The 72,089-nt window shown below is 39.8% G+C and overlaps 2 protein-coding genes and 1 pseudogene across 2 annotated transcripts; all 3 read right to left on the bottom strand.

Moving 5' to 3' along the window:
• Nucleotides 1-42,931: 42,931 nt before the first annotated feature.
• LOC102282660 (DDB1- and CUL4-associated factor 12-like protein 2) lies at nt 42,932-44,365 on the bottom strand. The gene is given in 3 exon segments (XM_005903295.2): nt 42,932-43,144; nt 43,146-43,654; nt 43,657-44,365. Coding segments are annotated over 3 exon segments (1,431 nt in total).
• A 2,827-nt stretch (nt 44,366-47,192) lies between these two features.
• Nucleotides 47,193-48,620, bottom strand: LOC138986422 (DDB1- and CUL4-associated factor 12-like protein 2). The gene has a single exon (XM_070366114.1). The coding sequence runs from the start codon at nt 48,594-48,596 to the stop codon at nt 47,193-47,195; it is 1,404 nt and encodes a 467-aa protein (XP_070222215.1). The 5' UTR covers nt 48,597-48,620.
• A 2,784-nt stretch (nt 48,621-51,404) lies between these two features.
• LOC138986421 (DDB1- and CUL4-associated factor 12-like protein 2) lies at nt 51,405-52,805 on the bottom strand (annotated as a pseudogene).
• Nucleotides 52,806-72,089: the final 19,284 nt, after the last annotated feature.

Below are 72,089 nucleotides of genomic sequence, written 5' to 3'. Positions count from 1 at the left end.
CTTTACACAGGTTGGTGACTGATTATGTCCCATGAACAAAGGTGTCTGAATAAATCAACATTCTTCAGCTGAGTTGCAAAAGGAAAAGGAAGACAGAAAGGAAGGGAGGGAGGGAACCAAGGATTAAGGAAAGAAATATTCAGTCCCACATATGTGAATTGAAGCCTTGGTTTAAAAATATATAGCTCAAAGACACCATTTAGAGTCTTGAAGTTGATATATCTGTGGAACACAACATAAACTGTTAAAAAAATAAAATAAAATTCAGAACACCACACCATACCTGTTCAAAAGAATCATTCTCCCTCAGTAATCAAAAGAACTGTTGGTGGTATTAGGCTTGGGTCCTTGAAGATCACTCTGGGGAAAACAAAACACTGTATAATTAATTTAAAATAGGTAAATACTCTTATAGTGAATACTGATGGAAACGGTATTTTAGAAATTTCAAAAAATTCAAAACCAAGGAAATTTCTTCCTCTCCTTTCCCCCTACAAAATAATGCCTTGCAATTACTGACAAATAGATACATTCAGTGTTTTCCTCTATTATTTCAGAGTACTATTAAAAGACCTTTTTAAAATGAAGGCATGGCTAAAAACAGGCACTGTGTTTAAAAAGCTCATGCATTAGTATGTTTCGGGCAATTTACTGTTATTTTTGCCAGCTTAAATACCAGGTATTTTAAAAGGCTTAATTGTTAAATACAGAAGAAGATGAAAGTAAACAAAGGAATGATTTGTTATTCTTTCTGTTATAACCAAATCAGCCCTGATTTATAAGTTCCTTTTCATTGTATTTTTCTAATATCTTCTTCTCTCTGAGTTCAAACCCTTTTAAAAAGGTTAGTTCATTTATCTTTCTAATCGTCCCCTTAAGGAAGGTAGTAGGTTATTATCACTATCTTCATGGAAAGATGAACAACAGAGGAAAAGTGATGGTTCATAGATGAAATTAAGCTATATAAATTTTACAAATTTCCATAATATCATCTGTATTACTTTAGCTTACATACACATCGTGTGTTGTCCAGCTTTTTGATGAATATACATACCGTCTTCACAGCTAGTGCATAACTTCCTCCTGTTTATTAAGGCATGTGTTGTGTTTTCTTCTTGCTTGGAGCTTTTTACTAATCCTAGTATACAGAGCTGAGCATATGACAGGGAGCTAACAAATGTCCATTAATGACTGTTTATCTGGAAAGGATGACTGTATTGTACCTCTTATTGACACAAAAGTAGGGTAGGCCCAGAAATTCACTGCCAGAAATCACCCTTGATTTCCATCATAGATGAAAATAATAGCCTTCTAGTAAAGCTCTTTTTCTAAATCCTGTAATGTGTAACATTGCTTCAATATTGTAAGCTATTAGTTTGGGGAATGAATTTAATAGAGCACATAGAGGGGCTTCCCTGGTGGCTCAGTGGTAAAGAATCCACCTGCCGATGCCAGAGACATGGATTTGATTCCTGATCCAGGAAGATCACATGCTGCCGAGGAGCTAAGCCAGTGCACCACAATAACTGAGGCTGCATGTCCTAGAGACCGAAATGAGAAGCCCATGCAGGGCAACTAGAGAGCAGCCCCTGCTTGCCACAACTAAAGAAAGCCCATGTGCAGCAGCGAAGACCCAGCACAGCCAAAAGTAAATAAATAAATAATTTTTAAAAGAATAAATAAAAGAGCATACGGAAATGTCATAGTAATATAGAGTATTAGAACATAGATGGATAGCACTCTAGACTTGAATCTTGTAAGAACTAGGGTTTCAGTTGTGCCAGATGAAATAAGTTCTGGGGAACTAATGTACAGCAATGTGACTGTAATTAACAATACTCTATTGTATACTAGAAATTTGCTAAGAGGGTAGATTTTAAGTGTTCATACATGAAAAGTAACTATGTATGGTGATGACTATGTATCTTGACTGTGATGATTATTTCACAATGTATCTCAAACATCAAGTTATACATCTTAAATAGATATAATTTTTATTTGTCAATTATACCTCAATAAAGCTGGAAAGAAAAAGACTTGTATTAGAGTCTGAAGAGAAATCACCAGTTTCCTCATTCTCCATCCTCATTCTCAACTGTGTAAGCTTTTGAAGTTGACAGACTATTTCAATCTTGTCTCCCATTCTTTATTTAACTCACTTTGTGACTGCAAGATGTTGATATGATCGAGGATAAAGTACAATAATCACCAAGGATGGAAGACTCTGTGAGAATTGTTAAACTGGATTATCCATCTTAGCTAGGGTTGTCAGATATCATTGTTTAAATATTTGTTTAGAAAATCTTAACACCCTAGAATTCTAATGCCCCTCTTTCTATGCTAGCCAAAGCAATGTTTTTTAAGTTAAGTTTTCAGATAAATTGTTGAAGAGAAATATTAAATTTTAATATGCATTAAAATACATATAAGGGTTTGCTACTTGGTATCCACTAAAACACTCAGAAGTCTATACACAATGTTTGCCAACTTAAAATTTTAACATTTTTTAGGAATATGGCTGGAAGTTATATTAATCCTTATCTCTGCATTACTATAGTATGAAGCTCACTTGACGGTGTACAAGCCCTCTGTAGTGAGCATCTCATAATCTTCCCCATTTCCATCTCTCTCTATTATCTCACTTTATCTGAATGTCATATACTGCTTTTTCCCACTTTTATGTTTCTGTATACTTTGCTCTTTAGGCCTAGAATGCCCTTACCTATCATTTAAGACATTCTCACTCATTCTTCAAGAATCATCTCAATAACTCCTAATCAAAGTCTTCTCTGATATATATGATCCCCAAAGCCTTAGAAGAATCGATTATTCTTTCTTACCACACCCCTCAAAGAGAAGTGATTATTCCATGCTTTGTGCCACCACCATACCTTTTAAATACTTCTATTCTGTAACATCTTATGGAAAAACCTAAACAAAATTTTTGGCCAACCCAACATAATAGCACTTATAAAGCCACAGTGCAAGTATGTCTACAGGTGGGCTTCTTTGCAAGGTCGTGAATCTTTGGGAAGCAGGAAGGCAGAGACTCTATCTGATATATAGCTGCACGCATGTTGAATGAGAACTCAAGCATGAAAATGAACGTTCAACCATAGGATGCTTCTCAGAATTAAACAACGGTTGTTCCACCTTTTCAAGCTTTTGCTTCAACTTGTGATACAGTTTTAAATTTCTCTTTATCTTCTTTCACCAAAAATGAGATAAATTTGTTTGCAAATAGACAAACTCTGCAAAATCATTTTGGCCCTTAGACTATACATTTTGATAACACTGTCACTCTAGAGCTAATGATAATATTGAGAGGATTTTCTTATATTAACAATCAAGTGCTTCCATTTCTACAATATACCACAAACATTTATATTTCACACAAATGTATCAGGTAGCTTAAAGTCTGTAAGGAAGTCTGAATTTTGTTTTAAATGTTCAGAAACCTTGTGGCTTTTATGTGTCTGGTAATATTCATAAAAACACTAAAATATAATTACTACTAATAATGTTTTTTATTGTCAAAGTCATACTGTTCCTTGTTCATATTTATTACTAAGTCTGTATATTAACCTGATAACATAGCAATCATATAAAGTTGTGTGATATTGTTTTAAAGAGGTCTTTCTCTTAAATTTAAAATATTATTCACCTTTGTTGTATCAGCTACCAAGATAATTTTAAAGACCATTATCAAAATTAAAAGAAGTAATGAATCATCATCTAACAGGCATAAAGTATGAATTAATTGAAGAAAAATGGGTTTCTACAAAGACTTGATTTTATATAACAATATTATAATATTCATCCACATGGTACGTATTTTAAATTTATCAACAAAAGTTAAATTAAAAAATAAGGTTATATTTTTATTTAGAAATCTAATTATTAAATACATTTTTTTCACAAAAATAGATGTGATCAAAATAAGATGTTAAGACCAGTGGGTATTATTGACAATTTAGTTTTCATGTCCCCTATAGCATCTTATGGTAAATATCTCTTTCATATTTTAATTAGGTCACAATAGAGGTGTAATAGATTGGATTAACCTCTAGTAATGAAAAATATGCATTTTCAGTGATAAACCTATTTTCAACTATGAATGATGCATTCTGAATGTAGTTAATATTAAAATTTCACTTTTCACTTTATGTTATTCATTTTAACTGGATTATGTGGAATAAAATGGTAAATATACCTATATGAGTTTGAATTCCAGAGTTTGTAGAATTGGGTTTTCTCTCAACAGTCAATAAATAAATAATAATGACAACACTAAAGTTATGAATAATGATTAATCATCCTGGCAAAGTTAGAAAAATAGCACCTGACTAAAATCATAATAAAATCAGGAAGTGCACTTTATAAAAGAAAAATTTTTCTTTGCAACTTCATTATCCAAAATTATCATTTTAAGTAGGTGATTAATCCTCCTTGCTGATAAAATTAAATTCTAATAATTGCTTTTCAATACAAATGCACTTCTTTCATTTAAAATAAGGCCAGTTTATTGAAGAATTCTTATGCACCCTTAATTCAAATATAGCCTCATTTCTTAGATTTATTAAGCACTACTGTGATGACAAGCAAACATTATAAATTGCTACTTATATCAATGCTACAAATTGCAGAAGAAAAAATATGCTTTATGTTCATCTTAGTGTATAACAAATAGTTTTCCTTGCCACTACAATTTATTGCTGTTTTAAATGACACTTTGCCTTTGTTCAGTTTAACCTTAAGTTTTAGGTCAAATTATTATGTCCTGACATTGGTAATTAGTGAACAATCCTGTCCTTGTTTTAGCCAAAATTGGATGAAAATGATGATCAAGAGACAATGACAGAACACTTACTCTTGGCAAGGATGCTTGAGAAAGTGGTTTTTTTGTTCCCTTCGTTTTTTTTGTCTCCTAGCAGTGAAAGATTTTCTGATGTTACAGGTATTTAAAGAGTAAGGCAAATTATATTGTATATATATTTAGGTGCAAGTTTTACTTGAAAGAGAAAAGCAATTCTCAGTTTGTCTTCATGGACATGTAAGCAAATATCTTATAAACCTTAAAATAGTATCCTAAAGTACTCTGTATATATATTAATTCCTTGGACATTTTTTAAAGGAGTTAATATTGACTATATTTTATAAATAATAGCATGTGGGTGCGAGAAAAGCAAGTAACTCCATGAGGAACCATATTCCAAAGGTTTTATTTATCCATGAAATCATGAGTTACTCTGAAATTTGTGTGCAGATTATCATACACACACACACACACACACACACACACACACACTTGAAGGGAAGCTTTCAAGTCCACCTCTGTTATTACAGACATATATGTACATAGGCCAAGCAAATATCTGACCAAAAATACTACTAAATGAACTGTGGGGTTTGATGGCAAATAGATATTCAAGCCGACAAGGGGCTAGAATCAGAGTTGAGGTGTGCCTAGTTGACCAGAAACAAATAGACTGCCAGTTACTTCTCCAGCAATGATGGGCATATTTGGGATCAGCATAGAATTGCAATTCGGCATCTGAAACAATGGCAAACCATGTGCAACTTTCCCACATGGAAAAGGGAGGAGAAGCCTTCTGTAGAAAAGAAAGGGAAGTTTGGGAGGATAAGAGTAGAGTCTGTGGCTCTTCACTGAGTATGGGCGAGGAAAGAAGAGAAGTCTCTTCTTCCTCTTGAGCTCTGTGGTCTTCTCAGGGCACGAGAGCTCCCCTTCTGGGAGTTCTCTATTTAATTGCAGTTTCAGCATATTTTTTACTGCCTCATGAAAATAGTTTAAAACATTCTGACAGATTAGGAAAAAAAGAGTACAAATTTACAAGTGTTTACTTTAAGAAACAGGTTATAATGTCTGATTTTAGGGCAGAAGTATTTACTTTCTCTCTGCCCTATCTTTGTATTTCCTTCTATGTGAGTACATAACACTGAGCAAGCAAGTGTTCAAAAATCTTCAGGCATATTGTGATTCTGAACTAGGCAGGATTTAGCCCTAAATGTGAATGAATGTAAACATACAGTGAACTATTCAACTACGGGAAAATTAATTAGTGGTGTGTTTAAGTGTATTGTAAACCATAATAAAGATTTATTTAAACTGAAGTTCTCTTATCTTATTACAGCCAGTACTATCTGCTGGTTGGTAATGTATATATGCATTTCACTAGTTTGTATTAAGTATGTAGGCTTACTTTCCTTGCTTGGACTTTCCCTTAATAATGTTTTTATTCTTAGAATGAATGCATTTACAAGGTATAAATACTTAAGCTAAGAAGTGAGAAACCATTTGGATGGAATTGTAAACAAAATCCTAACAAATGAGTCATAGCTAGTAATAGCTCTTTCCCACTAGTGTCTAATGTTCTTGCCATAGACATGCAATTCTGAGCTATGTGTACAATTAGAGATCTCACAAATATTTCTAAAGTAATTGTCTTAGTCCATTTTGGTCCCTATAACAAAACTAGTACAAACTGCACAGATTATAAACAATAAACTCTTATTTCTCACAGTTCTGGAGGCTGAGAAGTTCAAGATCATGGCACTGGCAGATTCAATGCCTTATGAGAGTCAGTTTTCTCATAGACACCTATACCTGTATTTTCACTATAAGCTCACATAGCAGAAGGGGCAAGGGAGCTTTATTAGGCCACTTTTGTAAGGACATTAATCTCTTATAATTCATGAGGGGTCCACTTTCATGACCTCTAAAGTGTAAGCGAAAGAAAGTGAAAGTCGATCAGTTGTGTCTGACTCTTTGAGACCTCATGGCCTATACAATCCATGGAATTCTCCAGGCCATAATACTGGAGTGGGTAGCCTTTCCCTTCTCCAGGGGTCTTCCCAACCCAGGGATCAAACCCAGGTCATGACCTCTAAGCACCACTCAAAGGCCCCACCTCAGAATACCATCACTTGGGGCATTAGATTTCAACATTAATTTTGGGAAATACATTCAGTCCATAGCATTCTGCCTCTGGGTCCCTCCAAATTCATATCCTCACATGACATCAACTCCAAAGTCCAAGTTCAAAATCTCATCTAAGTTTCCTTTATTTTTTTTAATTTTATTTTATTTTTAAACTTTACAATATTGTAATAGTTTTGCCAAATATCGAAATGAATCCGCCACAGGTATACCCACATTCCCCATCCTAAACCCTCCTCCCTCCTCCCTCCCCTACCCTCCCTCTGGGTCGTCCCAGTGCACCAGCCCCAAGCATCCAGCACCGTGCATTGAACCTGGACTGGCGACTCGTTTCATACATGATATTATACATGTTTCAATGCTATGCTCCCAAATCTCCCCACCGTCTCCCTCTCCCACAGAGTCCATAAGGCTGATCTATACATCGGTGTCTCTTTTAGATATAGACAAGAGTCAAAATATGATTCATCCTGAGACAAATTGCTTTCCCTGCTGTGAACCTGTGAAAACAAAGATGTTATGGGCTTACAAAATACAATGGTGGTACAGGCAGAGGGTAGACATTCCAATTTCAAAATGGAAGAATAGGAAAGTAAAAAGGATTAACAGGTCCAATATAAGTCCAAAACTTAATGGGGCAAATAACAGTATATACCAAGGCCTGATGTCTCACTTTCTGGACACATTGGAGCCTGGTTTCTCCATGATGAGTTTGCAGGATGCAGCTCAACCAGGAGAGTAGCCCTATCCCCAATGCTCAGCTGGGCATAGCCCTGCTTGGGGCTTTCTCAGATGGCTCCACCTCCTTTGTCATTCTCTGCCTTGGCCCTGAAGATCTCTGGGCATTTTTTGAAACATGGAGGTAGCCATGCCCCCATGGCTTGTGCACTCTGCTGGCTGGCAGGGACAGTACCTGGATGATGCTACCCAGGTTTACCACCTGTGGTAAGCCAATTTCCAATATGTTCTTCATTTTCCTCTAAGACCCATCAGAATGGCCTCCACTTTCCATATTTCTACCAACATTCTCTTTGTGACCTCTTAGGTATTCTCTAAGAAAATTGAGGCTTTCTGTACAGCTCTCTTCCTTGAGCCCTCACCAGAATTGTCCTTGACAGTCCCCTCATGGAATGTAGGCTTTTTTTCAGCATACACTTTGAAACTCTTTCAGCCTCTAACCAAAACCCATTTCCAAAGCTACTTTTTCATTTTTAGGTATTTGTCATGGCAGTACAACACTCTTGGTACCAGTTTTCCATCTTAGTCTACTTGAGTTGCTCTGGCAAAGATAAACTGGATGGCCTACAAACAATAAACTTGCACTTCTCACAATTCTAGAGATTAGAAGTTCAAGATCAAAGAACTAGCAGATTCAGTGTCTGATGGGACTAATGTGTTAATTCAGAGATTGTGAAATATTTTGGCTGTGTCCTCACATGAAGGGGCTGGGAATCTCTCTGGAGCCTCTTTTTATAAGGGCACTGATCCCACTCATTATAGCTACACCCTCAGGACCTAATCATGTCTTAATACCATCACCTTGCAGATTAAAATTTCAACAAATGATTTGGGGTGGGGAAGGACATAAACATTCTTATTTTGACAAAACCAAATATATTTAGCATCAATGGATCAGCAGGAGAATGAAGGCAGTTTATTCAGGAGGAAGCAAAAAAAAAAAATAGTAAGCTATTCCAAATTTTTAGATTTCACACCATTAAAAGATCATCCAAATTCTTTCATTGAAATTAAAATGTTATAATATCAATCATTATTGAAGATAAGTGAATGCATGTTTGAGTTTGCTAATATTTTTGTAAAATATTATCAAATATGTTTAGAAGATAACCATTTGGTTTTAAACTGGCTTAATCTTAACATTTCCATTACAACGAGATTCATTCTTAACGTGCTTAGAAACTTAGAGTAATAAAGAAAAGAACCACTGATGATCTCTTGAAAACTTCCATTATAAATTATAACCATTTCCTATTATCACAATTTTTCCACTGTTTGCAAACAAGATGTGATCTCCAAGAGTAAAATCACTGTCTTCTTATCAATTACACTGAAAATATTCTTAGCTAAATGATAACAAATAGCAATTCAGTGCTGATTTCCTTTTTCTGGGTTCTGAGATCAGTTGAAACATCAATTATACACTGCATGAAGATTTGAGAAACATCACATAGAGATACCATTCAACAGAGATGATTTGTTATTCACATAAAGAATTGTAGAAAGGCTTTTTTTTTTAATTTTATTTTATTTTTAAACTTTACATAATTGTATTAGTTTTGCCAAATATCAAAATGAATCCACCACAGGTATACCTGTGTTCCCCATCCTGAACCCTCCTCCCTCCTCCCTCCCCATACCCTCCCTCTGGGTCGTCCCAGTGCACTAGCCCCAAGCATCCAGTATCGTGCATTGAACCTGGACTGGCATCTTGTTTCATACATGATATTTTACATGTTTCAATGCCATTCTCCCAAATCTTCCCATCCTCTCCCTCTCCTATAGAGTCCATAAGACTGTTCTATACATCAGTGTCTCTTTTGCTGTCTCGTACACAGGGTTATTGTTACCATCTTTCTAAATTCCATATATATGCGTTATTATACTGTATTGGTGTTTTTCCTTCTGGCTTACTTCACTCTGTATAATAGGCTCCAGTTTCATCCACCTCATTAGAACTGATTCAAATGTATTCTTTTTAATGGCTGAGTAATACTCCATTGTGTATATGTACCACAGCTTTCTTATCCATTCATCTGCTGATGGACATCTAGGTTGCTTCCATGTCCTGGCTATTATAAACAGTGCTGCGATGAACATTGGGGTACATGTGTCTCTTTCCCTTCTGGTTTCCTCAGTGTGTATGCCCAGCAGTGGGATTGCTGGATAATAAGTCAGTTCTATTTCCAGTTTTTTAAGGAATCTCCACACTGTTGTCCATAGTGGCTGTACTAGTTTGCATTCCCACCAACAGTGTAAGAGGGTTCCCTTTTCTCCACACCCTCTCCAGCATAGAAAGGCTTTTTGAAATGTGGTAAGTACAATAGTTTCAAATGATTTTTAGTCACATGATTGGTTGATACCAGCTCTTATAAATACATGGCCAATAATCATTAGCCTATCCAAAAGTTCTTATCTGGAGACATTTCCTCTAAAAATAGATGACCATTATCTCCATTTAGGTCTCTTTGGACACTCTTAGCATTTGCAATGTGTACATAATTCGTCCACATACAGGAAAATTGCTAGAATACTAATTCAATGAGCTTCTCTGAAAAAGAAAACAAAGTTCTTTCTGGTGAAATATGTCTTAGAAATGCTAAAAACCATACCTACCTCTTGGAGATTTACAATGCACATGACCACTTGAAAAGCTCTGAAAGGAAAAGAGTAGTTTGATATTGCTTAACCCAGTATTTCTCAAGTAAATTTGTCCACAGAAAACAATTTCTTATGGAATACATATTTATACCCCAATTGAATATGATAAAAACTAATAAATGTTTGAGAAATTCTCAGAAAGAAATATTAAATATTGATTGATTATATCTTTCTAGTACTAAAACACATCATGGTAAAATGATGTATCAGGAAACCCAATAACATAATAAAGAATTTACTGTTGGTAACTGTCCAGTTGCTCAGTTGTGTCCGACTCTTTGCCACCCCATGGAGTGCAGCACACCAGGCCTCCCTATCCCTCACCATCTCCTGAAGTTTTCCCAAGTTCATGTCCATTGCCTCAAGGATGCCACCAGCCATCTCACCTTCTGAAACCCTTTTCTCCTTCTGCCCTCTATCTTTCCCAGTATCAGGGACTTAGAAATAAAAAAGAATTTTAGAAGAATGCTTGAAATCCATATGTAAACATGAAATATGATCTAATGATTTTTCTCAAGCTAATTCACAATAAGACTAGAAAAGTCAAATTACCAACGTTCAACAAATATCTTAATGGTGGAATAATAAGAAAGCAAACAATCATTAAATATTTATTCCTGTTTAAAGTTAAATTTATGCATATTAAAAACTTTTAATTATAGTGAGTATTGGTGAGATTGTGGGAAATACAAATTCTCATACAATTAAGAGAAAGTATAAAGTGGTGGGATAGTTTGTTTGTTTGTTTTTTTTTTTGGTGGGATAGTTTTAGAGTAAAATTTAGCAATGTATACCAAAATTTTAAATGTGTATATTGACTGACCAAAAAGATCAACTGCCAGGAATTTACACTACCGATATACATTATATGGAAATAAAAGTATACGTATCTTTGTTACAACAAAACAATGATTTTACTATTGCTAAAGCATACCTTATTTGCAAACTGTGGGGAAATTATAAGGATAGGAAATGATCATAACTAAAATGTTCAAGACAACATCAGTAGTTCTTCTCTTTAGTACTCCAAGTTTCTAAGTACATTGAGTCTCATTGTAATGGAAAACTTAAGAAAGATAAAGATGATTCATTGGAAAAGATTCTGATGTTGGGAGAGGTTGAAAGCAGAACAAGAAGGGGGTGACAGAAGATGAGATGGTTGGATGGCATCACCGATTCAATGGACGTGAGTTTGAACAAACTCTGGGAGATAGTGAAGGGCAGAGAAGCCTGACGTGCCGCAGTCCATGGAGTTGCAAAGAGTCGGATATGACTGAGTGACTGAAAAACAACAATGAGAAAGATGAAGCCAGTTAAAAACCAAATGCAAACCAAAGGCAATATAAATATCTATTCACAAAAGAATTGGCACGTGAATTACAGTAAATTCATACATTTGCATACAATGTCATCATTTGCTGATGAGATCTCAAATGTATATTCTTAATAACACTGAGGTTAAATGTTATGGACTTCAGACTTTGCTGTGTGTGTATGTTAAGTTGTTTTAGTCGTGTCTGACTCTTTGCAACCCTATGGACTGTAGCTTGCCAGGCTAACTCTGTCCCTGGGATTCTCCAGGCAAGAATACTGAAGTGGGTTCCCATATCCTCCTCCAGTGGATCTTCCCAACCCAGGGATCAAACCCACGTCTCATGTCTCCTGCACCAGCTGGTGGGTTCTTTACCACTAGCACCACCTGGGAAGCCCCTTGGATTTTGCTACCTGAGTTCAAATTCTGGCTATGTTACCAGCTGTGTGACTTTGGGAACTTACTTAACCTCTCTTTGTATCATTTTTCCATATGAAAAAGAGGAATACTAGTAGTACCTAAGTCATAAGATTGTTCTGAAGATTATGGAATGTTAGATGTTACTAATACCTCAAAAAAGTAAGATGCAGACTCCTAATTCCCAGGTGAGATGAAGTATGTTTTAATAGACCAGTAGTACTACCAAGGATGCCTAGCAAAGTAGGATTAAAAAGAAGAAACAATATAAATCATCAGCTTAAATAAGTTAGAGCTCTGTAGAGGCTACAAGGTGAAGAAGGGCAAACATTTTAGACAATAGAATCTTGTAGAGGTGAGTAGATTTTATGTAGTTGCTTTCTCCAATTTATCAATTCTGAATATAGGCCAGAGGCTAACAATCTGAGTTTATCCTGGACAAATGACTGTAAGCAGAGACAGGAGGGGAAGGAGAGAATGTAGAATAGTTTTTGATGCTTTTGCAAGGCTGGAGTCACAAAATTAGAGACATGAAGAGCCAAACATATGACCAGTTTTCTCCTTAAAACATTTGCTGAATTGCACAGCTGTACATATCAGGAGGTAAAGGTGTGAAGCTAAAATCTTCTAATAACAATGGAGTTTTCAGCGGTCTTGCTGTGATAAATAGCTAAAGGTAAGAGGTTAGGACCTGCCAAGACATGAGGCCCTGATAAAACAACAAGCTGTTAGGTGAAATCTCTGGAGGGTTATGCCCTAGGAACAGAAATGACTCAGAAGTAGAATCTTAACCTTACCAAAACCACAACCTAGACTTGTGCCATCTTGGTCTTTCAGTGGATAAAGGTAATCAGCTCTCATTATGCTGTCCAAAAGAGGAAAGTTTAAACCATTCCTGATTGAAGACGGTGTCATCTGGAGCCTCTACAACTTTAAACAGAAGTTCCAAAATTTGATGATAATTAGTAAACATCCTAAGGATTAGGACGAGATGCCTCAAAACAGGGGGGAGGGGGAATCAAATGTTAGAAACGAACATATAGGTGATAAAAACTTTGCAGTTAGTAGACTAGGAAATTTTTGAATATGATTACTATTGACACTTGAACAACAGGGGCTTGAACCAAGCCTTTTTTTTCCCCAATAAATACAGTCAACATAATTTGCAGTTAGTTGAATCCACAGATGAGAAGCACAGGACATGGAATGTTGACTACAGGACTTATGCAACCATGTGTTTTGATATCCTTGGTAGACCTTAGAACCATTCCCTTGAAGGAGACTGTAATATATGTAATAAATATGTAATATATGTAATAAAATAATAGTTTAAGAATTTTACCATTAAAAATAAAATATATAGAAAATGTCCAAAACAGAAAATGTAGAATATAAAATAAAATAACTGCCTTAAAATCTCAAATAGGTGGCTTTAACAATAAATTAAACAGTATAAAGTGAGAATAAAAATGGTGTAAAATATAGAAAAGGGCATAAAAGACATATTGGACATATTAAAAAGCTCCAACATACCAGTAATTTGTGATCCATAAGCAAAAAATAGAAAATTATACAGAAACAATATCTGAAGAGATGATGCCAGGAATTTTTCAAAACTGATGAAACACACAGATTCAAGAATTTCAAAAAACACAATAAAGATTCATTAATAAAAATCACACCTAGACATACCAAGATTACACTGACAAAAACCAAAGACAAAATGTAAAATCTTAAAAGCAGGTTGAGGGGCAAACAGTACATCGCAATCAAAGTGAAAGTAATATGACTTGGCAACTGGCTACTCAGTGGAAATGAAAACTAAAAGGATGACACATTGAACTTGAAATCAAATACTGGCCAGCCTGAATTCCATACACAATTGCCGGGAGCTGGCGAGAGGCATTCCACTTGTGACAAAGGTCATGAGGAAGGAGGCTCGGCGTACGCAAAGGTGGGATCGAGCCTCAGGAGTCCCCCTGGATATTCTCCAGCATCTACCCCCAAAAACCAGAGTCTGCCTACTTTATTGCTTTGTGCTCTCACCTCTGACTTTACTGGGGGCTGTCCCCCACCACCATCTTGCTCTCTTTGTCAAAGAGTTAACTTACAGCTCCAATTAATAAAGTTCCTGGGCAATTAGGAGTGTTTAAATCCAAACCCCTCAGATAGCTCTCTAACTCGCCTGACAAGTTTACCCGGACTCTTATAGCTATGCATACGATTGTTTACAGTCTCCCAGCCTCGAGAGGCACGGGAAGCTTAAGATATTCAAATAGCGTAGAGCCTCTCAGAGAGTTAGAAACTGTCAGAATAAAACTAGTAAAAGATATCATTGATGAGCCAATGCTTGCTGCCAAGTTTCCACATCCCCTGTATTGTATCCTTGAATGTGTATTAATTAATATAGTTGGTAAGTAGAAAAAATAAGTAGTGGCCTTGGTGTTAGAAACTTTAGACCGTTAAGGTAATAAATTCTTTCCTTTGTTGTAAACCCATTACGGCTCTGCCCTATAGGAATGCAATTTTATCCAACACCTTCAGAAGATGGCGCCAAACCTTAAAATAATTACTCTTGGAGAAAATAAGTCTTTGTCAAGAGTCATAAAATGTTAATAGGCCTTCTGGCCAGAAGATGATGTAAATCACCTAAACCATTTGTATACGATAAATTTGCAGGAAAGAAACCCTGGTTTTTGATAAGGATCAAAGACTGCTGACTTTGCATCCCCTATTATCCTCTATGTGTAACTTAGGGTATAAAAGCCCCTGTTGAAAATAAAGCTACGGGCCTTGCTCACCAAAGCTTGGTCTCCCCATGTCATTCTTCTCCTCAATTTCCAGCTGAGTCTCCATCTGGAGCGCGGAGGTCCTCTGCGACTATTTATTTGCCTGGGCTTCTAAGACCCACTGGAGAAGGTGTCTAAGGTGGGGTACCTTCCGCTATTCAAGAGGGCACCTGCGGCCTCCATGGTCAGAGCTAACCTGGTGTCACAGGTTATATTGATTTTCCGCGTAAACCAAGCTACTCAGCCTCTTTTCTCCACTGAATTTTCCTACTGAGCTATCCTCATTCTATTACTCTTTATATCTTTGATGAATATTTAAATAAATAGGTCGCCGATGCCGTCTCTCCTTCAAATACCCTAGATCAGCCGGGGCTGGACCCCGGCACACAGTGAAAACACTTTTCAAAAATGCAAGTGAAATAAAGACATTGTCAGATGAACAGCAAGTAAGAGATGCTGTCACCAGTACATTATTCTTAAACAAAATGCACAATGAAATAATTGAGGTAGGAATAAAATTATTCTACATGGAAACAAAAGAAATATGGAAGAGAATGAAGAACACATGAAAGGGTAAATATGTGCATAAATTTAAAAGTTAATAGAATGATAATACAAATGTCTTGCATTTAAAATTTGTATGGAATTAAAATACATGACAGCAATAATGGAAAGTGTGGTAGGGAATATAGTGGATTAATAGATTTGAAGATCCTAGTATTATTGGGGGAATAGTGGGAGATATAAACTTATAAAATTGAGTCATTCAAAAGAAGTTGCTGCTGCTGCTAAGTCACTTCAGTCGTGTCCGACTCTGTGTGACCCCACAGACGGCAGCCCACCAGGCTCCCCTGTCCCTGGGATTCTCCAGGCAAGAACACTGGAGTGGGTTGCCATTTCCTTCTCCATCAAAAGAAGTTAAGAAAGGAGAAAAACTAGAACAGGAAGATACAATGCAAAAGAAACAGTAAGATGTGAGTATGTGTGCTTAGGGTCTCAGTCATGTTCAACTCTTTGCCACACCATGGATTGTAGCCCTCCAGGCTCCTCTGTCCATTGGATTCTCCAGGCAAGAATACTGTAGTCAGTAGCTATTTCCTTCTCCAGGGGATCTTCCTCACCCAGGGATCGAATCTGGGTCTCCTGAATTGCAGGCAGATTCTTTAGAATCTGAGCCACCATTGAAGTCCATAGCAAGATGGTAGATGCAAATAAAAATATATGCTTTATATATAATGTTACATTCTCCAAAAAAAAAAAAGCCTAAATGTGTCTAAATATAAAGCAATTCTATATTTTATAGTCTATGCTTTATTTTTAAAACAGAAAAAGAGAAGACTGAAGATAATATGCCATGCAAATGATAACTGAAAAAATACCTGGTATGTCCATAATAATATTAGACAAAGAATCAAGAAGTATTCCTAGAGACAAAAAAAGATATTTCAAAATGGTGCTGGGAAAATCAGATAGTCACATGTAAAAGAAGGTAGTTTCAAGTTGGTATAAGATAGGAATCTTATTATTCCTAGACAAAAATTAACTCAAAATGGATTAAAGACTTAAATGTAAGACTTGAAACCCATGAAACACTAGTAGAAAACAAAGGAAAAATGTTCCTTGAAATGGATATTGGTAACACTTTTTTTGGAAATCACACCTAAAGCAAAAGCAGCTAAATAACATATAGACAAGTAGGACTATATCAAATTAAAAAGGTTCTGCACAGCCAAAGGAATCATCAATAAAGGGAAAAGATAACCTACAGAATGGGAAACATATTTGCAAACCATCTATATGACAAAAGCGTTAATGTCCAAGATATACGAAGAATACATACAACTCACTATATGCTTTGGATATCTACCGAGGCAGTAGGCTTTGATTCTGATGTATGTGCACATTCAGTTGTGTACCACTCTTTGCAACCGACAGACTGCAGCACACCAGGCTCTTCTGTCCATGGTATATTCCCAGAAGAATAATGGAGTGGGTTGCTGTCAGTAATGCCTAATGTGGCGATGTCGGGAGCCACGTTAGGCATTACTGACAAAATGGAGGCACGGCCCCAACCCCCTCTCCTCATCTCGCAGGCATGGCCCCAGGATGAAGGAGTTAGGCCTTGTAATTCTGACTTGTTCTTTCTTTTTTTCGGTTGAGTTGGCTGGAGAGAATGTTAAGGTGCTTGAGAGAAGCATGAGAAAGCACAAAGCCTTCTACAGTTGTGCCCAGAAAATAATCTATAAAATAACCATTGACATTTGTTCAAGGATCTTTACAAAGAATGTCCCAGGATGAGCACGTAGGCCAAAGCTTGAGGCCATGGGAAGGATTATTATCTGAGACCTATTTGTGAGGGGAATGTTTATGGGAAAAGAAGTTTGCTGAGTTTAGGGTTTAGGATTAATTAAGAATAGCTAGAAGAATTAATTAAGAATAGCTATTTTTAGGAGATAATGATCTTAAGATGCTAGGGCAAACAGGATTTAGAAAGATAGAAATAAACTGAGGAATATAGCATGAGTTACAATGTAATCACAAGTTAAGTACAGTAAATCTGGGTGGGGGAAACTAAAAACATCAAATCTCTGACCTAATGCTTTTGTCAAAGTATAAAAGAGAACCTGAAGCTTGAAATAAACATGTAGTCCTGTATTATGAGTCAGAGGCTACATCATCATCACTGACACCATCCATTTCTTCAGGTTGAATCCCTGGCTGCTGGAGCTGGACTCCGGCAGGTTGCTATTTCCTCCTCCAGGGGATCTTCCAGACCCAGAGATCAAACCTGCATTTCACACATTTCCTGAATTGCAGGTGGATTTTTTACTGCTGAGTCACCAGAGTACTTTGGCCTTGAAGTACAAAATGAAGCAGGGAAGAGACTAGTAGAATTTTATCAAGAGGACACACTGGTCATAGCAAGTACCCTCTTCCAAAAACACAAGAGATGACTCTACACATGGACATCATCAGATGGTCAACTGAAATCAGATTGATTATATTCTTTGCAGCTGAAGATGGAGAAACTCTATACAGCCAGCAAAAAGAAGACCTGGAGTTGACTGTGGCTCAGACCATCAGCACTTTATAGCAAAATTCTGGCTTAAATTGAACAAAGTAGGAAAAATCACTAGGCCATTCAGGTATGACCTAAATAAAATCCTTTGTACAGTGGAGGTGGCAAATAGATTCAAGGGATTAGATCTGGTAGATAGAGCTCCTGAAGAACTATGAAAGAGGTCTGTAACACTGTGCAGGAGGTGGTGACCAAAACCATCCCAAAGAAAGAGAAATGCAAGAAGGCAAAGTAGTTGTCAAAGGAGGCCTTATAAATAGCTGAGAAAACAAAAAAAGCAAAAGGCAAAGGAGAAAGGGAAAGATATACTCAGAGAACAGCAAGGAGAGATAAGAAAGCTTTCTTAAGTGAACAATGAAAGAAATAGAGGAAAACAATAGAAATGGGAAAGCATAGAAATTGCTTCAAGAAAATTGGAGATAGCAAGGGAATATTTCATGTAAGGATGAGCACAATAAAGGACAGAAATGGCAAGGACCTAACAGAAGCAGAAGAGATTAAGAAGAGGTGGCAAGAGTACACAGAAGAACTATACAAGAAAACTCTTAAGGACCTGAATAACCATGATGGTGTGGTCACTCACCTAGAGCCAGATATCCTGGAATGTGAAGTCAAGTGGACCTTAGGAAGCATTACCATAAGCAAAGCTAGTGGAGGTGACAGAATTCCACCTGAGCTATCTCAAATTTTAAAAGATGATGCTTTGAAAGTGCTGCACTCAATATGTCAGCAAATTTGGAAAACTCAGCAGTGCCCACAGGACTGGAAAAGGTCAGTTTTCATTCCAATCCCAAAGAAAGGCAATGCAAAAAAATGTTCGAGTTACCACACAACTGCACTCATTTCACATGCTAGCAAACTAATGCTCAAAATTCTTCAAGCTAGCCTTCAGCAGTACATGAACCAGAACTTCCAGATGTACAAGCTGAATTTAGAAAAGGCAGAGGAACCAGAGACCAAATTGCCAACATCCATTGGATCATAGAGAAAGCAATGGAATTCCAGAAAAACATCTATTTCTGTTTTATTGACTATGCTAAATCCTTTGACTATGTGGATCACAACAAACTGTGGAAAACTTTTAAAGAGACGGGAGTACCAGACCACCTTACTTGCTTCCTGAGAAACCGGTATGCAAGTCAAGAAGCAACAATGGACTGGTTCCGAATTGGGAAAGGAGAACATCCAGGCTGTATATTGCCACCCTGCATATTTAACTTATAATCAGATTACATCCTGTGAAATCCCAGGCTGGATGAATCACAAGCTGGAATCAAGATTGCTGGGAGAAATATATCAACAACCTCAGATATGCACATGATACTACTCTAATGGCAGAAAGTGAAGAGGAACTAAAGAGCCTCTTGATGAAGGTGAAAGAGGAGAGTGAAAAAGCTGGCTTAAAACTCAGCATTCAAAAAAATAAGATCATGCCTTCTGGTCATATCACTTCACGGCAAATAGAAGGGGAAAAAGTGGAAATAGTGACAGATTTTATTTTCTTGGGCTCCAAAATCACTGTAGATGATGACTGCAGCCATTAAATTAAAAGACACATGTTTCTTGGAAGGAAAGCTATGACCAACCTAGACAGCATATTAAAAAGCAGAGACATGACTTCGCCGACAAAGGTCCCTATAACAGTCAAAGCTATGGTATTTCCAGTAGTCATGTATGGATGTGAGAGTTGGACCATAAAGAAGGCTGAGTGCTGAAGAACTGATGCTTTTGAACTGTGGTGCTGGAGAAGACTCTTGAGAGTCCCTTGGACAGCAAGGAGATCAGACCAGTCAATCCTAAAGGAAATCAGTCCTGAATATTCATTGGAAGGACTAATGCTGAAGCTGAAGTTTTGGCCACCTGATGCGAAGAGCCAATTCACTGGGAAAGCCCCTAATGCTGGGAGATTGAAGGCAGGAGGAGAAGAGGGTGACAGAAGATGAGCTGGTTGGATGGCATCATCGACACAATGGACATGAGTTTGAGCAAACTGTGGGAAATAGTGATAGATAGGGAATCCTAGCGTGCTGCAGTCCATTGAGTTGCAGAGAGTCAGACATCTCTTAGCAACTGAACAACAACATACAACTCAATAGCAAACAAAGCATAAAAACATAAATAATCCACTTAAAAATAAACAAAGCACCTGAATAGACATTTTTCCAAAGATATTCCAAAGGCCAACAGGTACATGAAAAAGTGTTCTAAATCACTAATCATCAGGGAAATGCAAATCTAAACTACAATGACATATCACCTCATACCTGTTAGAATGACTATTATCAAAAAGACAAGAGATAACAACTGCTAGCCTGGCTGTGGAGAAAAGGGAACCCTTGTACACTGTTGATGGGAATGTAAATTGGTACAGCCATAATGGAAAACAGTATGGAGGTTTCTCAAAAAATTAAAAATTGAACTGCCATATGATCCAACAATTCCACTTTGAGGACTGTATCTAAAGGAAACAAAAACACTGACTCAAAAGATATCTGTACCCCTATGTTCATTGCATCATTAGTAACCAAGATATAGACACTTAGGTTTAAGCATCCATTGATAGCTAAATGGATAAATAAGCTGTCACACACACACACACACACATATGTGCATGTGTATGTGTATATGTATCACTCACCCATAAAGAATGAAGAAATCCTACCATTTGTCTCAATAAGAATGGATTTTGAAGGCAATATTATGCTAAGTGAAGTAAGACAGAGAAAGACAAATACTATGTGATCTCACTTATATGTGGAATCTGAAAGCAAGACAAAACACAATAAACATCAAAAACACCAAACTCATAGAAAAAGATCAGATTTATGGTCACCAGAGGTGGGGGAGAGGGATGTAGAGAATTGGATAAAAGTGGTAAAAACTTACAAATTCTCAGTAATAAGGTAAATAAGTACTAGGGACATAGAGTATAATATGATTATAGTTAACATAGCTGTATGATATATAGGAAAAATGTTAAGAGAGTAGATCCTTAAGGGTTCTCATCATGACAAGAATTTTTTTTTCTATTATTTTTATGGTACCTATATAGGATGATGGATGTTAACTAAATCGATTGTGATAATCCTTTCATAATTTATTTAAATCAAACATCATGTTGACAACTTTGTCAATTATTTATCAGTAAAACTGGATAAAAAGGAAATTTCAAAAATAGTGAAATAGTCAATTCATCAGAAAAATATAAAAATTCAAATGTATATTCTTTAGATAACATAAATTAAAGTATTTATAAAAAGAAAAAATTGATAATGCTCAAAAGGAAAACAGATATGTCTACTACCATGCTGTAAAATAGGAACACAACTTTCACAATAATCAACAGTATGAACAGACAGTAAATCAGTAAGGATATGAACAATGTGAACAACAAAATTAAGTAATTGAAGTATGTATCAGAAAAATAAAAACCCTAATAAACATTAGCAAATCATATCCAATGATTTATTTCAGAAATGCAATGTAAAGTTTAATGTTTGAAAACCAATAAAATTCACTGCAAAAAATCATATGATAATTCTAGAGAGATGCATAATATATACTGACAAAATTCAATACTCAGCCAAGAGTCTTTAAAAATCATAGCAAACTAGAAATATAAGGGAACTTTCTTAATTAGAAAAGCATTATCTTCAAAAATACAGTAAGAATCATACTTAATGATGAAGTATTATAAACTTTCCCCTGAATTTCAGAACTAGAGGTGTGTATTTACTATCACCATGCTAGTCTACATTGTATTGAAGGTACTACCTAATGCAATTAACCAGACAAAGAAATAAAAGGTATTGATTGAGATTGGAAAAGAAAAATGAAATTTGTCTTTATTCTCAGATGATATCACTGAGTACAAAGATAATCCACAAGTTCCTATATAAAAAGTATTAGAAATGAGAAGAGAGTTTGGCAATTTCTTTGGATACAAGGCCAGTATACAACTTTCAATTGTATTTCTAAATACTAGCATTAAAGAAATGGAAAATTAAAGTTTTTAAGTGTCCTTTATAATAGTATTAAAATGTAAATTACCTAAGAAGAAATTTAAGGGAAGTTGTGCCATTGTACTAAAAACTATAAAATATTACTAAGATTTTAAATAAAGAAAGAAACATATTATGCTCCTGGAATAAAAAGCTCACACTTATAAATGTGTGAAATCTCCCCAAATATTTCATAGATTTAATACAACTTGAATTAATACCCAGATTTCTTTTTAAATTGTTTCTCAAAATATAGATATGAAAAGCTTCAAGAATATCCAAAGTTATATTGCAGAAAAGAATAAACCTGGAGGATTTACACTGCCAAATTTCAAGATTTACTATGAATAAAAGTAATTCAGACAGTTTGGTACTAGTGCAAAGGCAGCAAATAAATTATGGAATGAAATCCACAAACTGATCCCTACAGATGACTTTCATCATAGACTCCACTGCAATTCATAAAAGAAATAAAATGTACTTGGTTAATTGGATATCTATATCGATGAAAATAAACTCAATACCATAATTGGAATTTGATCATATATCTAAATATGAGAGCTAAAAGAAGAAAACTTAAAGAGGAAAACAGAAGAATATCTTATTGAACTTGGAATAAGGAAAGAATTCCTTGTCAGCACACCAGATCACTAGTTATAGAATTTTTTAGTTGCTAAATTTCACTTCATTGAAAGTCAGAACTTCTGTTTATCATAAAATCCTGATAAGAAAATAAAGAAAAGGCAACCTATGAATTAAGAGATTTTTCAGAATACACATATTTGCACTTCCCTGGTGGCTCAGATGGTAAAGCGTCTGTCTACAATGCAGGAGACCTGGGTTCAAGCCCTGGGGTGGGAAGATCCCCTGGAGAAGGAAATGGCAATCCACTCCAGTACTATTGCCTGGAAAATCCCATGGACAGAGTAGCCTGGTAGGCTACAGTCTATGGGGTGGCAAAGAGTCGGACACGACTGAGCTACTTCACTTTCACTTTCATATCTAGAAAAAAGTGCTTCTATAAATGAGAAAAAGGGAAACCCTACTTTAAAAAATAGGTTAAGAATCAAAGAGATAGTTGACAAAAGAGGAAAAAATGAAAAACAAGCAGGTGACATGGTAATAAACATTCTTACTGCTCAGAGTACTGCTAATGAAAACCACAATGAAGTTTCATTGCACACAGATCAGAACAGAAGGCCAAGACTACCAACACTTGGCAAGAATTTGGATCAACTAGAACTCTCTTCTGAATTCACTGATGGAACTATAAAATAGTACGACTTAAAAAAACAAAAAGGTTAATACCTATTGCAGCTAATCATAAGCCTACTTTACAATACAGCAATTCCACTCATGAGTATACATTCAGCATAAATAAGAGTTGATGCCCACCATAAAATATGTACAAAGATGTCATAGTACTTTATACAAAGTAGTGAATAACTAGAAAAAATATCCATCAACAGTAAATGGGTAAATCAGTTCAGTTCCGTCCCTCAGTCGTGTCCGACTCTCTGCAATCCCACGGACTGCAGCATGCCAGGCTTCCCTGTCCATCACAAGTATAATGTGCTATATTACTACAATGAAATATTACCACAGAAATTAAAAAAAAAACCTAGTGATGCATGCAACTGTATGGATGGAACTCAAAGATATAATGTTGAGTGAGAAAAATGAGACAAAAAAATCCATTCCATATGACTCAATCATGAAGCTTAAAAATAGGCAAAATTAACATGTGGTGATAAAAATCAAATATCAGGGAAAAGGAGCATTGTGGCATGAGAGTTGGAAACAATCTGTATTATAATAAATTGTGTGCATGTGTATGTGTGTATATATGCACAACACATAAATATGCACACACATGTTTGTGTATGTCTGTATGGATGTACTGTTTGATTTAGTTCAGTTCATTCTCTAAGTAGTGTCCAACTCTTTGTGACCTCATGGACTGCAGAACACCAGGCTTCCCTGTCCTTCACTATCTCCCAGAGTTTGTGCAAACTCATGTCCATTGAGTCAGTGATGCTACCCCAACCATCGTATCCTCTGTTGTCCCTTTCTCTTCCTCAATCTTTCTCAGCATCAGGGTCTTTTTCAATGAGTCAGCCCTTTGTATGTACTGTTAATATACTGTTATTGGAGTACTTTATATAACTTAAACCTTGAATACAAATTAAAAGATATGAGACTATTATAAGTAATTTTATATATTTCTAAATTTAGATGAAATGGACAAACTATACTTGGAAGCTGCAATAACATAAAATTGACATAAGAAGAACTAGAAAATCTTAAAACATTTAGATTTCATAAATAAACTGAATCTGTAAAACTTCCTACAAAAATACTATGCTAGAGAGCTGTACTGATGAAGTCTATCAGTATTTAAGCAAACGTATCCCATATATCCCAGAAAATAGGAAAAAAAAGAACCACTCCCTCATCTTATAAAGCCAACGTGGCTTGATACACAAACTGGTAAGAACAGAAATATTACTGACTTCTATCTCTTAATAATATAAATATATATAAAATAGTAATAAATTCATACCCTGTAACGTATGGATAGATAATACAAAAGGATCAAGAGGAGATTATTTCAGGAAAGGAAAATTGATTTAATACTAAAAAATAAACAATTGCTTGTAACACGATGCTGGGAAAGATTGAAGGTGGGAGGAGAAGGGGACGACAGAGGATGAGAAGGTTGGATGGCATCACCGACTCAATGGACATGAGTTTGAGTAAACTCCAGAAGTTGGTGATGGACAGGGAGGCCTGGCGTGCTGCAGTCCATAGGGTCACAGAGTCAGACACAACTGAACTGAATTGAACTGACTGAACATGATACTAACAGAATAAAGGAAAGAATTATATGATTATTTATAAATAGATACATCTGACAAAATTCAAGACCTCAAGGACATAATAGAGAAGGAAATGGCAGCCCACTCCAGTATTCTTGCCTAAAGAATCCTGTGGATAGAGGAGCCTGGTGGGCTGCTGTCCATAGGGTCGCACAGACTTGGACATGACTGAAGCAACTTAGCATGCATGCATGCATTGGAGAAGGAAATGGCAGCCCACTCCAGTGTTCTTGCCTGGAGAATCCCAGGGATGGGGGAGCCTGGTGGCCTGCCGTCTATGGTGTCACACAGAGTCGGACACGACTGAAGTGACTTAGCAGCAGCAGCAGCAGCAGCAGCAGCAAGGACATAACAATGAGTGAAGGAAGCCAGACACAAAAGAGCACACACTATTCCATTTTTATCAAATTCGAATATAGGCAAAACTGGTGGCATTATAAATCAATCAGGGCAGTCCCTTTTGATAATAGGAAGGTGGGAGTGACTGGGAGAAGGCATGGGGGTATTGATGTGCTCATATTGTTCTGCTTGATGAACTGGTTGTTGGTTGATTTACAAGGATACATTGAATTTGCAAGAACTCTTTGAGCTATGACTTGTGATTTGTGAAATTTTTTTGCATTATATTTCAATAAACATTTTTAAGTAGCTTATATTGCTTAACAAAAATACAAATTTGTGAGTTTTTTTTAAGCAGGATAAAACAGGTACCCTATATTCAAAACAATCCTTCTATTGTCATACAACCCAGCTATAGACTATGATGAATATTAGAAAATTAAAGTTCACTGCATAGAAATTTTGTCAATCATAAAGTACTACTTATGGGAACATACTCTTACTCCACTGCTAGGTATAAAGGAGATGGAGAGTTTTTCTAAAGCATTCTTCAAAGTTCAGATGCTTTTCTATTTGTAAGGGGCCTATTATGTTTCTGGAGACACACATTTTAAAATGAGTATCATGGGATGATAGAAATAAGTGTAGAAAATTTTATACAGCTTTTAAAATGTAAAACTGGCTTTTATATGAAGTATAATTGTCTTAAGAAATTTAAATCCAAAGGAAATAAAGCAAATGTCTTTAAAAATCTCCATAAGTGTAAATGTATAGCAGAGCATTTTATTATGTAAATCAATCCTGATACACATATAAATCTATGTGAGATGCTAAGATTTACATTATTGAGAAAAAATGGATACTCATCAAATCAAATAACATTTGTCAGTGAAGTCAAATATACAGAGTGATGGAGCCACATTATGTTGTATTTTAGAAGAATGAAATGTACTATTTAAATTTTGAGCTTTCTTATTCTTAGAGTTAAAATTAATTGAACATATACTATGTTCTGGGCTTCCCTGGTGGCTCAGATAGTAAAGAATCTGCCTGCAATATGGGAGACCTGGATTTGATCCCTATCTTGGGAAGATCCCCTGGAGGAGGTCATGGCAACCCAGTCCAGTATTCTTGCCTGGAGAATTCCCAAGGACAGAGGAGTCTTGTGGGCTACAGTTCATGGGGTCACAGAGTCAGACATGAGTGAGTGACTAACCACAGCACAGCACAGCATACTATGTTCCAGGTACTTTTCCAGGTTCTGAGGATGCATAAGCAACATTAGCTGAGATAAATTCTCTAGTCTGTTCACTAGCAAGGAGGAATAAGAACATGACAGCCAAAGCTTGAGTCTAAAATGAATTTAAGCATTTAAATCATAGCTGGCTCTCTTCCATGCAGTTTGCTCAGGTTAAAAAGTAATGAGCAAACAAATCAGTTTCCATTTATGCTCCCCTTCCCTGTGCCATGGTCCAGAAATTTCCTCAATGCAGAAACACAGGGTAAACATAAGCTTCATTTTATTTCCTTTTTCTCATTAACAATCTGAATTACCTGATTAATGTCTGAAAACAATTGTTTTCTAGTTGATTATGTTTAGAGGTTAAGCTCAATCCTTATTATTGTATGTAATGTTTATAAACATAATTCTCAATCTTTTTCTTTAACTATAGATGCTATACATTTACTCCAATAGACAACTAATTGATATGTGTAATGAAACTTCAGTGTAAATACTGGAAAAAAAAAGTAATGAGCAAAATGACTCAAAGACCAGATAATTGAAAGCTCAACTGCTAAAAGCAATTATTCCCAAATTTTAAAAGGCGTCCAAATCTCTGACATCCATAGTTTAAATGAGAACTTCTGGGCCCAGCCAGGAATCTGCATTCTCTTTTCTTCGGTTTGATTTGGTAAAATCCTGGGTAACTTTAGTGCAGCTAGTTTCAGGAATATGTTTGAAGAAACACTGACCTCCACAAAGGAAGCTAGTGTCAAAGATTCACTAAACTTAAACTCCATTTTTTCTTGCATCCATTTTTACTTCTAACTTGTAGGAAAATATAAATGATTCAAAATTTATTGTGGCTTTTATTTCTATTTGCAGTTAAAAACACAAAGGAAACTAATAAGCTGCTCATCTGATAGGATCACAGACAATATTTTAAAGATATTTGAAAAAAATAAACCATAGAGAAATAAAATGTAGTTTGTATATTTGCCTGAGGCATGTTTTTTTTTTTTTTTTTAAGATACTTAAAAAATCATCCTCATTTACCCTCTTAAGAGAAACTAAAGACACATACAAAGAAGGAATGTCTGGGAAAGAAGCCATGACTAGCAATGACCTGTTGGAAAATGATAAACATTTTTAATTACTACCATGTTTTAGCCATTTTCTATATCTCCAAATCCATTAGACCATGACTACTTTTATGTTTTAAAAGCATAATTCCATAAATCATTTTAATAATTTTTTAACTTAGATATGATCATAATATTTGTTCTTTGAATGATCCTTCCTTTGCAAGTTATTTTCTTGCTACGGTCCTTTTCTTTTTAATTTTGAGGTTGTTGAGATGAAAACCAATTTAACTGCATAAAGTCCTGTATCATTTTTTGTTGCCCTGCTGAGTACATAAACCTTTTCTATATGGATTAACTCATACCTTTGCTGCTGCTGCTGCTGCTAAGTCGCTTCAATCGTGTCCGACTCTGTGCGACCCCACGGACGGCAGCCCAACAGGCTCCACCGTCCCTGGGATTCTCCAGGCAAAAACTCTGGAGTGGGTTGCCATTTCCTTCTCTAACGCATGAAAGTGAAAAGTGAAAGTGAAAGTGAAATCGTGTCCGACTCTTCACGACCCCATGGACTGCAGCCTACCAGGCTCCTCCGGCCATCACTAACTCCTCACAAATCTCCGGTACAGCTACCAAATAAAGCTTACACTCTAAAGTTGTAGTTCTGCATACTTAACAAGAGGCTCACCTCGGTTGAGTAGATGTCTTTCTGCTGCTAAGGAACTGACTGAACTGTTACTGGTTTCATCAGCGCAATAAGAACTGTTAAAAGTATTTCCTTCAATTCTGTTACTACCATGGGGAAATGGAGTATATATTTTAAAATAGTGATGACGACGATGCTGATGGAAGGAAAATTCATTATCGTTATATACGTCCAATAAACAGAACTGGGTAGAAATAATAAAGGAAACGTCTAAGTGGTAATAATGGTAAAGAAATCACTATTTGAAACAATATTCACAACACACCATGTGTGCTCTGGAATGAAGATACAAGTTCAATAACATAAGAATGCTGCAAAAATTTCTTGGTTCTTTGACTCCTCTCTCGCTTACCAGAAAAACACATCTATAAACATTTTCTTAATCCCAAACACTTCATTCAAGAATCAAAAAATGGTAGCTAATTAATGAGTAATGGAAACACAGTTTTGGAAGATCTCAACCAGCTTAGAAAAGGGAAGGCAAGTTCAAAACCAAAATAGTAACTAAATAGAAGCAATGTAGTATTTAAGTACCACCACCCCCCACCCACAACCGGGCTCCTCTGTCCATGGGATCATCCAGGCAAGATTACTGGAGTGGGATGCCATTTCCTTCTCCAGGGGATCTTCTTGACCCAGGGATCGAACCGTGTCTCCTGCATTGGCAGGCAGATTCTTTACCACTAGTGCCACCTGGGAAGCCCTACATACATAAGCATTCCTATTTTTTTCACTAACTTCTGGCTCCTATTCACAAATGGACTTTACAATTTTAATAACTCTATATCTCATTAAAATATGTCATCTTATTTTTAGAAAATTATGATTCCAGGAAGATGTTGAAAGTACAACTGACATAGAACAGTAAATAATACCTTTATTTAATATCTAATATAAAACAAATCTAGTAGACAGTTGTTACACAATGGGGGCTATTTAATGCTGAGCTGTGGGATCTGAAACAATGTTTTTCAATTCACTTGAGGGAGTAAACCACTCTTAGATGTCAGATGCTTGGTGAGGCATTTTAGCATAATGGACAGAAATACCTAGGGAATTCCTACACAAAGCTGTGTCTCAAAGCCTGAGTGATGTCACAGTGAGTAATGATAGAAATTTGAGAGATGAGATGATGCTATATGAGCTTACAGGCATTTGTAAATGGGTTAGTAATGGCTGCATGACATAAAAGAGTCTTGAAGATAATCTAAGCCAACATTTCCCAAACTTGTTGTTGGAGATACTATTCAGTGCCTTGAATCAAAATTTATTTCAAAGAAATTACAACTAATACTCAAGGAATAAACTGATCACCTGGTAGGATTTGATACAATGATTCATGTTTTTGTTTATTTTTTATTCACAGAGCCATGTGGCTTGTGGGATCTTAGTTCCTGGACCAGAGATTGAACCTGGGCACTGGGCATTGAAAGCAGAGAGTCCAAACTACTCTGCAGCCAAGGAATTACCCATAATGTTGTTAAATTTGTAGAAATAACAAAACCAAGTGACAAAAGTGAAAATACCACTTTTCCAATTGCCATAATAGTTTGGGTTTGAAGGAAGTTTTTCTTCTATGGATTCAGTCACTTCATGCTTGTCCTGTATTGAAACACCACCCCCTCCCCGCAAAAAACAAAAACAAAAACATTGCAATTACTTCATGCAGAATGGAAACATACATTTATAAAGGGTCAAACTCAATGGAATGTTTGCTCCCAGTGTTACTCCTAATCAAAATTTTCTCAAAAACGGGTCAATAAAAGTGAAAAAGACAAAGCTTTTATATGCCAGTGTGTCATTCCTATTTGTAGGGCTAAAGAATCCACCTGCCAATTCAGGAGACACAAGAGATGCCAGTTCAATCCCTGGATGGAGAAGATCCCCTGGAGTAGGAAATAACAACCTGCTACATTATTCTTGCCTGGAGAATTGGATGGACAGAGAAACCTGGAGTCCATGGGGTCACAAAGAGTTGCACATGACTGAGTGACTGAGAACACATACACACAAAGTACTATACACAATATGATGCTGAACAACAAATTTGTAAATTAATATGGTGAATACCTAATTTCACTGCAATAATATTACTGAAAGTGAGTGGAGATGTGTCTGACTTTCTTGGAATTTTTTGGAGCAAAAAACATGTTACTCAGTTCAGTTCAGTAGCTCAGTTGAGTCCGACTCTTTGCAACCCCATGAAGCACAGCACACCAGGCCTACCTGTCCATCACGAACTCCCATAGTTCACTCAAACTCATGTCCATCAAGTTGGGGATGCCATCCAGCCATCTCATCCTCTGTCGTCCCCTTATCCTCCTGCCCCCAATCCCTCCCAGCATCAGGGAGTCAACACTTTGCCAATGAGTCAAATCTTCACATGAGGTGGCAAAACTATTGGAGTTTCAGCTTCAGCATAAGTCCTTCCAATGAACACCCAGGACTGATCTCCTTTAGGATGGACTGGTTGGATCGCCTTGCAGTCCAAGGGACTCTCAAGAGTCTTCTCCAAGACTACAGTTCAAAAGCATCAATTCTTCAGCACTCAGCTTTCTTTATACTACAACTCTCACATCCATACATGACTACTGGAAAAATCATAGCCTTGACTAAATGGATTTTTGTTGGCAAAGTAATGTCTCTGCTTTTTAATATGCTGTCCAGGTTGGTCATAACTTTCCTTCCAAGGAGAAAGCGTCTTTTAATTTCATGGCTGCAATCACCATCTGCAGAGATTTTAGAGCCCCCAAAAATAAAGTCAGCCACTGTCTCCACTGTTTTCCCATCTATTTGCCATGAAGTGATGGGAACGGCTGCCATGATCTTAGTTTTCTGAATGTTGAGCTTTAAGACAACTTTTTCACTCTCCTCTTTCACTTTCATCAAGAGGCTCTTTAGTTCCTCTTCACTTTCTGCCATAAGGGTGGTGTCATCTGCATATCTGAGGTTATTGATATTTCTCCTGGGAGTCTTGATTCTAGCTTGTGCTTCTTCCAGCCCAGTGTTACTCATGATGTACTCTGCATATAAGTTAAATAAGCAGGATGACAATATACAGCCTTGACATACTCCTTTGCCTATTTGGAACCAGTCTGTTGTCCCATGTCCAGTTCTAACTGTTGCTTCCTGACCTGCATATAGGTTTCTCAAGAGGCAGGTCAGGTGGTCTGGTATTCCCATCTCTTTCAGAATTTTCCACAGTTTATTGTGATCCACACAGTCAAAGGCTTTGGCATAGTCAATAAAGCAGAAATAGATGCTTTTCTGGAACTCTCTTGCTTTTTCCATGATCCAGCAGATGTTGGCAATTTGATCTCTGGTTCCTCTGCCTTTTCTAAAACCAGCTTGAACATCTGGAAGTTCACGGTTCACATATTGCTGAAGCCTGGCTTGGAGAATTTTGAGCATTACTTTGCTAGCATGTGAGATGGGTGCAATTGTGCGGTAGTTTGAGCATTCTTTGGCATTGCCTTTCTTTGGGATTGGAATGAAAACTGACCTTTTCCAGTCCTGTGGCCACTGCTGAGTTTTCCAAATTTGCTGGCATATTGAGGGCAGCACTTTCACAGCATCATCTTTCAGGATTTGAAACAGCTCAACTGGAATTCTATCACCTCCACTAGCTTTGTTCCTAGTCATGCTTTCTAAGGCCCACTTGACTTCACATTCCAGGATGTCTGGCTCTAGGTGAGTGATCACACCATCGTGATTATCTGGGTCATGCAGATCTTTTTTGTATACTTCTTCTGTGTATTCTTGCCACCTTTTCTTAATATCTTCTGCTTCTGTTAGGTCCATACCACTTCTGTCCTTTATCGACCCCATCGTTGCATGAAATGTTCCCTGGGTATCTCTAATTTTCTTGAAGAGATCGCTAGTCTTACCCATTCTGTTGTTTTCCTCTACTTCTTTGCATTGATCGCTGAGGAAGGCTTTCTTATCTCTTCTTGCTATTCTTTGGAACTCTGCATTCAGATGTTTATATCTTTCCTTTTCTCCTTTGCTTTTCCCTTCTCTTTTTTTCAAAGCTATTTGTAAGGTCTCCCCAGACAGCCATTTTGCTTTTTTGCATTTCTTTTCCATGGGAACTGTCTTGATCCCTGTCTCTGTAGAATGTCACAACCCTCTGTCCATAGTTCATCAGGCAGTCTATCTATTAGATCTAGTCCCTTAAATCTATTTCTCACTTCCACTGTATAATCATTAGTAATTTGATTTAGGTCATACCTGAATGATCTAGTGGTTTTCCGTACTTTCTTCAATTTAAGTCTGAATTTGGCAATAAGGAGCTCATGATCTGAGCCACAGTCAGCTCCCAGTGTTGTTTTTGCTGACTGTATAGAGCTTCTCCATGTTTGGCTGCAAAGAATATAATCACTCTGATTTCGGTGTTGACCATCTGGTGATGTCCATGTGTAGAGTCTTCTCTTGTGCTGTTGGAAGAGGATGTTTGCTATGACCAGTGCATTCTCTTGGCAGAACTCTATTAGCTTTGCCCTGCTTCATTCTGTACTCCAAGGCCAAATTTACCTGTTACTCCAGGTATTTCTTGACTTCCTACTTTTGCATTCCAGTCCCCTATAATGAAAAGGACATCTTTTTTGGGTGTTACTTCTAAAAGGTCTTGTAGTTCTTCATACAACCGTTCCACTTCAGCTTTTTCAGCGTTACTGTTTGGGGCATAGGCTTGGATCATTGTGATATTGAATGGTTTGCCTTGGAAACGAACAGAGATCATTCTGTCGTTTTTGAGATAGCATCCAAGTACTGCATTTCGGACTCTTTTGTTGACCGTGATGGCTACTCCATTTCTTCTAAGGGATTCCTGCCCACAGTAGTAGATATAATGGTCATCTGAGTTAAATTCACCCAAGGCAATGGCACTCCACTCCAGTACTCCTGCCTGGAAAATCCCATGGATGGAGGAGCCTGGTAGGCTGCGGTCCATAGGGTCGCTACGAGTTGGACACGACTGAGTGACTTCACTTTGACTTTTCACTTTCATGCATTGGAGAAGGAAATGGCAGCCCACTCCAGTGTTCTTGCCTGGAGAATCCCAGGGACGGGGGAGCCTGGTGGGCTGCCATCTATGGGGTCGTGCAGGGTTGGGCACGACCGAAGCGACTTAGCAGCAGCAGCAGCAGCAGTCCATTTTAGTTCACTGATTCCTAGAATGTCAACATTCACTCTTGTCATCTCCTGTTTGACCACTTCTAATTTGCCTTGATTCATGGACCTGACATTCCAGGTTCCTATGCATTATTCCTCTTTACAGCAATGGACCTTGGTTCTATCACCATTCACATCCACAACTGGGTATTGTTTTTGCTTTGGCTCCATGCCTTCATTCTTTCTGCAATTATTTCTCCACTGATCTCCAGTAGCATATTGGGCACCTACCATCCCAGGGAGTTCCCCTTTCAGTATCCTGTCATTTTTCCTTTTCATACTGTTAATGGGGTTCCCAAGGCAAGAATACTGAAGTGGTTTGCCATTCCCTTCTCCAGTGGACCACATTCTGTCAGACCTCTCCACCACAGCCCTCCCGTCTTTGGTGGCCCCACACGACATGGCTTAGTTTCATTGAGTTAGACAAGGCTGTGGCCCGTGTGATCAGATTGGTTAGTTTTCTGTGATTATGGTTTCAGTGTGTCTGCCCTCTGATGCCCTCTTGCAACACCTATTGTCTTACTTGGGTTTCTCTTACCTTGGACGAGGGGCATCTCCTCACGGCCACCCCTCCTGACCTTGAACGTGGAGTAGCTCCTTTTGGCCCTTGTGCACCCACGCAGCTGCCGCTCCTTGGACCTGGGGTAGCTCCTCTCAGCTGCTGCCCTGACCTCGCTCCTCTCAGCCACCACCCTGACATCGGGCGTGGGGTAGCTCCTCTCGGCCCCTCCTCTGCAGACGCAGCCTGGCACTCTCGGTCGCTGCCCCTGACCTTGGTCGAGGGGTAGCTCCTCTAGGCCATGCTTCTGAGCGGTCTGTCGCAGCAGCCGGCGTGATTGTGCGTGGTCCATTACAGTGAGTTCAAAAGAATGTCTAGCACCCACTAATTAGAATATACTAAGGAGAATCCCATCTCTTAATCCAATATACCGAGTCTTGAAGGTAAAAAGAATCTTAGCAAGAATATCTAGAAGAGTGTATATGAAAAATATCAAACTTCATTTTTTTATATATATATATATATGTATATATATATGTATATATATATACACACACACACAGATGTTACAGTTCTCATTTATAACGAAGTGAGATGCTCCTACCCATCAAGAAAGCCAAATAAATCTCATTTACAAATCAATTTGTTCAAAATATATCAGGCATTTATTATGCCATGCACTTTATTGAGGAGTAAAGATTCAACATTTAAAACATGGTTTTGCAAAATGCTTGCAATATTAGAAATATATGAGTAAATCAGTAGTGAGAGTGAAGTGTGATAAAATATAAAATTTGGGGATTGGCTTTAAAGAGATCTTTAGAACAGGAAAAGCTGCTAGCCATTTTGAAACGCTGCAAGATTTGTAAATATAGATGGCCAATCGAAGAGATTAAAAATTTCTTGGCATTCCACCTTTATATATTCCAATATACTTTTCTGATAATAAAAGCAGCAAAATTTTAAGGGTCTAGAAGGAGACTAGATCTTTCCAAATACACAATATTTTAAGATGGCCATTTTAGAATAGTTACTTGCTGAAAATATTCAGTTATATACTGAGAGGTTCAATAGCTTCTTGTTGGTTATGTAATCTGACCTGTAGAACAGACTGGATAGCAAGAGGTAGTTTGTTTCATCCATTATTTAAAACAGATTTTCTAGCAGTACACTCTGAGTTTAAAATTCGTTTCAGGTGTTGAAACTTTCTATGATGTTTTGCTCCATCAACTGCCACTGAAAGTGACATTTCCTCTATTTATAACTTACTTTGTTTCCCAAGACACGCCTAAGAAACTTTAGGCTAAGGTCAATTGTAAGAAACTTATATCCTTGGGCAGAATATAATTACCAGTTACTTCTGAAACTAAATTTTACTATAGGTATTTCCCTTGAAATGATAACACCAATGATAACAATTAAGGTATAACTTTTCCCTTACATCTAGTTAGGAATATTAGATGTGTTCAAATAAATAAATTAGCGATTAAATGTATTGAGAATTTTTTCAAGTGGTAATTCAAACTCTAAATTTCAAATTATCCAACCTAGTAGACCTTTTAAAGAAAAAAATATATAAAGAAAACAGATTTTCTATATGTTTGATATATTTCAAAACTCCCTTGCCCCTAACTCATGATTCCTCCCCAAAATAATCATAGGTTTATATTCTGTTCCACATGTAGCATACTATTAATACTTAAGGGTTGGGCTGGGATGTTTGTATAATCAGTTATAAATTGAAATGAGTTTAAAAACAGCCCCTGACACCTCACACCCCATGAAGATGTCACTGTCTAAGAAAAAGAAAAACAGAAAATAAATGTTGTTGAAGCTATGGAGAAATTGGAACACTTGTGCACTGTTAGTAGGAATGTAAAATGGTATAGCTACTATGGAAAACAGAAATCAAAAACAGAATTACCATAAGATTCAGCATTTGCATTTTTGGTATCTATCCAAAATAGCTGAAAGCAGAGTCTAGAAGACTCTTAGGTTCATAGCAGCATTATTCACAACAGCCAAGAGTCCATCCAGTGTCCATCAACAAATGGATGGATAAGTACAATGTAGTATATACAGACAATGGAATACCATTTAGTGTTTAAGAGGAAGAAAGTGTTGACATGATACAACACGGATGACCCTTAAGGAAATTTTATTAAGTGAAATAAATTAGCTTACAAAAAAGGTAAATATTGATTGATTCTACTTATATGAGCTAGCTAGAATAGTCAAACTCAGAGAGAAAGTGGAATGGCAGTTGCCAGGAGTTAGTGGGGAGGTAGGAATGGAAAAATTTTGTTTAGTATGTATAGAGTTTCAGTTTTGCAAGATGTCAAAGTCCTGGAGATTAGTTGCACAATGCAAATATACTTAACAGTACTGAAGTGTACACTTAAAAATGTGTAAGATGATAAATTGTATGTTGTGTGTGTTTTACCAGAGTGGAAAAAAAAAATTAAGAAAATCCCTGATCATTAAGAAGGCAACCAAGGAAACATTTTATATTATTATTTCTGGAGGGACAGTCAGACTTCACATGATGCTGCTGAAGCCATCTTTTAAAAAACTGACTTAAATATCCAAAGTTTTTAAAAGTTTAAAGTAGTAAGGAAAAACAAAGCATTATTTATCATCCCCTGGGAGTTGCAATAAGCCAAACACCTTTTCTTAGGGTAATAGTCATAAAGAAAGGCCAGAGAAAAAGAAGGAAGCTGTTAGGCATAACATATAAAGATGTAGAATTTTCTCTGGCTGGTGATAAATGTATACAGAGCAAATCAAATTACAGGATGTCCTATTTTAAGAAACCCTATTTTCTACACAAATGAAATAAGACTTAATTTATCACATTCTGAAAGTATGCCTTCATATTCTTTGAAATAGGGGGTTCCATTACATCACTTAGCATTTATTTGAGGACTTGAAGTACTTGTCTCAGAGGTGGAGGCAGTGGCAACATGTTAGAAACCACTGTCAATTGGAAATCAATCCATAATCAAGATGACACTTCTAAAATTATAATGTTAATCAGTGAGGAAATATGTGATTCCATTTTTAAGAATGTGCTTCATGTACATAAGTCCAGGAATGTCATCTATTGTGTAAAACAGGGTCTACTTCTAGTCATACATGGCATAATTCAAAAACAAAAGTCACACTCAATCCTGTACCTCTGGGTTAGTAAGGAAGCAGGAAAAACAATGAACCATATCTAAGGTGCTGGGGGATATTATTTGATGAATTTACTAGGAGCTTAGAGGAAACTAAAGTTGCTGCCCTCTGACTGGAATATTCAAGTTTATCATTTGTGCGTGACATAAAAGGGCAATTTAGATGTTAAAATTTAATCAACATGAAACATGAATGCCTTAGGTTGAAACAGAGAATGGCACAATAATGGCATTAGAAAAGGTGAAAATAGCACCATAACTCTCATTGACATCATCAATGTGTTTGCTTCAGTGAACTGTACCTCCAAAATGGAAAAACAAAAAAGTCATTTGTACGGAAAGTATCATCAATATTTATTTTTCTTCTTGCCCAGCTGTAGAATGACCTACATTCTAGAAAGGATGTAAAAACATCTAACCAAAATATAGATTTTTCTTTACTTAAAACAGCAACCTTTGGTAGACTTCCCCGATCATCTTTGGTCAATATGATTGCACTGGGGAAATTTAAAAATTGATCATTACCAAGAGAAATGATGAAATGTTATTTTGGAGGGGGGGGGACGAAGTAGTGTTTAATATCCACAAAACAAACATTCATTGGCCATCCATGTACAAGTCATTAATTGCCTAGTATGTGCCAGATACCTGTGTGTGTGTGTGTGTGTGTGTGTGTGTGTGTGTGTGTGCATGTGCATGTGTGCACAATCAGTCGTGTTTGACTCTGTGACCCCATGGACTGTAGCCTGCTAGGCTCCTCTGTCCATGGGATTTTCCAGGCAAGAATCCTAGAGTGGGTTTCCATTTCCTACTCCAGGGTATCTTCCTGAGCAAGGGATAGAACCCACATCTCTTGCACTGGCAGGTGGATTCCTTACCACTAAGCCAGCTGGGAAGCCCACCAGACATGTAGTAATGCATATAGGTCTGCACATCTATATATATGGGTGAGTTTTGGAATGAGAATCAGAAGACCTAACTTCTGAGATCCTACACCCCTCAGTCTCTTTCAAGTACCATTTCTGTCTATATCTGTATCTCTAGCCTTAACTTCTTTTACGAGCTTCAGAACTGTATTTCTAACTACCAACCAGCCATTCCTATCTAGAAACTCCACACACATTTCAAATTGTACCAGGTCCAACTGTAACATTCTAGTATGTATGTACATTCCAGGCACTCACAATATACTTTCAAACCAATATTCCCTCTCCACCGTTATTTTATTTTCCAGACCCAGCTCTAGTATTCTATCTTCTGGGAGCTCCTCATGTCCTTTCTAGCAGAATTCATTCTTATTTTTCCCATTTTCTCATAGTACTTAGTAAATATCCTTAATACTCTATTTACCTTTTCTTTTCATTAGCGAATTTTTACAACTAGTGAATCAGGTATCTTTCACCTCAGCTGTATCATCAACCTTTATGGCAGATGTCCTGTTTTGTTGTTGCTCTCATTTTTGTGTCTGAATGGATTAATTTGAAAACACTCAGATAAAATGGTGTTTTTGGAAGTAAATTGTTTCGGTAGGTCTGAGTTGAGACTTGAGGGTCATGGCAACTTCCTGTAAACACACTGTCCTTTAATGATGCCACCTTCCAATGCTCAATGTTTCTGGGTTTGCAGCCGGCCAAGAAGGGGAAATACTTTCAGGCAACCCTTTTCAGCAGCTCTTAAAATAGCATCCCTTAAACACCTATGGACTCTGCAGCCTTTCTTTCACTTAAATGGAGAAGGAAATGGCAACCCACTCCAGTATTCTTGCCTAGAGAATCCTGTGGACAGAGGAGCCTGGTGGGCTGCTGTCCATAGGGTCGCATAGAGTCGGACACAACTGAAGCGACTTAGCATTCATGCATGCATTGGAGAAGGAAATGGCAACCCACTCTAGTGTTCTTGCCTGAAGAATCCCAGGGATGGAAGAGCCTGGTGGGCTGCTGTCTATGGGGTCGCACAGAGTTGGACAGGACTGAAGCGACTTAGCAGCAGCAGCAGCAGCTTTCACTTAAGTACATGTTGTTCTCACTGAACTGCATTCCTGAGCAGCTCATATAGTGACATGTTTAATATAGTTGGGTTACCCAAGCAGAGATGAGGAAGCTGTCAGTAAAACATCCGGGAGGCAGGGGGGCTTTATGAATTGCTTTCTAATATGACTATAAACTGGCAATTAATGGAAAAATTTTGACAACTTGTTCAACATGCAGTACAGTCAGATAAAAAATCAAACTCCAGAGAATTCGATTTTGTTTATCATTTAAGCTACAGTGTATTTAACAGATGAATTTTTTCCAGAGTAGTCATCTCAGTTTATTTCAGTGGATATCCTTGATTAGTAAATTCTCTCTCCTTTTTAAAGAAAATTTAGAAATTATCTCATCTAGAGAGTAAAGGGGAGGAACACATATTTTTTGAGTCGGCAACAAGCTTGGGGAGGAATATGTAGTTAGGGATAAATGGAATTAAACTTTTTTATGTATTGTTATAAGTTAACTAATTTTTCCAGGCAACAGTGATAGGTAGTTTGTACTTACAGCCATGTACTCCCTTGTTTTAAGCAAACTGTATGTATGTGTTTCTTGAAATGCTGGCATGGTTACTTTTTTAATTATTTCACCCTTGTAGGTTACACAGTTAATTGTACTCCAGTAAATCGCATTTACCCGGAACTAGAAAATATTTAAAATAATTAAACTTCTACTAATATAAATACAGAGTTAGGCTATCTAGTTTTTTAAGGGCCAGCCATGTGATCTGACATGAAGGAGATAACACCCTAAATCATGAGAACACTGAGGGAGTCAGTGATGAAGTTAAGGGCTAAGCAACAGGAAAAAATTGGGAGACGTTCCTTCTATTTGTTTAAAATATCACCTCACATAGAAAGTGTCATTTCCTCCGAAAATGTTCGCCCAATGTCCCCAAACAATGATGAAGAACCATAAAAATACCCTATAACCTACAAGAAGACAGGCAGTGAGTACTTAGGTGAAGTTTTTGGGTAATATCTAAAGAAGTTTTTAGTAAATATACACACACAAAGGAAAAACAGAAACTGCCTACAAAAAAAGATCTTTCAAAACTTAGCTTTGTAAAAAGCAAAGTATTTTAAAGAAATCTTCAAATATAAGTATCTGCAGGTGAAAATACATAATTCCAATGGCATCTAAAACGTATACATTTTCCTTTATCTTCTGGTATCACATATGGAAAGCTTATGAATGGATAAGCACCATGGTCTCACCAGAAATGAATTAGGGTAAATGTTATGGTAAAAAAAAAAAAAAAAAAAAAAAAAGGACGGGACACTTCCCTGGTAGCTCGGCTGGTACAGAATCCGCCTGCCATGCAGGAGACCCTGGTTCGATTCCTGAGTTGGGAAGATCCCCTGCAGAAGGGAACACCTACCCACTCCAGTATTCTGGCCTGGAGAATTTCATGGACTGTATACTCCATGGGGCCACAGAGTCAGACACGATGGAGTGACTTTCACTTACGGTAAAAAGACAGGAAAATACAACAGGATTCCATATTATTTAACAGCCAAAATTTTATGTATTTATGCATTGAACTTTAGATTTCTAGAGGCAAGTACATTCATTCGGTAAATATTTACTGATTGCCTATGATTTTACTAGGCATTAGTGGAGAAATTTGAGAATATAAAAATGACAGTTATATTCTCTGCTCTTAAGACATTTACAACTGAGTTGGAGACACATAAATGCATACAAATACATTTTATTGCTATATAACAACTATGCTAATTCGCTTCTTTGCAACCCCATGGACTGTAGCCTTCCAGGCTCCTCTGTCCATGGGATTCTTCAGGCAACAATATTGGAGTGGGTTGCCATTTCCTTCTCCAGGGGATCTTCCCAACCCAGGGATCAAACCCACGTCTCTTACATCTCCTGCAATGACAAGCTAGTTCTTCACCACTAGTGTCAGCTGGGAAGCGCATATAAGAACTATATGTGTGTTAGTTGCTTAGTAGTGTCCGACTTTTGCAACCCCATAGACTGTAGCCCACCAGGACCCTCTGTCCATAGGATTCTCCAGGAAAGAACACTGGAATAGGTTGCCATTTCCTTCTCCAAAAGGAACTAGAGAAAGAAAGAAGGTGAAGTTGCTCAGCTGTGTCCAACTCTTTGCGACCCCATGGACTGTAGCCTACCAGGCTCCCCCGTCCCTGGGATTCTCCAGGCAAGAACACTGGAGTGGGTGGCCATTTCCTTCTCCAATATAACAACTATACAACCCTGTTAACATAATCTCTGTAAACAAAAACTGCTTTTCCCCACTGTATTTCTTAACTTACTTTTAGGATCACTCATTACGTTACTCAATTGGCTCAGATTTTCAATTGAACAGCATGTAATGGACACCAAGGCAACATCTGAGTGCCGAAGTATTTAAGGAAAAACAGACATGCCACAACACTAATGCACGATCAGCAGCACAACCTGGCCAGTTGTGAGGAAAGGCCAGTCTCTCTTCTCACTTCCAGTATTCCCACATAGGGAGAAGTACAATCTGTTTTCCTAACAAACCATGTTTTGTATTGGTCTATGCTCCAAAGTACTTTTCTTCAACCTAATGGCATTTACTTTTACTTTCTGGCCCATCTTCTTAGAATAAACATCCTGTATCCTTGATAATCGCGTATTACTGTATTGAGAGTCGTAACATCACAACAACTTTTTAACAATCTGTTTATTCTACTTTAGATGAGAATCTTTGAACTTGACAAAATAAAATCTTAACAAATTTAACTTTACAAGCTAACAGTCTTTTTCAGAAGTAGGGACTGGGTTCATTTTCCTTCTTTGCGGTTTTTTTCTATGACTTTGTTAAGCGGAAGTAGAAATTTTACAGCATGTTCAAGTATAGTATTTGGTATTGACAACAGCAAAAGCAAAAATATCCAGTTCTATACCCGGGATCAGGACCAGTATACATTCTACCTAGCCTGTGATACATTCTACATTTTCATACATGGAACCCATTTTGAATGATGGCACTGAAACTGTGCAAGTACCTTAAACAACAAACATTCACATATACTCACAAGTGTTAATACTACTAAGGCAAAAAGCGAGAAAATATATATTCTGTTATCTATTTAACAACAGGTCAGGAAAACTTAAAAGAGAGAATGGGTGTTTAGATTACTTCTGAAAAGTCAATCAGCAGAACCCTTGCATTCCTAAAGTGTTCTGACCAATTGAGAGTTTGGTACCAAAAAACCCAAGATTGTATGACAATCTTGTTTTCACCATGAATGACGTTTTTAAACAGCATGTTTAGCACCAACAATTTACAAACTACAAACATGAAGATGACAATTTGCAAATGGAATGCTTCCAAAACCTGGTAATCTAGAAACTGGCATGTACCTTCCCACTGGAACAACACTATAATACTACAGCCAGCTTTCCAGAACACATGTACAAACTCTTTTTTTTTAAAAAAATACTCTCAATATACCATCTATCTGTGAAGAAAAACGACCAAAAGAGTATTATCATAATACAGGTAACAGAAAAAGAAAATATACACAATTGTAAAACCGTGACTGCCAGGCATTAAAGTGAGAGAATACATAAATGACTCAAACAGTAAACAGAACTAAGAATTCGTCAAAATTTTTGTACAATTTAAAACGACACTATTGGTCAGGTGTATAAAAGTGTTAAAGCCAAATTTTGACTGACCGAAGGGTAACTCACTCTCTAGGTCGCCATCTCTCTTCGCCTAATACCCTAAGCAGAGGTAAACTGGAGTTTTTAATCTGAAAGATAAAAGCCACACAGACTCAAAAGCACAAACACAGGGCAAAGGAGAAAAGTGGGAGGGGACTGGAAGGTAAATCTCGGCACTTTGAGGACAGGGCGGCCATCCTTAGCTCCAGAGGCCTGCATAGTTCCCACGGAGGTTTGAAGGAAGAGGGCCGCCAGCGACGAAGAGCTTCATCTCCGGCCAGTTGTAGCAATGGGTGTAGAGAGCATTGGGCAACTCGCCCAAGGCACTGAGGTCGTTCATCTGCAGGTCATCTTGGTTGAGCCAGCCTCTGCCACAAATCAGCCTGAACCTCCGCCCTGTGGGCCCGCGGAGAGGAGTGCTGGCTGTCCGAGACCTTCTCCTCCAGGAACTTCTGCGCGCGGATGTCATAGAAGAGCAGAGAGCCCTGGCCGGTGCCCATGGTGACGATGTGCTCATAGAAGCTGAGAGAGCGCACACCCGTGCCGCCCTCGCGGGAGCACAGGTACCGGATGCTCTGGTGACCCTGGCGCAGGTCCAGGAAAGAGACATGGGACTGGGAGGCTACCGCGTACAGGGACAACTCATCGCAGTAGGTCAGGCACACGTTCTCTCTGCAGTAAGGCAGCCTGATGGACAACAGCCTGGACAGGGTATTCTGGGCTTTCCACAGGTGGAAGTAGCCATCCATGGTCACGGCTCCCAGCTCCTGCCTCTTGGCGCCGAAGGCCACAGCCCGCACCTTGCAGTTACGTGGGTTGGTGGCGGCCCTGGGGACATCCTCCACTTCCACGGGACGGATGTGGGCATACACGGAGAGCCCTGCAGCATTGCGCCAGGCGATGCTGCTCCGGAATACGTCGGGTCTATCTTCCAGATGCCCAAGGTGCCGTCGCGGGAGCCGCTCACCACCACTGTGTCGCTCATCCAGGCGATGGCGAAGATCCAGTCTTTGTGGCCGTGGTCGCCCAGGCACAAGGGATCCAGCGTTGGCAACCAGTAGACGGCCAGGCTGTTGGGGTTCTCGCCCCCGGTGGCCAGCAGCGTCTTGGAGGGATTCAGCTGGACCGCATGGATGCCGCAGCCCGGCTGGGCGTGGGCCGGCGGGTGCAGACGATCCCGTATGAGGGGGATGCGCGTTACCTGGCTGGACCGCACGTCCACCACGAAGAGCGTGTTGCACTTGGTACCGCACACCACCTGCCTGGCGTTCAGCCACTGCGACGCGAACACCTTGTCCACGGTGCCCAAGGACAGTTCGCGCTCCCGCAGCAGCTCTGGCAGCTTCCGCACCGCGAAGCCATGCAGCTCGCTATCGAAGCCTGAGAGCCCGGCGCGGCCCGGCGCGCCCACCTCGCGCCCCCTCAGGTAGTCCACCAGTGAGCGCCGCACCACCATCCGCTTGGGCTTCTTGGGAGGCTGCGGGCCGTCTGCGTGCACCGCCGCCGAGCCCGGCGACGACGAGCCCGGCGACGACGAGCCCGGCGACGACGAGCTCAGCGACGACGAGCCCTCTGCGGCCTTCTGGGGCGCGGGCTCTTCCCGCTTCTTGTTACCTGTTTGCTCCGGGGCCATGCCGGGCGGCGGGCGGGGGGCGGCGTGGGAAGACAGGGCTGGCGAGCCGGGCGAGGAGTCGCGGACAGGCGAGCGGAGCATGGGCGGCGCGCGGCAGCGAGGGCGGCGGCGATGCGGTTCCAGGTGGGAAATGCTGCCGGCGGCGAGGGCTGCGGGAGCGAAGTCGACTTGGGACGAGGACGACGCGGGGGCCGAGCGCAAGGGGGCGCAGGCGGCGGGAGGGCCGGACGTGGGAGGCCAGGTAGCACGCGGCGGGCTGGGAGGAGTCAAAAGGGGGCAGGAAGGAGGGGTGGATGGAGCCTCGGGGCGGGGGTTGAAATTCACCCGGAACCAGTGCTCCTGGATTCCCGACGTGGCGGGGCGGGGGGGGGCGAGGGGGGGGGCGAGGGGTGGGGAAGCAGGGGGAAGAGCCAGCTGGGGGGCTGGTGCGTGGGAGGGCACTTCGCCTGTGGGGTTGTGTGCGATGAGCCTGGGATGTGCTGGGGGCCTGGCTCCAGGACCCCAAGCTGGCCAAGTGGGCCTGTCCTGAATCCCCACTAAATAATATGGGGTATTTGGCCAACCATCAGACAGCAGCCAATCAGCTTCTGCTTGAACCTAGACAGACTCAACCAAATATATGTGCCTGTGTGTTTAGGTTGGAGGTGCCAGCGTGCATTGTAACTCAGAGCCCGGAAAACGTGGAGAGGAATAGTCAAGGGGAGGGGCAGCTCCCTTCCTGCACTTTGGTGCTGTTCTCAACTCTCAGTTCCAGAGGCAGGTGCTTCGGCGTAGTCCCCTGGGGCTTTGGGAGAGGTCCTGCGGGATGGGCAAGATTTTCACAAGCAAACATGGAGATAAAGAGCTTTCGGGATGGAGGCAACCACAAGGACAAATGAGAGTATAAGTGTTCAGAGCGAAGGCTTTTTCTTAGGAGGTGGGTGTTCCATACTTTTCTTGGCCTCCTCAGAGCAGCCAGCCCCCTGGCAGCCTCCTACGGAGGCAGGCTCATTTAGTTACACAGTTAAAAACATGGCGCCTGGAGGCTGGTGCTATGCTAAGTGCTAAGTCACTTCAGCCGTGTCCCACTCTCTGTGACCCCATAGACGGCAGCCCACCAGGCTCCCCCGTCCCTGGGATTCTCCAGGCAAGAACACTGGAGTGGGTGGCCATTTCCTTCTCCAATATAACAACTATACAACCCTGTTAACATAATCTCTGTAAACAAAAACTGCTTTTCCCCACTGTATTTCTTAACTTACTTTTAGGATCACTCATTACATTACTCAATTGGCTCAGATTTTCAATTGAACAGCATGTAATGGACACCAAGGCAACATCTGAGTGCCGAAGTATTTAAGGAAAAACAGACATGCCACAACACTAATGCACGATCAGCAGCACAACCTGGCCAGTTGTGAGGAAAGGCCAGTCTCTCTTCTCACTTCCAGTATTCCCACATAGGCAGAAGTACAATCTGTTTTCCTAACAAACCATGTTTTGTATTGGTCTATGCTCCAAAGTACTTTTCTTCAACCTAATGGCATTTACTTTTACTTTCTGGCCCATCTTCTTAGAATAAACATCCTGTATCCTTGATAATCGTGTATTACTGTATTGAGAGTCGTAACATCACAACAACTTTTTAACAATCTGTTTATTCTACTTTAGATGAGAATCTTTGAACTTGACAAAATAAAATCTTAACAAATTTAACTTTACAAGCTAACAGTCTTTTTCAGAAGTAGGGACTGGGTTCATTTTCCTTCTTTGCGGTTTTTTTCTATGACTTTGTTAAGCGGAATTAGAAATTTTAAAGCATGTTCAAGTATAGTATTTGGTATTGACAACAGCAAAAGCAAAAATATCCAGTTCTATACCCGGGATCAGGACCAGTATACATTCTACCTAGCCTGTGATACATTCTACATTTTCATACATGGAACCCATTTTGAATGATGGCACTGAAACTGTGCAAGTACCTTAAACAACAAACATTCACATATACTCACAAGTGTTAATACTACTAAGGCAAAAAGCGAGAAAATATATATTCTGTTATCTATTTAACAACAGGTCAGGAAAACTTAAAAGAGAGAATGGGTGTTTAGATTACTTCTGAAAAGTCAATCAGCAGAACCCTTGCATTCCTAAAGTGTTCTGACCAATTGAGAGTTTGGTACCAAAAAACCCAAGATTGTATGACAATCTTGTTTTCACCATGAATGACGTTTTTAAACAGCATGTTTAGCACCAACAATTTACAAACTACAAACATGAAGATGACAATTTGCAAATGGAATGCTTCCAAAACCTGGTAATCTAGAAACTGGCATGTACCTTCCCACTGGAACAACACTATAATACTACAGCCAGCTTTCCAGAACACATGTACAAACTCTTTAAAAAAAAAAAAATACTCTCAATATACCATCTATCTGTGAAGAAAAACGACCAAAACAGTATTATCATAATACAGGTAACAGAAAAAGAAAATATACACAATTGTAAAACCGTGACTGCCAGGCATTAAAGTGAGAGAATACATAAATGACTCAAACAGTAAACAGAACTAAGAATTCGTCAAAATTTTTTTGTATAATTTAAAACGACACTATTGGCCAGGTGTATAAAAGTGTTAAAGCCAAATTTTGACTGACCGAAGGGTAACTCACTCTCTAGGTCGCCATCTCTCTTCGCCTAATACCCTAAGCAGAGGTAAACTGGAGTTTTTTAATCTGAAAGATAAAAGCCACACAGACTCAAAAGCACAAACACAGGGCATAGGAGAAAAGTGGGAGGGGACTGGAAGGTAAATCTAGGCACTCTGAGGACAGGGTGGCCATCCTTAGCTCCAGAGGCCTGCATAGTTCCCACGGAGGTTTGAAGGAAGAGGGCCGCCAGCAACGAAGAGCTTCATCTCCGGCCAGTTGTAGCAATGGGTGTAGAGAGCATTGGGCAACTCGCCCAAGGCACTGAGGTCGTTCATCTGCAGGTCATCTTGGTTGAGCCAGCCTCTGCCACAAATCAGCCTGAACCTCCGCCCTGTGGGCCGCGGAGAGGAGTGCTGGCTGTCCGAGACCTTCTCCTCCAGGAACTTCTGCGCGCGGATGTCATAGAAGAGCAGAGAGCCGTGGCCGGTGCCCACGGTGACCATGTGCTCATAGAAGCTGAGGGAGCGCACACCCGTGCTGCCCTCGTGGGAGCACAGGTACCGGATGCTCTGGTGACCCTGGCGCAGGTCCAGGAAAGAGACATGGGACTGGGAGCCTACCGCGTACAGGGACAACTCACCGCAGAAGGTCAGGCACACGTTCTCTCTGCAGTAAGGCAGCCTGATGGACAACAGCCTGGACAGGGTATTCTGGGCTTTCCACAGGTGGAAGTAGCCATCCATGGTCACGGCTCCCAGCTCCTGCCTCTTGGCGCTGAAGGCCATAGCCCGCACCTTGGAGTTACGTCGGTTGGTGGCGGCCCTGGGGACATCCTCCACTTCCGCGGGACGGATGTGGGCACACACGGAGAGCCCTGCAGCATTGCGCCGGAATACGTCGGGGTCTATCTTCCAGATGCCCAAGGTGCCATCGCGGGAGCCGCTCACCACCACCGTGTCGCTCATCCAGGCGATGGCGAAGATCCAGTCTTTGTGGCCGTGGTCGCCCAGGCACAAGGGATCCAGCGTTGGCAACCAGTAGACGGCCAGGCTGTTGGGGTTCTCACCCCTGGTGGCCATCAGTGTCTTGGAGGGATTCAGCTGGACGGCATGGATGCCGCAGCCCGGCTGGGCGCGGGCCGGCGGGTGCCGACGATCCCGTATGAGGGGGATGCGTGTTACCTGGCTGGACCGCACGTCCACCACGAAGAGCGTGTTGCACTTGGTACCGCACACCACCTGCCTGGCGTTCAGCCACTGCGACGCGAACACCTTGTCCACGGTGCCCAAGGACAGTTCGCGCTCCCGCAGCAGCTCTGGCAGCTTCCGCACCGCGAAGCCATGCAGCTCGCTATCGAAGCCTGAGAGCCCGGCGCGGCCTGGCGCGCCCACCTCGCGCCCCCTTAGGTAGTCCACCAGTGAGCGCCGCACCACCATCCGCTTGGGCTTCTTGGGAGGCTGCGGGCCGTCTGCGTGCACCGCCGCCGAGCCCGGCGACGACGAGCCCGGCGACGACGAGCTCAGCGACGACGAGCCCTCTGCGGCCTTCTGGGGCGCGGGCTCTTCCCGCTTCTTGTTACCTGTTTGCTCCGGGGCCATGCCGGGCGGCGGGCGGGGGGCGGCGTGGGAAGACAGGGCTGGCGAGCCGGGCGAGGAGTCGCGGACAGGCGAGCGGAGCATGGGCGGCGCGCGGCAGCGAGGGCGGCGGCGACGCGGTTCCAGGTGGGAAATGCTGCCGGCGGCGAGGGCTGCGGGAGCGAAGTCGACTTGGGACGAGGACGACGCGGGGGCCGAGCGCAAGGGGGCGCAGGCGGCGGGAGGGCCGGACGTGGGAGGCCAGGTAGCACGCGGCGGGCTGGGAGGAGTCAAAAGGGGGCAGGAAGGAGGGGTGGATGGAGCCTCGGGGCGGGGGTTGAAATTCACCCGGAACCAGTGCTCCTGGATTCCCGACGTGGCGGGGGGGTGGGAGGGGTGCAGAAGCGGGGGGGACGAGCCAGCTGGGGGGCTGGTGCGTGGGAGGGCACTTCGCCTGTGGGGTTGTGTGCGATGAGCCTGGGATGTGCTGGGGGCCTGGCTCCAGGACCCCAAACTGGCCAAGTGGGCCTGTCCTGAATCCCCACTAAATAATACGGGGTATTTGGCCAACCATCAGACAGCAGCCAATCAGCTTCTGGTTGAACCTAGACAGACTCAACCAAATATATGTGCCTGTGTGTTTAGGTCGGAGGTGCCAGCGTGATTGTAACTCAGAGCCCGGAAAACGTGGAGAGGAATAGTCAAGGGGAGGGGCAGCTCCCTTCCTGCACTTTGGTGCTGTTCTCAACTCTCAGTTCCAGAGGCAGGTGCTTCGGCGTAGTCCCCTGGGGCTTTGGGAGAGGTCCTGCGGGATGGGCAAGATTTTCACAAGCAAACATGGAGATAAAGAGCTTTCGGGATGGAGGCAACCACAAGGACAAAGGAGAGTATAAGTGTTCAGAGCGAAGGCTTTTTCTTAGGAGGTGGGTGTTCCATACTTTTCTTGGCCTCCTCAGAGCAGCCAGCCCCCTGGCAGCCTCCTACGGAGGCAGGCTCATTTAGTTACACAGTTAAAAACATGGCGCCTGGAGGCTGGTGCTATGCTAAGTGCTAAGTCACTTCAGCCGTGTCCCACTCTCTGTGACCCCATAGACGGCAGCCCACCAGGCTCCCCCGTCCCTGGGATTCTCCAGGCAAGAACACTGGAGTGGGTGGCCATTTCCTTCTCCAATATAACAACTATACAACCCTGTTAACATAATCTCTGTAAACAAAAACTGCTTTTCCCACTGTATTTCTTAACTTACTTTTAGGATCACTCATTACATTACTCAATTGGCTCAGATTTTCAATTGAACAGCATGTAATGGACACCAAGGCAACATCTGAGTGCGAAGTATTTAAGGAAAAACAGACATGCCACAACACTAATGCACGATCAGCAGCACAACCTGGCCAGTTGTGAGGAAAGGCCAGTCTCTCTTCTCACTTCCAGTATTCCCACATAGGCAGAAGTACAATCTGTTTTCCTAACAAACCATGTTTTGTATTGGTCTATGCTCCAAAGTACTTTTCTTCAACCTAATGGCATTTACTTTTACTTTCTGGCCCATCTTCTTAGAATAAACATCCTGTATCCTTGATAATCGCGTATTACTGTATTGAGAGTCGTAACATCACAACAACTTTTTAACAATCTGTTTATTCTACTTCAGATAAGAATCTTTGAACTTGACAAAATAAAATCTTAACAAATTTAACTTTACAAGCTAACAGTCTTTTTCAGAAGTAGGGACTGGGTTCATTTTCCTTCTTTGCGGTTTTTTTCTATGACTTTGTTAAGCGGAAGTAGAAATTTTAAAGCATGTTCAAGTATAGTATTTGGTATTGACAACAGCAAAAGCAAAAATATCCAGTTCTATACCCGGGATCAGGACCAGTATACATTCTACCTAGCCTGTGATACATTCTACATTTTCATACATGGAACCCATTTTGAATGATGGCACTGAAACTGTGCAAGTACCTTAAACAACAAACATTCACATATACTCACAAGTGTTAATACTACTAAGGCAAAAAGCGAGAAAATATATATTCCGTTATCTATTTAACAACAGGTCAGGAAAACTTAAAAGAGAGAATGGGTGTTTAGATTACTTCTGAAAAGTCAATCAGCAGAACCCTTGCATTCCTAAAGTGTTCTGACCAATTGAGATTTTGGTACCAAAAAACCCAAGATTGTATGACAATCTTGTTTTCACCATGAATGACGTTTTTAAACAGCATGTTTAGCACCAACAATTTACAAACTACAAACATGAAGATGACAATTTGCAAATGGAATGCTTCCAAAACCTGGTAATCTAGAAACTGGCATGTACCTTCCCACTGGAACAACACTATAATACTACAGCCAGCTTTCCAGAACACATGTACAAACTCTTTAAAAAAAAAAAAATACTCTCAATATACCATCTATCTGTGAAGAAAAACGACCAAAACAGTATTATCATAATACAGGTAACAGAAAAAGAAAATATACACAATTGTAAAACCGTGACTGCCAGGCATTAAAGTGAGAGAATACATAAATGACTCAAACAGTAAACAGAACTAAGAATTCATCAAAATTTTTTTGTATAATTTAAAACGACACTATTGGCCAGGTGTATAAAAGTGTTAAAGCCAAATTTTGACTGACCGAAGGGTAACTCACTCTCTAGGTCGCCATCTCTCTTCGCCTAATACCCTAAGCAGAGGTAAACTGGAGTTTTTTAATCTGAAAGATAAAAGCCACACAGACTCAAAAGCACAACCACAGGGCATAGGAGAAAAGTGGGAGGGGACTGGAAGGTAAATCTGGGCACTTTGAGGACAGGGCGGCCATCCCTAGCTCCAGAGGCCTGCATAGTTCCCACGGAGGATTGAAGGAAGAGGGCCGCCAGCAACGAAGAGCTTCATCTCCGGCCAGTTGTAGCAATGGGTGTAGAGAGCATTGGGCAACTCGCCCAAGGCACTGAGGTCGTTCATCTGCAGGTCATCTTGGTTGAGCCAGCCTCTGCCACAAATCAGCCTGAACCTCCGCCCTGTGGGCCGCGGAGAGGAGTGCTGGCTGTCCGAGACCTTCTCCTCCAGGAACTTCTGCGCGCGGATGTCATAGAAGAGCAGAGAGCCGTGGCCGGTGCCCACGGTGACCATGTGCTCATAGAAGCTGAGGGAGCGCACACCCGTGCTGCCCTCGTGGGAGCACAGGTACCGGATGCTCTGGTGACCCTGGCGCAGGTCCAGGAAAGAGACATGGGACTGGGAGCCTACCGCGTACAGGGACAACTCACCGCAGAAGGTCAGGCACAACGTTCTCTCTGCAGTAAGGCAGCCTGATGGACAACAGCCTGGACAGGGTATTCTGGGCTTTCCACAGGTGGAAGTAGCCATCCATGGTCACGGCTCCCAGCTCCTGCCTCTTGGCGCTGAAGGCCATAGCCCGCACCTTGGAGTTACGTCGGTTGGTGGCGGCCCTGGGGACATCCTCCACTTCCGCGGGACGGATGTGGGCACACACGGAGAGCCCTGCAGCATTGCGCCGGAATACGTCGGGGTCTATCTTCCAGATGCCCAAGGTGCCATCGCGGGAGCCGCTCACCACCACCGTGTCGCTCATCCAGGCGATGGCGAAGATCCAGTCTTTGTGGCCGTGGTCGCCCAGGCACAAGGGATCCAGCGTTGGCAACCAGTAGACGGCCAGGCTGTTGGGGTTCTCACCCCTGGTGGCCATCAGTGTCTTGGAGGGATTCAGCTGGACGGCATGGATGCCGCAGCCCGGCTGGGCGCGGGCGGCGGGTGCCGACGATCCCGTATGAGGGGGATGCGTGTTACCTGGCTGGACCGCACGTCCACCACGAAGAGCGTGTTGCACTTGGTACCGCACACCACCTGCCTGGCGTTCAGCCATTGCGACGCGAACACCTTGTCCACGGTGCCCAAGGACAGTTCGCGCTCCGCAGCAGCTCTGGCAGCTTCCGCACCGCGAGGCCATGCAGCTCGCTATCGAAGCCTGAGAGCCCGGCGCGGCCTGGCGCGCCCACCTCGCGCCCTTAGGTAGTCCACCAGTGAGCGCCGCACCACCATCCGCTTGGGGCTTTTGGGAGGCTGCGGGCCGTCTCACCGCACCGCCGCCCGAGCCAGCGGCGGCGAGCCCGGCGGCGACGAGCTCAGCGACGGCGAGCCCTCTGCGGCCTTCTGGGGCGCGGGCTCTTCCCGCTTCTTGTTACCTGTTTGCTCCGGGGCCATGCCGGCGGCGGGCGGGGCGGCGTGGGAAGACAGGGCTGGCGAGCGGGCGAGGAGTCGCGGAGTCGAGCGGAGCATGGGTGGGAGCGCGGGCGGCGGCGCGGTTCCAGGTGGGAAATGCTGCGGGCGGCGCGGGAGCGCGTTCCAGGTGGGAAATGCTGCCTGCGCGTGAGGGGCTGCGCGGAGGCGGACGTGGAGGCCGCGGGCTGGGACTTGGGGGCAGGAAGGAGAGGGTGGATGGACGCGGGGGGGGTTGAAATTCACCCGAACCAGTGCTCCTGGATTCCCGGCGTGGCGGGGGGGGGGGAGGGCCGGCCAGCTGGGGGAGGCCAGGGAGGGCACCGCCTGTGGGGTTGTGCGGCTGGGAGGAGTCTGGGGCCTGGCTCCAGGAGGGGTGTGGGCCTGTCCTGAATCCCCACTAAGGGGTTGAAATTCAACCCGGACAACCAGTGCTCCTGGATTAGACAGACTCAACCGGCCTGTGTGTTTAGGGAGGTGGGAGTGATTGTAACTCAGAGCCCGAAAACGGGGAGGAATAGCCAGCTGGGGGCTCCCTTCCTGCACTTTGGTGTGTTCTCAACTCTCAGGAGCAGGTCCTGTAGTCCCCTGGGGCTTTGGGAGAGGTCCTGCGGGATGGGCAAGATTTTCACAAGCAAACATGGAGATAAAGAGCTTTCGGGATGGAGGCGACCACAAGAACAAATGAGAGTATAAGTGTTCAGAGCGAAGGCTTATTCTTAGGAGGTGGGTGTTCCATACTTTTCTTGGCCTCCTCAGAGCAGCCAGCCCCCTGGCAGCCTCCTACGGAGGCAGGCTCATTTAGTTACACAGTTAAAAACATGGCGCCTGGAGGCTGGTGCTATGCTAAGTGCTAAGTCACTTCAGCCGTGTCCCACTCTCTGTGACCCCATAGACGGCAGCCCACCAGGCTCCCCCGTCCCTGGGATTCTCCAGCCAAGAACACTGGAGTGGGTGGCCATTTCCTTCTACAGTGCATGAAAGTAAAAAGTGAAAATGAAGTCGCTCAGTCGTGTCCGACTCTTCCCAACCCCATGAACAGCGGAGCCTGGGATTTTCCAGACAAGAGTACTGGAGTGGGGTGCCATCGCCTTCTCCGAAGCAGGCTGGTGGTTGGTAGCCATTTGCAGAAACACCCCTCCTCCTAACAGAAATATTTATAGGCCTGATGCTTGTGGGGAGGGAGGATACACGGGGAGATGGATTTGCCTTTCTGACTTATCAGGGGAGCCCATTGGAGCTACTCTGTTGCTGCTTCATTCTTCTTTCCCCTGCCCTGTTTATTTTTCACCCTGCTGCCCTCACTTTTTTTTTTTTTTTGCAATGTTAGCTGAAATGCGCAAGTTCCAAGTACAAACCATGGGTCCTTTCCACCACTGTAGTCCAGCTGCTTCATTCCAGTGTTCCCCAACACTCCTCTACACCCCAGTTCTGATTATTTCTCGCATATTATTCATCTCATAGCAACACATGTCCCTTGCATGGGCTGGTGGTGGTGAAAATGAGAGCAGGGACTGCTTCATAGAGATAGCTGCATTTTTGTATTTACAGGTGTGGGTGCGGGGAAAGAACATTTCTGAAAGAAGTAACCATGTGTGAAATGGCACAGAGAGTGTAGAGAACAGGTTCACAAACTTTTAGTGTATGTAATAATGGTAGAGGCAGCTTAATTAATATACACGTTGTTGTTCTTCAGTCCCTAAGTTGTGTACTACTCTGCGATCCCGTAGACGGCAGCACTCCAGGCTCCTCTGCCCTCCACTGTCTCCCAGAGTTTGCTCAAGTTCATATCCATTGAGTCTGTGTTGCTGTCTAACCATCTCATCCTCTGCAGCCCCCTTCTCTTCCTGCCCTCAATCTTTCCCAGCATCAGGCCCTTTTCCAATGAGTCAGCTCTTCATAGCAGGTGGCAAGAGTACTAGAACTTCAGCTCAGTTTCAGTCCTTCCAATGAATATTCAGGGTTGATTTCCTTTAGGATTGACTGGTTTGATCTCCTTGCTGTCCAAGAGACTCTCAAGAGTATTTTCTAGCACCACAGTTCAAAAACATCAATTCTTCAGTGCTCTCTTTATGGGCCAACTCTCACATCCATATGTGACTACTGGAAAAAACATAGCTTTGACTAGAAGGACCTTTGTTGGCAAAGTAATGTCTCTGCTTTTTAATATGCTATCTAGGTTCCTCATAGCTTTCCTTCCAAGGAGCAAGCATCTTTTAATTTCATGGCTGCAGTCACCGTCTGCAGTGAATTTGGAGCCCAAGAAAATAAAATCTGTTACTGTTTCTACTTTTTCTCCTTCTGTTTGCCATAAAGTGATGGGACCAGATGCCATGATCTTAGTTTTTTGAATGCTGGGTTTCAAACCAGCCTTTTCACTCTCATCAAGAGGCTCTTTAGTCCTCTTCACTGTCTGCCATTAGAGTGGTATCATGTGCATGTCTGAGGTTGTTGGTATTTCTTCCCTCCCTCCCCCCTCCATCTCCCCACTTCCCTCCCTCCCTTGATTCCAGCTTGTGATTTATCCAGCCCAGCATTTTGCATGATCTACTCTGCATATAAGTTAAACAAACAGGGTGACAATATACAGCCTTGTCATAACTCCTTTTCCAATTTGGTGCCAGTCCATTGTTCCATGTCCAGTTCTAACTGTTGCTTCTTGACCTACATACAGGTTTCTCAGGAGACAGGTAAAGTGGTCTGGTACTCCCATCTCTTTAAGAATTTTCTACAATTTGTTGTGATCCACGCAGTAAAGGCTTTAGTGTAGTCACTAAAGCAGTAGTAGGAGCTCCTTTGCTTTCTCCATGATCCAACACATGTTGGCAATTTGATCTCTGGTTCCTCTGCATCTTCAAAACCCAGCTTGTACATCTGGAAGTTCTCGGTTCGTGTACTGCTGAAGCCTAGCTTGAAGAGTTTTGAGCATTACCTTGCTAGCATGCGAAGTGAGCACAACTGTGTGGAAGTTTGAACATTCTTTGACGTTGTGCTTCTTTGGGATTGAAATGAAAACTGACCTTTTCCAGTCCTGTGGCCACTGCTGAGTTTTCCAAAGTTGCTGACATATTAAGTGCCACACTTAAACAGCATTGTCTGTTAGGATTTTACACAGCTCAGCTGGAATTCCATCCCCTCCACTAGCTGCCTTTATAGTAATGCTAAATACATTAATCACAAGACAAAGATTGGCAGAATGAATTAAAAAGAAAACATGATTCAAAAATATGTTTTCTATAAGTAACTCCCTTCAAACATGACATCAATAGACTGAAAATAAAAGGATAGAAAAATAATACAAGCATTAGTCATGAAAAATACAAGCTATATTAACATCAGAAAAAGTGAAGTTCAGTGTTGAGAAAATTACTAAAGACAAAGAGAGTCATTATATAATGCTAGAAGGATCAATCCACAAAGAAGGCATTACAATCCTAAATTTGTAAGTGCCAAACAAGAGCGACTCCATGATCAAGTTGGATTTACTCCAGGTATGCAAGTCTGGTTTGACATCAGAAATCCTGTGCAAACTAACGTATCAAAAGTACAATGAAAAAAAAAAACCACATAATCTTATCAACTGACAGAAAAACAGTTGACCAAATCCAACCACCATTCATGATAAAAACTCTCAGCAAACTCAGAATAGAAAAGAACTTCTTCAACTTAGTAAAGAATATTTATAAAAACCTACAACAAGCATCCTATTGAAAGGTGAGAAGCTAGATGCTTTACCTCTAAGAAAAGAAACAAGGCAAGGGTTTCTGGTTTCACCGCTTTAATCCAGTACAGTATTAGAATTTCTACCCAGTTTAATAAGGAAAGATAAATAAAAGGCCTAAAAATTGGAAATAAGTAAATAAATGTGTTCCTATTTGCAGATGAAATGATTGTGTATGTAGAAAGTCCTAAGGAATCTACGAGAAGAAATTCCTAGAACTGATAATTGAATTCAACAAGGTTGTAGGATTCTCAGAATCTGGTTATATTTATGTATACCAACAACTAACATATACAAACCAAAATTAAGAACACAGTACCATTTAAAATCATAAAGATAAAATGAAATATTTCCATATAAACTTATCAAAATATGTATAGGATGTATGGTTAAAAAGAAAAAATACTAATGCATGAAATCAGTTAAGATCTAGGTACATGATATGTTTATATTTTTGAAGACACAACATAGTACAGATGTCAATACTCCAGAAACGTATCTGTAGTTTTAATGCAATTTCTATCAAAATCTCAGCAAGGTATTTTGGAGACATAACTAAACTTGTTCTAAAATCTATATGGAAAGGCACAGTCCCTATAAAACAATCTTGAATACAAGAGAAACGTAAGAGGAATCACTCTACATATTTACAGTAATTAAGATAGTATGATATTAGCAGAGCTATAGACATAGCAAACAGAACAAAGAACATAGAAATACACACACCAAACATTTTAATCCATGTTGTTTCCAGACTTTGGCTCTAGTTATAATAGCCAAAGTCTGGAAACAACATGGATTAGATATTGCCCTTCATGAGACGGATGGTTAAACAAACTGTAGTCCATCTATATCATCGATAATGACTCAGCAGTACAGAAAGAATAGACTACTGATACATGCTCTAACTTGAATGAATCATTTTTTGAAGTTGAATTTTATATTGAAAAAAATTTTAGATATTTTTATGTGGTTCAGAATAAGGGAACAATGAACAATGTTTTGGTGGAAAAGGTTTAGTTTTTTAACTTTTTATTTTGTATTGGAGTATAGCTGATTAGCAGTGTTCTGATAGTTTCAGCCAGACAGTGAAGAACTCAGCCATACATATACATGTAAAGGAAGAATCTTGAGGAAATTATGTTGAATGAAGAAAACAAATGTCAAAAGGTTAAAAACTGTATGGCTCCATTTACATAACATTTTTGAAATGACCAATTTATAGAAATAGACAAATTAGTTACCAAGCGTTAAATGAAGTGGGAGTTGGGAGTGAAGTGGCTGTGTCCATAACAGGGCTGCAGTAGGTATCTCTGTAGTGATGGAAATGTTCTAAATCATCGCTGTCAATGCCAATATTCTGGTACCGATATGCTACTAGAATTTCTCATGGGAGCAAACTGGGTAAAGTATAGACTGAATCTCTGTGTTATTTCTTACCATTACATGTGAATCTAAAATTATCTCAAAATAAAAATTTAAAAATCATGAGAAAATAAATCATGGAACAAATAAAATTTGTTAAGATAGAAAAATTTTAAAAGAAACTATCAGCACTCCTTTGTCAATAGGTCTAACACTGACCTATAGTCAAAGCTATGGTTTTTCCAGTAGTCATGTACAGATGTGAGAGTTGGACCATAAAGAAGGCTGAGTGCCAAAGAACTGATGCTCTTGAACTGTGGTTCTGGAAAAGGCTCTTTAGAGGCCCTTGGTCAGCAAGGAGATCAAAGCAGTCAATCCTAAAGAAATCAACCCTGAATAGTCATTGGTAGGACTGATGGTGAAGCTGAAGCTCCAATATTTTGGCTATGTGATGCGAAGAGCCAAATCACTGGAAAAGACCCTGATGCTGGGGAAGACTGAGGGCAGGAAGAGAAGGGACAACAGAGGATGAGATGGTTGGACAGCATCACTGACTCAATGGACATGGGTGTGAACAAACTTCAGGAGATAGTGAAGGACAGGGCAGCCTGGTGTGCTGCAGTCCATGGGGTCACAAAGAGCCAAACACAACTGACCAACTGAACAACAACTAACACTGACACATTGGACTCTGCTTACAACTGTGCAGCCTGGCCTCTTGACTTGACAGAGGCCTTTAGAACATGTGGGGGCTAGGGCAGGGGAAAACCTAGTCAAGTGCCACTCTTTCTCCTGGGCAGCTCTCACCTCACTGTGCACAACTGTCAGGCACCTAATAGAATTGAGCAGAAAGAAAACATTTAGCATTGCAGACCCCCCCTCCCCCCATAAATGTACCTAAGGAGGCTGCAACCTAACAACCTCAGTGAGGTCCTGGAATCAGGATTCTTTCTGAGAATGGTCAGTCTTCCTTCTAACTGTGCAGGTTAGATGATTGAGGTTAATATACTGACCAGCTGCTTCTTTAGTAGGTCCAAATGAAGTGTTTAAAAGAGTGCTTTCACCCCCTCCCAGGACTTCCAGTAGTAGGCAAAGGACTTCCCACAATTAAAAACAAAATCCAAGAAGGCATCCTTGATATTTGTCTGCTTACTTAAATATGATATACACAAAATACTATGCCCATATATTTTATACTTTCTTGAGGAGACGTAAAAGAGATTTAATGGATTAATGCAATGCAGATGTATACTAGTATTTTAGCATGAGGTACCTGGAGTTTACTTGTGTGTGGTGGATGATGATATGATGATAATAATATGAAAGGGAGATGATATGGGGGAAGGAGAGAGAAAGAGATAGGGATGGGGCAAGCAAAAAGGAAAGACATAAATACCCTCCAAACACAACATATATGATATGATTACATATTTACATTTATTTAAAATTGCATATCAGTGTGTATAAACATAATTTTTAAATAATAGACAAATTTACTGTTTTATATTTCCTTTGGTACCTCAATTTATAGTCTTGTACTCACTGCTTAGAGATGTCGTCTAGTGGACTGTTATTTACTGAATGTATTAGTAAGACAGGTACTATGCTAAGTGCTTTACATAAATTATTTCATTTAATACCTACCACAACAACTGGAGCCCTGGATTATCTCTCCCATTGAACATATTAGGGATGTTCAGTTCAGTTCAGTTCAGTCGCTCAGTCGTGTCCGACTCTTTGCGACCCCATGAACTGCAGCATGCCAGGCCTCCCTGTCCATCACCAACTCCCAGAGTCCACACAAACCCATGGCCATCGAGTCAGTGATGCCATCCAACTGTCTCATCTTCTGTTGTCCCCTACTCCTCCTGACCTCAATCTTTCCCAGCATCAGGGTCTTTTCCAATGAGTCAGTTCTTTGCATGAGGTGGCCAAATTATTGGAGTTTCAGCTTCAGCATCAGTCCTTCCAATGAACACCCAGGACTGATCTCCTTTAGGATGGACTGGCTGGATCTCCTTGCAGTCCAAGGGACTCTCAAGAGTCTTCTCCAACACCACACTTCAAAAGTATCAATTCTTCTGCACTCAGCTTTCTTTATAGTCCAACTCTCATATCCATACATGACCACTGGAAAAATCATAGCCTTACCTAGACGGACCTTTGTTGGCAAAGCAATGTTTTTGCTTTTTATTATGCTGTCTAGGTTGGTCATAACTTTCCTTCCAATGAGTAAGTGTCTTTTAATTTCATGGCTGCAATCACCATCCACAGTGATTTTCGAGCCTAGAAAAATAAAGTCAGCCACTGTTCCCACTGTTTCCCCATCTGTTCACCATGAAGTGATGGGAGTGGATGCCATGATCTTCGTTTTCTGAATGTTGAGCTTTAAGCCAACTTTTCACTCTCCTCTTTCTCTTTCATCCAAAGGCTCTTTAGATCCTCTTCACTTTCTGCCATAAGGGTGGTGTCATTTGCGTATCTGAGATTATTGATATTTCTCCTGGCAATCTTGATTCCAGCCTGTGCTTCCTCCAGCCCAGCATTTCTCATGATGTACTCTGCATATAAGTTAAATAAGTAGGGTGACAATATACAGCCTTGATGTACTCCTTTTCCTATTTGGAACCAATCTGTTGTTCCATGTCCAGTTCTAACTGTTGCTTCCTGATCTGCATACAGATTTCTCAGGAGGCAGGTCAGGTGGTCTGGTATTCCCATCTCTTTCAGAATTTTCCAGAGTTTATTGTGATCCACACAGTCAAAGGCTTTGGCATAGTCAATAAAGCAGAAATAGATGTTTTTCTGGAACTCTCTTGCTTTTTCAATGATCCAGCGGATGTTGGCAATTTGATCTCTGGTTCCTCTGCCTTTTCTAAAACTAGCTTGAACATCTGGAAGTTCACAGAAGTGAACTTGCTGAAGCCTGGTTTGGAGAAGTTTAAGCATTACTTTAGTAGTGTGTGAGATGAGTGCAATTGTATTAGGAATGGAAGCATTAGAAATGGAAGTATAGTAAATTTAAGATAACTCATCAAATTCATATAGCTAGTAGGTGAAAGAGCCTTGACTGACATGTATCTTGGCTTGTTTTTCATGACCATGCACAGGCTATAGTATGTATTCTCTATTGAACTTTTGCTTATAAAAGCAAGTGATATAGTGAGGGTTTGTCTTATTTCTTTGAAGATTAAGAAATACTTCTCTTATTTTTAAGGTAGAACATAGTAAAAGCTAAATGTACAACTCATCCAAAAAACTTATATCATGTACTGAGAACTGTTAGGATAAAGTTAAAATATATTGAATTCTTATCCAACTATCTGATTCCCCTTGCTGAGAGTTTTTTAGACATGTCAAGTCAGTCTTGGTCATTTCAAAAATCTAAAAGACAGCACAATTAACAGTTTCAAATAGTAAGAAGCAAAAAGTAATATGTAATATTTCAGTATTATTTTCCATATACAACAGTCTCCCCTTAGGCAGAGGGCATACATTCCAACACCCCCAGTGCCTGAAACTGCAGATAGTACCAAACTCTATATATACTACGTTTTTCTACACAAACATACCTATGATAAAGTTTACTTTATAAATTAAGCACAATAAGAGAATATCCGACCTGCCAGCATTACTACTTTTGTGATTTGGGGTCATTACTAAATAAAATAAGGGTTGCTGCACTGCACTACTGTGACAGGTGATCTGGTAAGCTAGATGGCCACTAAGCAACTAACAGATGGGATAAGCTGGACAAAGGGATGATTCATGTCTTGGGCAGGATGGGGATGGGTAGCACAAGATTTCATTACATTATTCAGAATGGTATGTAATTTAAAATTTATGAATTATTTCTGGAATATTCCATTTAATATTTTCAGACCACAATTGACCATGGGCAACTGAGACTAAAGTGAAACAGTGGATAAGGGGGGGGGGGACTACTGGACTTTCCCTAATTCCTACTTTATAGAATTATAGTGCCATACATATCAGCAGAGTTGAAGCTCCAATACTTTGGTCACCTGATGTGAAGAACTGACTCGTTGGAAAAGACCCTGATGCTGGGAAAGATTGAGGGCAAGAGGAGAAGGGGGCATCAGAGGATGAGATGGTTGGATGGCATCAGAGACTCAACTGACAAGAATGTGAGCAAATTCCAGGAGATAGTGAAGGACAGGGAAGCATGGTGTGCTGCAGTTCATAGGGTCACAAAGAATTGGATATGACTTAATAACTGAACAACAACAAATTATCCTGAAGAGAGGAGTAAGAGATGGTTCATGGCACCTGCCTTCCCACAGTACCTTTAATGGCAACCTGCCTCACCCAGAGCTCTTGTTCTAGAAGAAGCCTTTTGCTGATATAGCTTTTTATCATATGTCCTTGTTCTCCTGGTCTCAGCTGATTGGACCAAGTGAAAGTACAATGATAAAGGTAAGTCAGTCCATGGAAAGACAGGTATTAGAGTCAAAGAATAAGCTAGGACAGTGAGATTCTCAGCTTCAGTAATTTTATGTAATACATACTAACTACTATGAACGTAATATGCATTCACTATAGTTAGTCCATAATGGAATTTTTAAAACCCTGATTTGTGGGAAAAAGTGGCAGTGAGTAGAGTTAAGTAACACCGCAGTGTACTGCAATAAATGCTGATTGGGAAATGAACAACAAGACTTCTGGTTACTATACTTTTTTCTAAAATTGGTACATTTATCTCCAAATTCTTTATTTTAATGTATTTTGGAGGAGCAGACTGACATTTAGCATATGTTTCAATTTAGTCACTGTTAATTTCTTGTAAATACATGTACATTTTCCCATTATCACTTGTCTAAATCTCCTCTAAGCATTGTTATTTCACTGAAAAAATTAGAGACCCTATCAGTAGTATTTTCTCACATTAACTTCGTGGTTTTAAGAGAAACTAATTACCGTCATAAGAAAATGCTGTACTGTGGAGAAATTAATTGAAAATAAGAAGCAGGAATCTATCTCGCTATCTATCTATGTAGCTATTTTTCTTTCTGCACACACATACACATATGTATACACACATAATTTCATATATAGATGATGAGTCAAAAAGGTGTTAGGAGAGAATGCATGTAAATCTGGAAAATATAATACATCAAGCACAACATACTTTTGTCTTTCAATAGCTATGTTGACTGCATATGAAAAGATGAAAATAGTAAATTACAGGTTCTCCAAAGACAGAGTCTGACCCAATTTACTCATTAATTTTTTTTTTCCTAACCATGCCTAGAACAAATGCTTTTACCTTATAAGATTAGGTTTTTAAAACATGATATTTTAGAAGAAAAGTATGTTGTAGAATAAATGCTTCAAGCATGGTTTTATCACTTTATTTAATGTCAAAAAATTGGCATTGATATATTTATTCTTTACAGTTAAGGTACTAGACTGAATTGTCAGGTAGGCCTTACAAAGCAATTATACGAAGAGGCATAATTATCCAAATCTGAAAACATGAAACAAAAGGACTGACCAAATGTGAATACAGTTTTTCAGGAAAAAGAAATGAATTATGAGCATTATTTTCAACTAGGACCAGAAATAGGATATTGTGAGGCTCTTCTGGAGTACTATGGGTATAAAAATTATATTTCATCACTCAGAAATGGTCCTTGGGGGTCCAGTGCAAGAAGCTTTCTTGGAGTGTTAGAGCTCAGTGGAATGCCTTCCTAATGCATCTAACACATCACATGATCCAGTTGGACCTGGTAAGCAGCCAATGTTTGTTGAAAAAGCAGTAAGCTCAGGAGAGTAAGCTCTCACTTAGGCTTATCTCTAGGTATTGATCATACTTGCAGCTGATCTATTACCAGCCTGGGTGCTCCAAGGTTAACTATGCAGGATCCAACTTTACGGCAATAGATTTTGAGTAATTGCCCTCTCTAAAAGGATCCACGGGGATATAGTCTTTTGTACAAAATTTTCCAGTTTGAGTAGCCTAATTCATAAATTTGTACATTTTTCAATTCTCTTTAAACTTTGAGTTGGAGTAAGAGAAACCCAGAATAACAGGGAATAATCATAATCGTAGCTATCGTTTATTGATCACTTGATATAAGCTATGTATATACAGTCTTCACAAAAATCCTGAAGGCTGAATATTTCTGTCCCTACTCTAGAGATGAGGTGACAGACTTAGAGATAGTGTTAGATTGCCAGTAAGGGTCAGAGATGAACCGAAAATTTAGTTTTATCCCAATTACCTCAACTGCACTATCTCAGTTGTTCAGGCTGCCATAACAAAATACCAGAATCACATAGCCTGGGTGGCTTAAACAAAAGAAATTTATTCCTCACATTTTGGAGGCTAAAAGCCTGATTTGTTGTTGTTGTTCAGTCACTAAGTTGTGTCTTACTCTTTGTGACCCCATGGACTGCAGCACGCCAGGCTCCCCTGCCTCCACTATCTCCTGGAGTTTACTACAATTTATGTCCATTGAGTCTATGATGCCATCCAACAATCTCATCCTCTGCTGCCCCTTTCTCCTTTTGCCCTTAATATTTCCCAGCATCAGGGTCTTTTCCAATGAGTTTGCTGTTTGCATTAGGTAGCCAAAATATTGGAGCTTCGAATATTCAGGGTTGATTTCTTTTAGGATTGACTGGTTTGAGCTCCATGTTGTCCAAGGGACTCTCACGAGTCTTCTCCAGCACCGCAATTCAAAAGCATCAATTCTTTGGCACTCAGCCTTCTTTATGGTCCAATTCTCACATCCATACATGACTACTGGAAAGATCATAGCTTTGATTATACGGACAAAGTAATGTCTCTGCTTTTTAATATGCTCTCTAGGTTTGCCATAGCTTTTCTTCCAAGGAGCAAGGGCGTTTTAATTTCATCTTTTAATTTTTGTCGTTTAAAGTCTGAATTTAGGATACCATAATAGTCAGGTTCTGGTGCAGACTGTCTTCCTGGATTGCAGACAGTGGCTTTCTCTCTGTGTTATCACATGGGGTGATGAAGAACCTCCCCTGCCTCTTTCTCTTCTTAAAAGGGCACTAATTTCATCATGGGATCTCCATTCTCAAGATTTCATCTATACCTAGTTACCTCACAAAGGTCTCACCTCCTAGTACCATTATATAAGAATTAAGGTTATAAAATATGAATTTAGGGGAAACAAACAGTCCACTAAAAAAAGCATTCAAATTTTTCTGTGCAAGAATTTCTAAAGTGTATTTTAAACAATTATTGTGAGATGCTTTGCATATAGTCTATATGTGTGTCCTGCAGTGAAACACATTTGGCAAATAGATGTACACAGTATTCAATCTGGAGACATTCACAATGCATGTGATCTAAGTAAAGCCCCTGACAAGTCTTTCACAAAGGAAATCTACTTTACTTTAATCTGAGTTTTCCAAACTTGGTTTTTTATTAAACTCTTTTCCACAGGACAGTTTGGGAAATAATTAGTTTCTGTCAGTCATGCTTTGGTCTTCCAACATTCTTCCTGGGTAGGATTATGACATAGGTTTTGGGAATTTACGTAAAACACATCATATTACAAGGATAGCAAGTGTGAAAACACAAAAAGCAGAAAGCTTAATTGCTTGTCATTTGTGGTTCTGCCAGCAGATGAGAAAAAGCTAAGACAAATGTCAGGGACAGTATGAAACTGTATTATGTATCATACCTAAATTTTTTGCTTAATATTCAGCATCTTGCATAGATAAATAATAACAGTGACAGTGATAAGAGATGAGGAGTATTGTATGAAGCAAAGATAATTAATTGAAATACTGCTCCCTCATTGTATTGTTCAGGGTTCTCCCGAGAAACAGAACCAATTGTGTGTGTGTGTGTGTGTGTGTGTGTGTGTGTGTGTATGTGTGTGGAGAGAGAGAGAAGAATTTATTACCAAGGAATTGGCTCATATGATTTTGGAGGCTGAGAAATCCCATGATCTGCTATCTGGCGTCTGCAAACTGGAACCCCAGGAAAGCCAGTGGTGTAACTATGATCTGAGCCCAAAGACCTGAGAATCCAGGGAGCTGATGGTGTAAATCCCAGTACAAAGGCAGGAAGAAGACTACTGTTTTAGGTCAAGCACACAGGTAGGAAAGGAGATAATGTCCCCTTCTTTTCCTTTTCCTTCTATTTAGACCCACAAAAGATTGCATAATCTGCACCCACATAGGGAAGAGCAAAGCAAAAACAGTCTACAAATTCAAATACTAATCTCTTCAGGAAACACCCTCAGAGACATACCCAGAAATAATGCCTAACCACAGACATCTGAGCTTAGTATGATTCAAGGTGACACAAAACATTAACCATCTCACTCATAGTATTACTCAGCCATTAAAAAGAATACATTTGAATCAGTTCTAATGAGGTGGATGAAACTGGAGCCTATTATACAGGGTGAAGTAAGCCAGAAGGAAAAACATAAATACAGTATACTAACGCATATATATGGAATTTAGAAAGATGGTAACAATAACCCGGTGTACGAGACAGCAAAAGAGACACTGATGTATAGAACAGTCTTATGGACTCTGTGGGAGAGGGAGAGTGTGGGAAGATTTGGGAGAATGACATTGAAACATGTAAAATATCATGTAAAAAACGAGTTGCCAGTCCAGGTTCGATGCACGATACTGGATGCTTGGGGCTAGTGCACTGGGACGACCCAGAGGGATGGTATGGGGAGGGAGGAGGGAGGAGGGTTCAGGATGGGGAACACATGTATACCTGTGGCGGATTCATTTTGATATTTGGCAAAACTAATACAATCATGTAAAGTTTAAAAATAAAATAAAATTTAAAAAAATAAAGAAGAAAAAAATCTAGAAAACTGATCACTGTACACAATTTACATGACTCTATTCTTATACTGCAACACATGACAGTTTTTATGTACATGGCTGAAGAAATTTGTTGAGGGCGCTCACTCTTTAAAACAAACCTACATGTAAAAATCAATTGAGAGAGATTCATTTTACTAAAGCTTCAACACAAAGTTTCAGAGTGGAAGTGATGAATTTTAAAAAAAGACATACTAAAGCCTTCAAAGTGTGAAATAAATTTCCACAACCCCATTTTTAAATGTCATGACAGACCTAGAAACAATTAAGTGAATATAACTAATTAAAACCAAATTACTAAATCGATAGTGTAATTTAGCCCAAACTAAAACTCACTCTAGTAGACTTGAAATACTTAGATTTGACAAACTGAGTACTGTATCTCAATTAGATAATATGATGCTATTGGCCAGAAAACTTGCAGAAAAAAATCTTTATTTTTAGATGTGGGATTAATAATCAGGTACAGTATAATATTCTCAGAACATATCAATTATTACAAGATTCAGAATTAATCCAGAACATCACCTCTATTATATGATTGTACAAAGGCTAACTAGCCAAATTCCATAGGTTGAGAAATGAACACTATTAAGATGGCACTTGTATTTAAGATATAGCTCCAAATTAATTTTAATGGCTGATTTCATATGTATAGGCTTTATTTTATGCTTATTTTTATTGTACTGTTTGATTTTTATGCAAAATTACCCTGGTAAAAGATTGCTGATAGAACTTAAGAGCTGGGTGTATGAGATTCTCCATGGACTTTAATAGATAGCATAAGATTCTAAGGTCCTTGGAGGCTTGCCAAAGAAAGGAACATAGACTATGGAGAAGTCATTTTTAGAACAGAGTTGGGTGAAATATGGAGAGACCCTTTATACATATTCTAATTTCTGGCCCCAGTTGGTGAACTTCCAATGCAGGCATGTTAATAAATGGTACAGTTCAGGTGGCAAACTGACATAGTCTGTTTGGTTATATGAATATAGGTACTGGAAAATACGGAAGAATGATTTGGACAATAGCAGCAACTCACCTGACCATGACTGAGAGAGAAATACCAATTTTCAAAGCCATAATTTCATCAATAATTTTCTTTTCTTCTGTATATTCATAAAACATATAATTCATGAACCAACTCATGTGCTGGTAAGTTGTGAGTGTAGCTATGCCTCGTACTTAGGAAAGAGGTCAATCACCTAAATGGTGTGATTTCATCTACCTCTAAGTAGCTCATCAATATTTGATGTTCTTTTAACATGAAACAAAAACTTTGTATCCAACAATTAGAAAAGAATATTATATTAACACAAAGATACAAGTGATAGATATTAGATCCTTTCTTAAAAATTTTATTGGAGTTATTTTAAAAGTACTAAAAGTTGTAGGGAGGATATATTAGGCTAAAATAAGTCTGACCTGTCAAGGAGCCTGCTGATGTCCATAATGGACTGATATTGACAATGATGCCTCTCAGGTTCAGCAAGATTCAGAAGCATCTTTTGAATAATTAAAGAATAGTCAAATCATAAGTGAAACTTCAAGTTTAGATGGAGTCTGTTTAAAAATTAATGATTCAGAGGTGACATCAGCCAAATGGTGGACTAGGAAGCTCCAAGTCCTCATTTCCCCTTGGAAACATTAAAAATAAAATAAAACAGAAACAAGTAAACAAAACTAAAACTGGCTAAAGTAACTTTATAGGAACTCTGTAAAACAATCAAAGATCTGCACCAACCAAGTAAATGCCCAATCAATTAAAAAACAGAATTTGAATGATACGAAATGTTCTGGCATGTTATTCAGCTCACCATACCCTACCCCTTCCTTGGTTCTGCACCATCTTGATTTGGAGGCGGCCCAGTTTCTAATTCCTTCTCTTGAACTAAAGGGAGCAGAGGGAGTTCTAACTTATCCGGGATTTGCCTGACATATAAACTGAAAGCAATAAGTGTTGGCTACAGTATGAAATCTTTGTGCATTGTTGGTGGGAATATAAAATGGTTCAACTACTGTGGAAAAGGGGATCATGGCTTTTCAAAAATGAACAGTAGAATTGTCACGTGACACATCAATTCCACTTCTGGGTATATATCCAGAGGAATTTAAATCAGAGTATTGAACAATATTGTACATCCATGTCCATTGCAGTATTATTCAAATAGACAAAAGGGGGAAAAAAACTGAAAGTCCATCAATAGTTGAATGGACAAAATTCGGCATAAATATATAATGCTATAATGTTGGATAAAGCTCGAGGACATTATGCTAAATAAGTCAGTTGCGAAGGGACAAATGCTGTATGGCTCTACTTATATGAGGTATCTAAAGTACAGACGGTAAAGAATCTGCCTGCAATGCAGGAGACCCAGGTTCAATCCCTGGGTTAGGAAAATCCCCAGGAGAAGGAAATTGCAACCCACTCCAGTATTCTTACCTGGAGAATTCCATGGACAGAGGAGCCTGGAAGAATAGCGGAGTGGATAGCCTGGCAGAATATTGGAGTGGATATCCTATCTCTTATCTAGTGGAACTTCCCAACCCAGGGATCGAATCAGGGTCTCCTGAATTGCAGGTGGATTCTTTACCAGCTGAGCTACCAGGGAAGCCCATATATGAGCTGCTGAAAAGTACTAAAAAGCAGAACCTAGGAGCAAATACACACAAAATAAATTCTTTTTATTAAAGTGCAAATAAAATTTTATTTATTTATTTATTTTTAATTTTATTTTATTTTTAACTTTACAATATTGTATTGGTTTTGCCATATATCAAAATGAATCCACCACAGGTATACAGGTGTTCCCCATCCTGAACCCTCCTCCCTCCTCCCTCCTTGTACCATCCCTCTGGGTCATCCCAGTGCACCAGCCCCAAGCGTCCAGTATCGTGCATTGAACCTGGACTGGCGACTTTTTTCATATATGATATTATACATGTTTCAATGCCATTCTCCCAATTCATCCCACTCTCTCCCTCTCCCACAGAGTCCAAAAGACTGTTCTATACATCAGTGTCTCTTTTGCTGTCTCGTACACAGGGTTATTGTTACCATCTTTCTAAATTCCATATATATGTGTTAGTATACTGTATTGGTGTTTTGCTTTCTGGCTTACTTCACTCTGTATAATAGGCTCCAGTTTCATCCACCTCATTAGAACTGATTCAAATGTGTTCTTTTTAATGGCTGAGTAATACTCCATTGTGTATATGTACCATAAAACACAAATAAAATTTTAAAAAAATACTAAAGAAAATGCATAAACTATAACTTAGTGCAGCAACATGGATGAATCTCACAACTGATTATGTTTAGCAAAGTAAACCAGAAACAAAAGAAAAGGCATGAAACCATGATTTGAGTAATTTTTCTTCATACAGATGCCCTACTACAATTAAAAGAAATGTTTAGATTATTCATTTAAAAATCATAGGGAAACACCCCAAATGTCCATCAGTAGGAGAATGGATAAACAATTTTACTTTATTCACACAATGGCATACTATTCCACAATGAAAAGGAAAAGCTACTTATTACACAGAAATAAGTATGCCTCTCAGTGACATTAAGCTGAAAGAAAGAATCTGGGAACAAAAAGAATATATAATATGATTTGTTTATACAAAGTTGTAGAAGAAGCAAAAGTAACCTATAGTGAAAAAAGGAAAATGATTGCCTGTGTTATGTGGTAAGATTTACTGGGAAGAAGGGACATGTGGGAACTTTCTGGGTTGAGGAAATGTTCTATGTCTTTGTAAGGGTATGAGCTAAGTGGGTATTGGCGTTTGTCAACTCTCATTGCATTGTACAATTTGGATTTGTACATTTCATTGTAAGTAATTTTTACTTAAAAAATCATATGTCTATAAGCAAAATAAGTGAATGAATGGGTGAATAGAAGGAATCTGGTATAAAGTGTATCCTTTGACCCTAAAATTCCACATGTAACAAAGTATTCTAAAGAGATGAGTCAATAGATGTTCACACAAGCCTCTATCTATTTATGTATCTATTCATCTACATCTATATATTTATTATATTGTAGTTATATGAAGTTTTTGTACATTATGAAACTTAGAATAATCTTCAAATCTTTATTTGGGGATCATTTGAATAAAATATGACATATAATGGAAAAGTATGCAGCCATTCCAAGTTAGACTGTAGTTGAATGTTTATTGACAGGAAAAGATGTCTATGATTTTTTAAGTACAAAAAAAGTCTATTTAAAATAGTAAATTTAGTATTACTCATTACAGCTAGATATTTGTGTATAGACATGTAGGTAGATGGGCTTCCCTGGTGGCTCAGGCGGTAAAGAATCCACCTGCAATGTGGGAGACCTGGTTCAATCCCAGAGTCAGGAAGATCCCCTGGAGGAAGGGCATGGCAATCCACTTCACTATTCTTGCCTAGAGAATTCCGTGGACAGAGATGCCTAGCAGGCTACAGTCCATAGGTCACACAGAGTCAGATACAACTGAAGCGATGAAGCAGCAGCATGTAGGTAGATAGATACATAAATAGAACATATTCATGAGAAGATAGACACAAAACAGTTAACACTGTACATCTAGGAGTTAGAATTTGAAGTAAGTTTTACTTTAAAATTTATACTTTTTCTATATCAAAACATTTCATAATATGACCATATTATTTATATAAGCAAAGAAAATTGCTATTTTAGTTCCAGAAAATAGAATACAAATTACTTTAAATAATTTCTTTTGAAATTAATGTGATGAAATACATAATTTCTTCTCCCAGGTAATTAAGAATTTATTAATTATGTAGGGAAACAGATTAACAACAATTTCTGTATTCTCTACCATTTATTTTCAGTCAGTAACAAGAATTTTTTGCCATTTCTGACATTAATAAACAATTCTTAAAATATACAAAGTAAGTATATTCTAATTAACTTGTCTTTTCATGGTGTGTGTATATGTCTGTGTATAATTTTTGTTTTAAATAGTATTTCTCTTATACCCATTGTTCATACACAGAAGGCAGATGTTTGTCAGAGACACGATAAGAAAAGACGTGTTTGTCTATCTTCCAGAAGTGAAGATTTGTAATTAATTTTGCTTTCACTTTACAGATGTCACTTGAGGTAAGCTATCAACTTTCTAACTGGCAGACTAGCTGATGAAAATTCAACAAACATCTCCTATTCTTCTTGGCATTCTTACAGGTTGCTTGATGTTATAATAAGCAGGGAAAAAAGTGTAAGGGTTGATTAAATCCTTATTAGTGGAAATGTGCAATGTGCACCCTCAAGAGCCTTTTGTTATAATACAAGGAAGTTTATTCCAAACTCCTT

The sequence above is a fragment of the Bos mutus genome, chromosome X, assembly GCF_027580195.1.
Source record: "Bos mutus isolate GX-2022 chromosome X, NWIPB_WYAK_1.1, whole genome shotgun sequence".
Lineage (NCBI taxonomy): Eukaryota > Metazoa > Chordata > Mammalia > Artiodactyla > Bovidae > Bos > Bos mutus.
Note: the sequence above shows the minus strand (reverse complement) of the source record. Positions and strands in the feature narration are given on the sequence as shown.

What these genes read in the sequence shown, in the direction of transcription:
- LOC138986422 (XM_070366114.1), bottom strand. Translation starts at nt 48,596, where the DNA reads ATGGCCCCGGAGCAAACAGGTAACAAGAAGCGGGAAGAGCCCGCGCCC.